At 41.4% G+C, this 72,089-nt stretch overlaps 2 protein-coding genes and 3 pseudogenes across 2 annotated transcripts; 2 read left to right on the forward strand and 3 right to left on the reverse strand.

The window, feature by feature from the left end:
* Positions 1-9,553: 9,553 nt before the first annotated feature.
* On the reverse strand, positions 9,554-10,101 carry LOC128780804 (BET1 homolog; annotated as a pseudogene).
* A 267-nt stretch (positions 10,102-10,368) lies between these two features.
* Positions 10,369-11,850, forward strand: LOC128780898 (upstream-binding factor 1-like protein 1; annotated as a pseudogene).
* Positions 11,851-29,067: 17,217 nt separating this feature from the next.
* Positions 29,068-35,730, reverse strand: LOC128780899 (tripartite motif-containing protein 64-like). The gene is made up of 6 exons (XM_053924442.1): positions 35,320-35,730; positions 34,662-34,757; positions 33,340-33,570; positions 32,039-32,061; positions 30,680-30,777; positions 29,068-29,561 (listed from the first exon to the last, which is right to left on the reverse strand). The coding sequence occupies exons 1-6, from the start codon at positions 35,728-35,730 to the stop codon at positions 29,068-29,070; spliced, it is 1,353 nt and encodes a 450-aa protein (XP_053780417.1).
* Positions 35,731-55,138: 19,408 nt separating this feature from the next.
* Positions 55,139-55,686, reverse strand: LOC112320255 (BET1 homolog). Its single transcript, XM_053924928.1, is given in 3 exon segments — positions 55,139-55,376; positions 55,378-55,459; positions 55,662-55,686. Coding segments are annotated over 3 exon segments (345 nt in total).
* Positions 55,687-56,206: 520 nt separating this feature from the next.
* Positions 56,207-57,436, forward strand: LOC128780900 (upstream-binding factor 1-like protein 1; annotated as a pseudogene).
* Positions 57,437-72,089: the final 14,653 nt, after the last annotated feature.

Here is a 72,089-nt window from a genome sequence, read left to right on the forward strand (position 1 = left end):
GTTTCCAATGTTTGGGGTGAACCAAAACAAGATAACTGAGCCCTCTCCTCCAGGAAACTTACTATGTAAGACTGAATATCAGGCACAATCTTCCCGCTTTGGGAGACGTGCTCGATTTAATTACAAGAGTTTATGAAATACAACTCAATCCTTAATTCATTCAAATATTTAAACAGCAATTTTTTTTTCCAGAAACATACTCTGAGCCCCTTATGCTTTTAAAAATGTTCTAATGGCCTCATAATAAAAAGTCATTAAGATATTTAAAATAAAATTTAAGAATATACTGAACCCAATACATCTAAAACATTATCATTCAACATATCACTGTTAAAAATATTAATGAGATATTTTACATACCTTTTATTTACTAAGTTTTTGATATTCCACATGCATTTTACCCTTAAACGGATCAATTCAGACCCCTACATTTCAGATGCTCAGTATCTGCATGTGACTATGCAATTATACAAAACAAGGTAGACAAACCACCCATCTACATGGAAAACAACTTGTTTCCAAATCCTTAGCTGACAGAACAATTTCCAGTAGTCTTAGGGACAGAGGGTGGGTAGGAACTCACCTTCTTTAAATTCCAACAGATGGTCATTATGAATGGTCTTAAGATGGTAGTTTTAGAGGAAAAATTGTCCAAGTTAGCCAGGCTGGTTACTTTATAGGACACAGTATTCACTGGTGGATATAACTTGGTATCATAATAGGAAGACCCACCAGTGAGGGTCATAATAAGATAAAGACCCACCAGTGAGGGTCTTTATTTTCTGGAAAATGTGGAGACTGAATTTCACTATTTAAGCCCTGGTGTAGAATTTCTAAAGACTAGGCAATCTTCTTAACGTTTGGACCTACACTCTGAACCAGAGATTAGGTTATGCTGGGTGTAAAGAGGAGTTTAAATCGTTTGGATTGGATTTACATAATCTCTTAATCCATTTAAGGAAACCATAACAAATACCTGCTTGTGGTAAATACTTCAACTATTGTATCTGCTGCCATTATTTGATCTTACATTTTTATGCCCTCATAAAATACCTTGATGTATGCTTTTCAGTAATCCTTCATTAGAAACCTAAAATACAACAGTACAATAGGTTTTTGGCATGGATTTTTCTTTTTTTCCAAATAGATTACTTTTTAGAGCAGTTTTAGGTTCAGAGCGAAATTGAGGGAAAGATACAGAAAGAAACAGAGATATAAAAAGATACAGAGTTTTAGGTTCAGAGCGAAATTGAGGGAAAGATACAGAGATATGGCCCTTGTCCCCACACACGCATAGCCTCACCCCATTATCAACATCCCCCTTCATAGTAGTATATTTGTTGCAATTAATGAACCTCTTTACACATCTTTAAAGAGGTTCATCAATTGCGACACTTCTTTATTACCCAGAGTCCCATAGGTAAACCTGTAATTTAACTTACGATTGACTCTTGGTGCTGTACATTCTATTGGTTTAGACAATTTATAACCAAATGTAATCCCCATAATAGAATCATACAGAACAGTTCCACTGACCTAAAAATCCTCTATCCACCACCTGAATTAATTATTTGAATATGTCTTTTTTAATAGTAGAGAATTTTTCAATAAGGCAATTAAAAATATTTTCTGATATAAATAAAAAAACTGTGAGTTCTGTTAGAAAATTGTCCTTTAGGTTGACATGGTTTATAAGTACTTGGTATATATATGCTTTATTTTAAAGAATTGCTTTTTTTCTGTTTTTGAATATTTTTTTTCAATTTATTTATATTTAGAGAGAGGGGCAAGGAGAGAGAGAGGGAGAGAAACATAAATGTGTGGTTGCTTCTTGTGTTCCCCCCACTGGGGACCTGGTCACCAACCCAGGCATGTGCCCTGACTGGGAATCGAACCTGTGGCTCTTTGGTTCACAGGCCAAAGTTAAATCCACTGAGCCACACGAGTTAGGGCTGATTTCTTTACAAATAGCCCCAAACTATTTATTGAAATCCCTGAAGGATCTGATTTACTCAAGTAAATGATAGTGTGTGAATTGAAATGAGAATTCATAGTGATGCGCCCCATAAGCAGAGATGAAATTCCATCTCATTTGGTCTTTATAATCTTTGCAGTTTTTCAAAGCAGTGTATGTTTTATAAACTTTCCTATCAGATGAGTATAAGGCATAATAGTGCATTAATGTAGCCCAGGGGTCCCCAACCACTGTGTGGTCCATTAGGAACTAGGCTCACAGCAGGAGGTGAGCAGTGGGCACATGGGCAGAGCTTCACCTGTATTTATAGCTGCTCCCCATCACTCACAGTACCACCTGAGCTCTGCCTCCTGTCAGATCAGCGGCAGCATTAGATTCTCATAGGAGCATGCACCCTCCTGTGAACTCTGCATGTGATGGATCCAGGCTGCACGCTCCTTATAAGAATCTAATGCCTGATGAGTTGAGGTAGAGCTGAGGTGGTGATGCTAGCGCTGGGGAGCGGCTGTAGAACCCGACTATCCTTAGCAGAAAGGTGTGACTGCACAGAGACCATAATAAATCAATTGCTTTCAAACTCATATTAAAACCCTATCAGTGAGTGGCAAGTGACAATGAAGCTGAATCTAGTGGCAGGCTTTAAAGCCATAACCCCCACCTGCGTGGAAAACTTGTCCTTCATGAAACTGGTCCATGGTCCCGAAAAGGTTGGGGACCGCTGGGTTAGAGTACCATCCCAACATGCCATAGTTGCAGGTAAGATCTGCAGTCAGGCCACGTAAAAAAGAAAAAAAACAGTGAATGCGTAAATAAGTGGAGGAACAACAAATGTATGTTTTCCTTCCTTTCTCTCTCTCTCTAAAATCAAAACATTAAAAAATAATAACAATAAAAATTAAAATTATTAAAAAAACTTAAAAACCACTCTGAAAAGACCACATACTTGACAACTGATACTTTATGACACACTGAAAATGGCAAAACTATGGAGACTTTTAAAAGATCAGTGTTGCATGGATTTAGGTCGGCGGGGGAGGTAAAAAGGCAGACCACAGAGTGTTATTAGGACAGTGAAAATAGTCTGAATGATACCATGAGGATGGATACATGTCCTTAGACATTTGTCCCGACCCTTTGAATATAGAACATCAAGAGTGACCTGGATGGATTCCTGTGATACAGGTGTGTCAGTGAAGGCTCAAGGGTTACAGCACATCTCCCACTCTCCTGCAGGATGCTGGCAGTGGGAGAGAATGTTGATGTAGCAAAGGGAATGTATGGAAACTCTGTAATTCAGGTTTAATATACTGCAAACCTCAAATTACTCCCAAACCAAGGTCTACTTAAAAGTAATATAGGAGGTCTAACTACCTACCACATATTGTGAATTTATTAGACTCATGTTTTGTCATATGCCTTAAAAAATAATCTTTGCATTTTGTATTCACACTAGAATAAATATGGCAGCCCAGTATCAGTGGTTTTATTTTTTAAATTTTATTTATTTATTTATTTTTATTTATTTATTTATAGAGAGAGAAGGGAGGGAGAGAGAAAGGGAAAGAAATAATGATGTGCAAGTAAAACACTGATCAGCTTCCCCCAACTGGGGACCTGCATGTGCCCCGACCAGGAATTGAACTGCTGGACCCTTTAGTCTGCGGGACGATGCCCAACCCTCTGAACCATACCAGTCAGGGCAGTTTCCATGGTTTTATATAATCCACTTACAAAAGATGTGATTGAAATCTCTTAATGAATTATAGAAATATGAGTTTTGAGCCCAATCATATTATTCTGTATTTCAGAATGCAACAGAAGTATTTTCCCATAACATCTGAATAGAGAATCACAGCAAAGGAAAAAAAGTGTTTAAGTAGTATTTCACTATCTTCCACTACTTTCTGAGTAGTGGTTTCACAGGTGGTAATTTCTGGTGAGTGGTGAGAATGGGAAAAGAGCCAGACACCAGTGACGTGTTTCCTAATATTTGCTAAAGGAATAACATAGATCCTTGTACTGGAGACAAAATCTTCTATTACAAGCATATTCATTCATATTTTTATTTTTCTACTCACCTATATGTCTCAGATATAGATAGTAATACACTTATCATTTCTAAATATCAGTGACAATTTTCTTCTTATTTCTGGAGGCAGGAGTCTCTCAACCTTGCTGCGTGTGTCTGAGTGCTGAGTGTAGCAACTGAAGACACAGAAAATAAGGTAAAGAAAATCAAGGGCTGGCCACTCCCGTCTAGGTCACCATCCTTATTGGTTTCCCGGGGCTGACATAACAAATTGCCGCACACCAGGTAGCTGTAAACAACCGGAATTTATTCTCTTGTAGGTCTAGAGGCTAGAAGTCTGATATCAAGATGTGGCAGAGCCACTCTCCCTCCAAAGGCTCTGGGGGAGGGTCCTTTCTTGCTTCTTCCATCTGATGGCTCCTGGCATTCCTCACCTGTGGCAGTGTGATTGCAATCTTGGCTTCTCTCTCTACAAGACCTTCTTCCTGTGCCTCCCAGTCTCTGATATCTATCACCATTCTCATGTAAAGTCACTAGTCATTCATTGGATTTAGGACCCACCCTAAATCCAGGATGATCTGAACTTCAGGTGCTCAACTTAATTACACCTGCACAGACCTAATGTCCAACTAAGGTCACATTCAACACAGGTGAAAGATGTTAGGTTGTGGAGGTAATTTTTTTTGGGGGGGAAATTTAACTCACTACACCCTTCAGTGAAATGAAAGAAGGTTGTCCTGAAATTCTGAGGATTCAGTTTCTCCTGAAAAAAGAAAAAAGAAAAGAGAAAGTTTATTCCTGATATGTTATGTACAGTGCTCTTGTTTATTCTGTGAGAAATACATTGCAAGACCCCCAGGGGAAGCCTGAAATCTTGACTAGAACCGAACCTTCTATGTATTATGTTCCTCCCTATACAAAGATACTTCTGATAACGTCGGAACTACTTCTGTACTGTGGGACCATTACTAAGTAAGACGAGGGTCACTTCAACACAAACACTTCAATATTATGACAGTGGATCTGATAACCAAGATGACCACTAAGTGACTAACAAGCAGGTAGGGACTCCAGGTAGATGCTCTAAAGCAAGGGACGAGTCATGTCCCGAGAAGGGCAGAGTGACAGTGTTGGATTCCATCAGAACGGCATGTCATTTAAAACCTAGGATTGTCTCTTAATAGAATCTTCCATTTAATAGTCCCAACCATGGTTGACTTCAGGTAACTGGAACTGAGGCAAACAAAGCTGTGGAAAGAGGGAGACTACTGGAAGCTGATTATACGCAGTGAGAAGAGAAACTGTGGATGTAAATTTCTTGTATGCTAAGTGTTGTCCAGGAAGTTCTTCCGGATTCTCTTCTAGAACTAGAATTACTAGGTCAGAGGCAGACATATTTTTAAAGATTTTAATGCATATTTTCAAACTTCCCTCCACTGACTGCTAACATACTGTGTTGTGACCCTTCAAGGCCAGGCAGGTTCATGGTATTCGCACAGACAGAATAATATTCACGGAGCTGTTGGGCTGTCTGGCATGCCTTTATCCACAGGTGGGCAAGCCACGCACCCTGCAAGCTGTGTGTCTGTCTGCCTGTCTCCGTGTGGCACACGTCATGGACCTTGTTCCCCAGCGTGGCACTCATCATGGCATCTGTCTCTTTACTTGTATCTCGCATCATCACCCCCATCAGGAAGCCCCTAACAGTTTATGTACTAGATGGGAACAAAGCTGGCTAGATGTCAGAAATTTTACAACATAACATACTTCTGCGCATGGGAGCCCACTTCATGTTATGGATACCGTTTATTGGACCCAGTCCCAAGGCTATGAGAACACTACTTATCAGGTCCATTCAAGGCTATGGGGACACTGCTTCCCTTAGCTACTGGGACACATGGGTGAGGAACCAGACTACCTCCACTTACCCTACACATACCAATAGTATATGACAGTACCCACTTCATATTTTACCAATTTCATAGTTTCATAATGATAGCTTTCACATTTCAGAATATAGTTTGCTTACCTTTCTTTTTTATTAAAACTATTTATGTTAGTTGTTTTTCATAGTCCAGTGAACAGAGCATATATTCTGTGTGTAACTGAACGCTTGTGAAGAGGTAACAGGAGGGGACAGGGCTCTGGCTCCTGGAAAGCAGGAGAGCAGGCTTCTTGGCCTCAAGCATTTCAGCCAAGTTCTGAAGAGCTCTCACAATACACAAGGCCTGCAGGCATGGGTGCTGGGAACTTGGGCGGTTGGGTGCTGTGGGGGATGGGGGTGTGGTCCGAGAAGCGGTGGAACAGACAGGCCAGGGGTGGAGCACAGGCAGGGAGTCTGGGCTGCATGCTGTTCTCCAACCCCCTGGAACCAGGTCTGTATCTGCAAGTGCTGGCTCTGGGGTGCGTGCTGCCTCAAGGGGGTGGGTGGGCTTGCCTTGTCCTTGGCACTGTGGTGCCTGCTCTGCAGACTGGGCAGCCACCAAGGACAGCAATGGAATTGTCAAGGCACCAGGTGACATTTTGACTGTGGTCCTTGTAAACCCTGAGCTGGTTGGTGGGTTTCCCAAGTGACCAGGTAGGGATAGGGCCGGGGGATGTGAAGACCGTGCCATAGCCTCATGGGTTGCACGTGTAGTCTATGTGAGTTATTTTAATGTATGTAGTATGTATCTGGCAGTATATTTCTATAAAACAGCTTTTCCTTCTTGGAGTGCCTCGTTCTCATTACCGAAAATGTTGCACAATACAAAGAAAGAGACATTTATTTAAAAAGCTCACACCAACAAGTTATTACCTTTGATAAACACAAGGAGTTTAGACCGCCAGAAATTTCTCTGTAGAAATTTTAGCTGTGTCTATATGTATGAGTAAGTTGAACAATCCAAAATTAATTCCTATTTACAGACTGCATTATAACCTAACTGTTAAAGCTTTTTATTAATTTAGAGTTTCTTGATAATATGCTATTGTGGGGCAATTCATAGAATAAATTATTTGCTGGAAGCTTAGTAATACAAGTTTTAAACAGAGGTGGGAAATGGATTTTTAACAAAATTTTTGAAACCTGATACTGTAAAAAACAAAGTCATCATTTCAGTCATGATATCCTGATTGCCAACGTGGGTTTCATCAAATTGCTTTCACCAAATTATGTGTATTTTAGTACATATCTTAGCTCTCTAAACACAGAACTAAATATAATCATTCACAGTTTTATCTCAAATGCCACCTTAACCTCTAAAGACTGGGGGGAAATTGAACAGGACTGAAACAGTTTAAATAGCCATCCTGCAGATAAGAGAATTTCAGATTCCAGACCATAGGAAAAGACTGAAATTAGTAATGAAGGGGAGAACTTATATTCAAATACCACATTAAAATAAAGTCAGATGTGGGAGCAGGAATGGAAGTAGAATGTGGGAACATTCTCACAAACATTCGCCAGAAACTCAGACGAAATTTTGCCGTGTGGATTTTGTTAAAAATCAATCAGTGTCTAGGATGAACCAACATAAAGGGATGGGGGTGGGGGTTAAACAGATTATTTCTAATCCATGATTACATTGTCTGTCCTACAGGGTTTCAGACACTGTAGAAACCTAATTGGGGTGGAGCTTCCAGGGTCCTTTTATAAACGCGGCTCAAAAGCCAGGTTCATTCTGCTTGCAGGCCTTTGTGGTTGGCTGGACTGTGGAAAACTCAGACGGTCACAGCTGCCTTCTGGTCCTGAGCGCCCAGACAACACAGAACCCCTGCGCCAACAAGCATTGATGAGAGGAATTACACAATCATCAGGTGAGCACACACCTTTATGTAGACGAGTTCTTCTGTCCTTAAAAAGTAGAAATCATAATTTCACTGTCAGCTGGCTTAAGACTTTCCTAAGAAAGTGTAATTTGCCTAAATTTAAATGATGTAATTACTTTAGTTTACTCTGGAGCTATAACATTTTAATGTTATTGTTTTGACATTTAGTTTTGCATAATTATTTTTTTTAATTTTAGTTCCTTGTCTGTACAAATTGTGATACCTAGAGGGAAAGTTGTAGATTTTGTGTAGTTTCTTATTCAGGCATGAAACCTGAAACTTAATTGGAAAACCTTGTTGTGCAATGGTAAAAGTGACAGACGATTAAAAATGAAGACAAGTTAACCTAATAAAATTGTAGATATCCCATAATTCTCATTTGATCCTTGACACTTGAAGGGCGAAGCAATATGGTTCATTAGAGGTACTCATTCTTCCTCACTACAAATAACCTATATGTTAGTCACTTATTCCAGGTTTGAAATTCATTCATAGAAAATGCCAGTGTGGAACGCATGTCTCCTTAGCTTGTTTCATTTCATTTCTAGCGTGTACCTTCTTCACGGACACCTGAGTGCACTTAGAAGGTGGCCACACTAAAGGCCCTAGAGATCAATAGTCCTTCCCTCTGCGACATTTCTCTTTCCTTTTCAATTTTTGCTCTGCTTCCCCAGGGCAGTTTTCTTTTCTTTTCTTTTCTTTTTTTTTAATTCATTTCATTAAAAATTTATTTTGGGGGCTCATAAATGAGTAAATTCCAAATTAGGAGCGATACAGAGTATTTAAGGACATTTTACTATTTCTTTCTGTTTAACATTCCACCTTTGTCTTGCTTTCTGTAAACAAATGTACTGGGTTACAGCAACAATACCCTTAACCCCAAATTCAACGCTGAGCACTTTCCATTATCTATTTTGAGCACATAATAAAGCAGAGGCAATTAATTATTCTTGAACATGTTATGTTCATTCAGAGCTTGGCAATTACGCTGGCTTCACATTATTCTGTCACAAATGATAACCAAACAGCCTAAGTAGCTCAAATCATATAACTCTTTTAAGCCAAGTCAGTGGTATGCATAAAGTTAACCTAACAACTATACCATTAGACATTCGTTTGACACCATACTAGAAATGTGCCAAAATAACAAGCTTTATTAAAGAACGAGGTTCTTGGGGGAAGAGGAGTCACACCATCAAAAATTATTAGAAAAGATTATAGGTAAAAAGGAACCCGCTTACAATTCAACCCAATAAAAAAGGCAAGGGGAGTACATCATTAGGGTCGATGTCATTCAGGAATACACATTTATCGTTCCCCCACAAACTCGCCCGGCCCCTCCAGGGCTCATCCTCAGGCTCTCCAGGCATTCTCTTATTCTCCCACTGAGTTTCCCTACATGGAAAGTAAACCTACAGGAATGGTAGCAACAGAATGCCGTACTGCTATTTCATCTGACAGTAAACAAAAGAAAAACAATTGTTAGGGCCAGACTGACTTTTGGCCATTTCAATACCCCTGAAAATAGGAGCAAAAATGAGCCATTAACAAACAATATTCAAAGAGCACTGTATTATCTAATGTGATTTATAAAACAAGTAAAATTTAGTCATCTTCAATGGAAAAAGCCATAGTATTTCAAAGTTAGGAATGTTTTGATGATGATTTTTTTTTTTTTTACCAGAGTAGTACTCCAAGCACTTAAGTTGGAACAAATCCCAAACTCACACTTACTTGCATCACCTTTGTTTAATAATCCAATAAATGACAAACAAGACAAACAATGAAAACAGCATCATATAGCACAGCAGCTTTGTTTGGCTCCCTCTGGATAAAATCTTCAGTTTTTCCATAGTTTTACCTAGAAATCCAGTTGTAGAATCAAACTGTGAATCCATTTCACCTAAGAATTTATTTTGACTTTTAACTTCATGGCCTATTTCAATGTAAACCAATTTTATAGCAGTTACTTTGTGTCAGCATTTCAGTGATTCTGTCATTTTCTTCTTCACAGGCACTATATCCACTATTAGCAGAGCCATAGTTGCCAGGAGGTCTCCTTCACCATCCAAACTTGGGACTGCACCGAACTTAAGGAAACCCCTAGGATCTGGGACAAACGCAGTGTTTCCTCTTGGCACAGCCTCCAAAGAGCCCTCCATACATCCTGCTTTCTGGCTCAGATTCCAGTGGCAGAGACCCCACGTCCCGGCGCCCAGCACCACCAGTTCAGGGCCCCCGAACTTCGAAGGTGAGCCTTCTCCTTACCCAGGCCTGCAGGCCTCATCCTGCAAGAAGAAGGAGGCGAAAGGCAGGCCGAGGGCTAGGTAGGAAGGAGCCAGGGGTCACGCGGACCACGACTTCAGGACCGGGGCCCGGAGAAACAACTTCCTCCCCTAAAGCGCCATGAAATCAATCCCCCAGGGCGTTTTTCTTACATTGAGCCCCGAGTAGCCAGTTGTTGTCGTATTTAAGAAAGGCCCTGATGAGATCTGGCAAAAGCAGGGTAGAATGAAAGGTGACAGGACGATTTTGAAAAGTGACAATGTAGCATATGAAAGGTAAACAGAAATTTCACTTCAGAGATAGATAATTTTTCCTTTATTTTGTTAGGCAAGTCAGTTACATGAGGGACATATGCAAAGTGGGTTGTGATTTTCTCATTCATTTCTTCTCTTTCTCCTCAGAAATATAGAATCACGCTTTGCAAAGCTTCTGAAATAGCTCAACTGCTAAGTCTTAAGAGTGAAGATATTTGAGCTTCTGCTGTGGTGTCTGCATAACTTTGGGGCTCAAAGTCCTAGAAATGGCATCGACTAATGACCAAGACCAATGGCCCAAAGAAGACATTGTGATGTTACTGGACCTCCTAGAGAACAATCTCCCATTCAATGACAGCCACACTTTCACAACAACCCAGTCACAGATGGACTGGGAAAAAGTAGCTTTTAAAGGTTATTCTGGAGAAATGTGCAAGCTCAAATGGTTAGAAATTTCTAAAAAAATAAGGAAGTTTCGTACATTGACAGAAATAGTCCTGGAAGCTAAGGAACATTTTAAAAATCCTTACAAAAGTGAAAAACTCAAGAAGCATCCCGACTTACCCAAGAAGCCCCCGACTGCTTACCTCCGCTTCTTCATGGAGAAGAGGGCCCAGTACTCCCAAATGCACCCTGAGCTGAACAACCTGGAGCTGACCAAGCTCCTCTCTAAGAAATACAAGGAACTCCCAGAACAGATGAAGCTGAAATACGTTCAAGACTTTCAGAAAGAGAAAGAGGAGTTTGAGAAGAAACTGGCTCAGTTTAGGAAGGACCACCCCGATCTAGTCCGGAACTCCAAGATGTCTGTTGTGCCTAGAAGGAGCCTGACCAAAGCCCAAAAGAAGATTCAGGAAAATGTGGAAAAAGTGAAGTCTCCCTCCGAACACTGTTTTTCTGAGAAGATAAAATTCCATGGAGAGCCCAAGAAGCCCCCAATGAACGAATACCACAAGTTCCACCAGGATTTGTGGTCGAGCAGGGAGCTGCGAGACCTGCCCCTGAGGGAGCGCAGGGTGGAGATTGGCAGACGCTGGCAGCGCATCCCGCAGAGCCAGAAGCAGCATTACAAGAAGCAGGCCGAGGAGCTGCAGAAACAGTACAAGGTGGACCTGGACCACTGGCTCAAGAGTCTGTCCCCTCAAGAATACTCTGCTTACAGACAGAGAACCTATACTAAGCGTAAGAACATGAACATGAATGGAGGCCCGGACCCCAAGATCATCAGGAGAGATGTGCACTCTCTGTGAGCAAGGGCTCTGCAAGAAGGGCTTGCACAGGAGCAGGGGCTGTAGGCTCCAGGGGCAGAATCATCAGGGACTACAGGGGGCCATTCTCATGCCTCACGGAGATAAGAAGGTCATAAGGAAGATGGGGAAAAGGCAGAAAGCAGTAGCTCCTCAGACTCCAGCAGTGGGGATGAGGATGAAGACTGTGAGAGCTGCAGCTGCAGCTCATCTTCCTCAGGAGTCACCTCTGACTCAGACTCCATCTGAGCTTTGTTCATTCCCGAAATGGTGGGACAGAGAGCTTCCCAATGAAAGTCCGTGACATCTGCAGCAAAAGAAAGGGCTGTTCTTCCTCCATTTTATTTATTTGCTTGTTCCTTCATCACCCGTACCGCTCCTCAATACGGGGTGGAACACATTGGGGATTATGAAATTTGGGACAGTACTCTTAATATTAGGTCCACAAGCCTGGGAGGAGAGTGTCCTGCTGGGAGAAGAAATATGTTATGAGCATGTATTGGGGCCCCTACCCCATATTTACCACTCCCCCAGCAACTCTGTGTGGTGAAGGCTCTTGAAACAGAAGATTGGGCTGTGGAGGTCACTCGGCTTTAGACTGAGTGTTTCTGAAGTAAGAAGTTTTGCTTTTGGAATGTGTCGATGGTTTGCCAGGTGTGAGGGCATTGGGGGGATGGGTGAAAACGGTGAAGGGATTAAGAAGCACAAATTAGTTGTTACATAGTAGTCATGGAGATGTAAAGTACAGCATAAGGAATATGGAAACAATAGTCTAATAACTATGTGTCATTATCAGATGGGTGTGAAACTTACTGGGATGATCACTCATAAGTTATGTAATGTCTAATCACTGGGGTGTACACCTGAAACTAATGTAATAATGTATGTCAACTGTAATATTTTAAAAATTATTTTTAAAAAGGCTTTGCTTTCCCCATTTTCTGTCTGCCAGAGGTAGTCTGTGGCCGCCTTGAGCCTGCGGCTCCTACACTCCCTACAATAACTGTACCTCTGGACTCTTGCTCTGTCTGGTGTGAGGAAGGAGTTGACCATTCTGAAATGTGAGAGCAGGCAGCTCATGAAGGAGGCAATATATATATATACACACACATATATATATATATGAACTTTAAGAAAGATATATATATATTTAACTCTTACATCTCTGTGAGACTTACATCTCTATAATTTTAAATATATATATACATATTTCTTAAAGTTCACTGTTTCATTTGATAAGTGCCTCCATAGAACAGAAGCCTAAATTCCTTCCTGAAGCTCCAGGTGCAGGTGAATCTCATATTTAGCATCAGGACTCATGGAGGGATAAAGAGACAGACATACAAGGGCACATAGATAAATACATAGATACTTAGCTATAAGACATAGATACCTATATTCTATTATACTGGTCTCTCTGTGAATTCTTGTCCCAGGGCCACATTGCTTTGATTATTTGGTTTACCCATATGTTTGAAAATCTATTGAAGGTTATTGCTCTCTCATTAGATTTTTTTTCCTGTATATTGCTGACTATTTCCATATTGTGTTCTCATGTATATAAGCATTATAAAAGTAATTGTGTCATTTTCATATGAAAACCGTAAAGGTCTGAGCGTTTAGATAACTAGATATCTTCGTGAATTATTATTATTGTTTTTCTAGGTAATCACTTTCCAAAATCAATGGCAATATTAACAATTTTTATACCTCTAATAGTTTTTTCTAAATGTTTTTTTTGAATATCCAGAACAATGTTAAGTAATAACAGTGAGATATACTTGTGTTGTTTCTGATTTTCAAACTAAAGGATTTACTATTGAAATTATACTGATGATATATATTTAAAATAAATTATAACCTATTCAGAAAATGCCAGTTTATTTACTTATAGTGTTGTTTTTATTATACAATCTGTTTTGATTATTTAGGAAATTACTTCTATGAGCTATCAAGGAAATTTTTCTGAGGTGTGTTAGTGTCAGAAATTGGGTTACTGTGCTACCTAATATTAAACCCTTATCAGATTCCAGAAATAAACCCACTTTTTTATTCCGTATTGAAGAGATGATTAGAGTTCAGACAAATTTTCCATCCTTTCCTATGCCTGGAATGTAACATCTACACAAAGTTCCTGGACATGTTTATTACATTCACTCATTCTTTTTTTCCTTTTTCCTTTATATTTATTGTTGACACTATTAAAAATGTCGCCATTTTCCTGCCCCAATTTCCACACCTCCACCCAAGTCCCCGCCCCCTTCTCTCTCTTTTTCATAATCTAGATTTAAATTGATTTTCCCCACAGTAATAATAACTGAGTGGTGGCAACAGGGTGACAGAAATATGACATGTTAATTATTACAATGAAGCTGAAGGATTCCCGCCTCTCTTTCCTAGAAAGTTAAAATGTGTTTAAGATAGAAGAACCAGGGAGGAAAATCTCTCTCAGGGCTGTTCCAGATGCCTTGACTGGGCTAGACTAGCACTTAGTCTCTTTCACTTTGCATAACATCGGAGAGAAATCGAATGGCAACTATCACAGCATCACCTGGTTGCCACAGTGTGTGTATGTCCGAAAGACCAGAGGAAGGGCAGGTATCCCTTGTGCTGTGGTGCTTGAGCTGAGTCTCAAGGAGCTGGAGAGTTCAAAAAGGAACATGAGATTGAGGAATGATTTGCTTCCTACATTCACCACACTTCCTGATTGGTTCTCATTCATCAGGCACTCTTTCTCAAGGACCAGAAACTCCTGGTTTCCTAACATGGCCTCTTGGTCTCTACTGCTGCTTTCCCTGTCATGGGGGTTTGCATATGCTCATTTTAGTCTATACACTTTTCTGGCATGGCCTAATTATGTCCCATGAGTTTATTTATCATTCTAATATCAAGGAGTCCCAAATTGATATATAAGTCCATATATCCACAGAAATTCATATCACAAAGTAATGACCTCTTTGACATCTCCAGAACAATTTTCCCCTGGAACACCATTCTCCAAGTGTCAAAACTAGAATTCACCCCAAATCCAAAACTTGCTCCTTTCTTCAGCATGGTCTTGGCATTGATCCCACCAATCACCAGCTGACCCAATCCTTTCCATTGTGCATTCGGTAAGTTCCCCTCCTCCTCTCCACAGCCCGGTGAAGGTGATCCACCCTCTCAATACACAACCTTAAATGTAAATGAGCAGCCCTGGCTGGGCGGCCCAGTTGGTTAGAGCACCGTCCCCATATCTAAGGTTGGGGGTTCTATCTCTGGTCAGGACAACTACAGGAAGCATCCAATGAATGCATAAATAATTGGTACAACAAAGCAATGTCTCTCTGTCTCTCTCTCTCAAATGAATAAGGTTTTTTTAAAGTGAGGTTTGTAAAAAAAAATAATAATAATAACAGTCCAAGGAGGAGTTTCATAGGGGCAGCCAAGCTCTAGTAGAATTTTCCTAAGTTATCTTGACTAGTTAAATTTTCTTCAGGATTTGCTAGATGATAAGTACAGAGTGAGACGTAAAGATAGAAGAGTGAAGTAAAAGTACAAATCTATACTTGATGATTATAAAGACATTGACAATTAAAGAAGGAAAAGGATGTTTTTTTAATTTTTTTGAGGCAGTTTTAGGTTTCCAGCAAAATTGAATGGAAGGTACAGGGCTTCCCATACACGTCCTGTCCCCGCACATGAATAGCCCTACCCCATCATCAACATCCCTTACCAACACGGTATGCACGTTTCTTACAACCGAGGCACCCACATGACATATCATTATCACCCAAAGTCCGTAGTTTTCACTGTTGGTGTAGGAAAATTTTATTTTTTCAATGTTACTTACATTTTTATTCCCACACACCAGATTAATCTCTTCATTTATCTTTTTCCTTTTTATTGAATTTGTTGAGGTAACACTGGTTGACAAAATTACATAGGACTCAGGTACACAACTCCATAACACGTCGTCTGTAACTACTTTTTCTTTCCCCATGCTGTAGGAAAATATTTTTAACTCATAAAGGCTTTGAATATTGTATTGTAGTTATACATGTGGTTCAGACCCCTAAGGACATTTTTGTTTCCTTTTATTAAAACAAATATTTATTGAAGCCAATTTTGAGATTTTTCTGAAAAACAAGAGAATGCACGAGACATTCTGTATTCTGAGGATCACTGATACCGTTACTGCCTTTAGAGTCCCGTCTTTGCCGTTTCGGGAGTATGCGACGCATAAGTACATGCATTTATTCTCTTAAGTTCCTGGAGTTTTATCAACTTCCTATGACTTCTAGAGGGCTGACATGTTACATTTATTTGGAAAATTCTTTAGCGGATTGTGTCACATGCTTGCTCCTTGACATTATATTTGCAAAACTAAGGTTATTACATGGTTCCTTTTACTTCACATCAGCAGATCCCAGCAGTCATTTCTGCCACTAGGTGGTAGAAGGAGTTATAACCCAGGCTAGAGAGATACCCAGAGTCGATGAGGGCTCTGCTTGGGAACTTAAAGCCTGCATTTCTAATTCACTCAGCACCGGTGTTTTCTAAGCCATGTCTCACTGCACGGGATACAGAGATGAAAGTTCCAGTCTCTGACGTCACACCATTCACAGTCTCCCAGAGAAGACTGTCCGGTCAATGCAATCAGTACGAGGAAGTATTATTTGGTCAACAGAGCACATATACTGGTATTGAACGACCATACATTAAAATTCTGAATTTGCTATTGCAATGACATGGGCTAAAATATGTCTTTCCTTACCTGTTTCTTCATGTATACGTTCATGAACTGGGAATAAAATTGCAGGTAGGTGGGATAAGTAAAGATTAAGCTTAATGTTTGTAATTATGGTAGATTTATAGAAAATGTTAGGTTGATTCCATTGGGCTGCTACAGCAAAATATCATAGACTGACTGGCTTATAAATGACAGAAATTTCTCTCGCACAGTTCTAGAGGCTGGAAGATCAGGGGGCACATGTGGTTGGCTGATGGCCCCGTTCCAGGTGGCAGCCTCCTTGTATCCTCACTTGGCAGAAGGGGAAGGGATCTCTCTGAAGCTCATATAAGGTACTAATTCCATTTCTGAGGGTTCCTCTCTCATGACTCAAGCCCATCTCAAAGACCCACCTCCTTATGCCATCACATCGGGCATTACGGTTCAATACATGAGGTTTGGGGGCCACACAAACACTGAGATCACAGCACTTAGCTCCTTTTAGCCCTGTATTTCATCCACCTTCCATATTTCTCCTACAGTGAATTCCAACAACAATCCTTAAGTAATACATATCATACAGCAAGATAGTTTACATCAAAGTCAGTAAAAATACACCTAATTAAATTACAATATACATGTCACAATGACCTATGAAATCTTGCTGGAATCTGGTTTCAACTGTGACTCCAAGTACCATTCCAGCAATTTTTCAAAAGTAGTGTATTTCTGTATAGATGATATTTATACAAAAGAGTAGCAAGAAATCCATGGAACAATGGAAATTGATAGAAATGCAGCACATTTCTTAAATGTAAAAATTTTACTTAAAGGAAATCCTTCCAGAGTTTGTCATTAAACAAATAGGGATTAAGTGGGAAAAGGGACAGTGGAAGTGGTGTTCGGATGGAGGTAACAGCATGGGCAAAAGTGCAAAGTGAAGGTGGGCATCCTTGTAGAACAACTTCCATAGCTACTGTGTCCCGGTTCTTTTACACACAACTCTTACCAACTACTAAGAACACTGCCATTCAGGTGGGAGGCATTCTTCATTCAGGGAAACTTCTTACAACAAAACCAGGTGACAAGCCGCAAAATATTCACAGACGCAGACAAATCAGCAATCCCTAAAGATCCATGAGGAGCCCTGGCTGGTGTGGCTCAGTTGGTTGGGCATCGTCCTGTGAACAGATGGTCACCAGTTCTATTCTCGGTCAGGGCACGTGCCTGGGTTGTTGGCCAGGTCCCGAGTTGGACACTTTCGAGAGGTAACTGATTGATGTATCTCCCAAACATTGCTATTTCTCTCCTTCTCTTTCTCCCATACTTCTCCTCTCTCTGAAAAGAAATAAATCAAATATTGGAAGAAAAAGTAAAGATCCATATGCTATCAGGGTCTCTTTAGAAGGAAATGTGGAGATGGGGACAGAACTTCTGGTAAATCTGAGAACCCCAAAAGTCAGCAACAGAGATTCATTGAAAGGCATGGCAGGCCAATTCAAGAACAGCTGCTAACTTGGGTAAGAGGGTGCTTGCACACTGAAATATGCAAGGGGTGCACAACAAGATGTGAAGGCGCTGGTACCACCTAGTTTCAACACTGTCAACATAACCAACAAAAATTCCCTTTAGGGTCAAGCTCCATACAGAGAAAAATGTACTGGGAGTAAAATATGTACAGAAAAAACCCAGGGCAATAGGACCACCTAAAGAACAAGTCCCAATAAAATAAAGGGTCATACTGTTGAACACCTTATGCAAACAGCCAGGGAGCTCTAGACTCACGAAGCAAGGAAAGCTGTCCTGATGTACCTTCACCTCACAAAAGTCCAGGAATACTAACTGCATATAAAAACCATCAAGAGGGCATGTCTTTATTTCCTATTTAAAGAGAGCTCAGAGGAGTAAAATACCTTTTCAAAAATAATAGGCATTAGTATGACTGCTCACAAAGTGGCCTTTAGAGACAGTTCTCAGAACGCTAGTGCTAAGTATACATTGTTTGTTGACTTGGTCCCTGCCTTGGCAGAACATGGTTCTGAGAGGTCGTCTCCAACTACTGCCCACAGCCCCACAGCCCCGCAGCCCTTCAGCCCCACAGCCTGTCATCCCCATTGTCTCTCAGCCACACAGCCCCTCAGCCCTGTAGTCCCTCAGGCCCTCAGCTCCATCGCACCCCAGCCATACCTTTCTGGATCCTACTCCACCACTGTGCTTGGCCACCTCTAGCTGTTTCTGAAAGTCAGCTCCTGCAGTGTTTCCCAATCCTCTGCTTTGCACACCTCCTCTAGTCCCTGAAATTTTCCTCCCAAGAAGCAATTTACAAGTCCTTTTGCCCTGACATAATAGTAAACTTTTGTAAGAATCTGTTAGAGATAGACTGAATATATATCGGATTCATGTCCCCTAATTAATTCCTAATTGAATATGATACACCTGGATCTCGTGAGGGCTTATTACTTTTCTAGATGAAACAAATAATTCATATTTGGGACTGAGGACCTCAAGACAGCTGCAGTATACAAATGGATTACCTGCAAATCAAAGTGCAAGGTTGTGGACTTAGAAAATGATTAAAGAAAGGCAGCCACCCTAGAAGGATGGAGGGAGAAAGCCAAGTGCCAAGAGATTTTACCGTGACTCTCATTATTACTAGTGAAAAAATCCCTGGAGGCGAGGGGATGATGGGGTGGCCGTCTTCCACCTTGTGTTGGGGGTGGAATCAACATGGAGGGTGCAGTCCTCCCTTATTCCTCTAGTGCTAATACGGTGGGGGACTTTGATGCAGATCCCGGCCCTCGGAAACCGTGTGTTGTGGCAGCAATGGACAAATTCACAGGGACTACAGAAATCCTGTGGAGAAAAAGGGACAGCACGGCCACTCTCTAAGTGAGAGAGGGCACTGACCCTTGCCTTGACAGGCTTTTATTGCTTTTCTGGGCACATTACATTGAGGATGGTCCTCATTTACTATGCACAGGTTCAGTTTGGGTGGTTACCTTTTACAGAAAACAAAGGAGAAGATGTTGCTAATTACATGAAAAAGGAAGGATATTGTGAATGTAAAGGGAAAAGTGTTTGAACTGGTTATACTCATCCTTGGAAGGTTTAGCATAGATTTTAGGGAGTTATGTGAAAGATATGCAGTAAAGTTTGCTGCCTCAATTCAGGGTAAGAGAGTTTTAGCAAAAAGCAAGTCTCAAAGCGGCCTCGGTACAATGCAGGCCTGATTCCCCACAGGAGAACCTATCTTTGGGCATGGGTCCTGTGTGCCGGACCTCATTTTCCACTGGCCTTTCTGAGTGGGAGCTGGGCCCACGCCACGCAGAATGGTCTCCTCTAGGACTTTGGTAATCGGGACAGTCCCAATGGGAGTGGAGAAATCCAGTCATCTGTAGCCTTGAGGGTCAGAGGTGGTGCTCAAACGTTTTCAGAGCAGAAGCTAATTCCCTTGTTCATCTACAGCACCAGGAGTAACGGGATCCCTACCGTCTCTCTGCACACTCCACTCTAAGTCTGCGAAAGCAGATTTGGGGAGCGAAAAATGAGTGATCTGAAAGGAACTGTGCTATTTCTCTGAGAGCGAATCTGTCATCACAAAGACCTCTAGAGGAAGCCGGGCTTGGTGAGGCCCATCAAAGCACTGCCAGGCCTGGACTGTCCCCTTGTCGCCACAGCTGAGACTTCTGAGTTAATTTTTGAAGTTCGAAGGGATCAGTTGGCAGCATGGCCCCCCACATCGCCCCCTGGGGACTGAAAAGCCCAGGAGGCCATGCTCCCTGTGTCAGCACTGTCCTCTGATTCACAGGGATGCAAACTGGTCCTGAAATCAGTCCCAGTAGAGGTGTCAACCACTGCCCCAGTGGGGCTGATGGCAGAGCTGAGCCTGTGAGCCCACAGGGCCCATCCCAAACTATCCCTCGCCCAAGACCCTTTGCACGGCCACTCTCTGTCCCTCCCTCAGCCTCTTGACTCTGGTCTCAGGTGGTGGACCTGGAGAGACGGACAAGAGTTTTAGTATTCACAAGGCTATTTGATTTAAAAAAAAAAAAAGTTAAAAGGGAGCTACCATAAGATGGGCATCTGATTTCTCAACAGGAGAAACTGCCACCAAATATTCTCAATGATGGAAGTCAAGGACCTACAATCAAGATTCCTCTACCCAGCAAGGTTACCACTTAGAATCAAAGGAGAGATATAGTTTCCCAGACCAGAGAAAGCTGAAGGAGTTCATCCTCACCGAACCTGTGTTATGAAAAATGTTAAGGGGACTTCTTTCATAATAAGCAGAAAAATATGAATAATAAAGTGGCAAGAGCTACATATATACCAATAATTACATAATTAAATGTAAATGGGTTAAGTGAGCCATTCAAAAGACGTAGTTGGCTGAATGAATAAGAAAACGAGGCTCATATATATGCTGCATACACGACAACCCCTCAGACTGAAAGACATATATAGAAAGTAAAGTGACAAAATGTTATATAATGCAAATAGAAACAAAGTACCTGAGGTAGCAATATTTATATTAGACATAATAGACTTTAAGACAAAGGCTATAACAAGAGATCATGAAGGAACAAGAAATTCCACTTCTGAGTATTTATCCCATGAAACCCAAAACACTAATTCCAACAGGCATCATTGCTTACAACAGCCAAGATACTTTCTTTTATCCTCACCCTGAACACACACAGTCCACTTCTTACCACCTACTACCAAACACTCCAGTATTTTCCAAAGAAATACACTTTGAGTAAGCCTAACAACCTCATACCCTATGAACAAACTTTGATGTTTCATGCACATGGTAATAAATATATACACAAACCACTATACATGTGCAGGACACATAGAAATATCTCCAGAAAACCATGTATGATACAACCTCAAAACACCAAATTATTCCTAGCTAATGAGTCACATCCACAAATACTAACAAATAACCATACCTCCCATCACAGACACATGTAAATACTATTCTCCCACTTTCCTGTAAAAACACAGAAACCTACTCTCCATCAAACACACACATACTTGCTTCTGCACACATATAAAAGCCTAATAGCTCCCTAGTGGAAAATAAAGACATAGCTCCAGCAAATATTCCTCCAAACGCCATGGCCCTTGAATACACACACACAAACTAATACACACACAACTCTCCACAAGCCCCAAATACCCCACAACTACCCAGTAAAATACAGACATGCAAACATATCACCCTATACCCTATGTCCCAAATACACATGTAATGCCACAGTACCTGCATAAACCTAACCCCACACTGCCAAATTCTCATGCAGAATTAACTCTTCCATCTCACAGAATACACAATCACAAACCCACCAAAGCATGCAAACACCACATAACACCAGCATATACACCATCCACCAGCACACACAGCTCCTGAAAATCAAAAAGTGAAAAAAATACACATAACCATACGACATGCCCTGAATACATAATGACCCTTCTACGTTCCTCAAATACGAAACAAAGAGATCATACACTCCAGCTAGTGAACAGAAACAGTTTTTGCACATGCAGATGGTCCTTCCAAACCCCCATCACAGAAACCCCCAATACACGGGGTGGGAGGGGGAAAGAACAGGTAAACATGCCCCACCCACAAACCCAAAATACAAACACCTAACCACCAACTCCTGGAATATACAGGCACTACCTCTCAACACCCTCCAAATACAACACTCGGTCCTGTCTACTCTCCCAAAAAACAGACGTGACCTCTCCTTAATCAATAAATCCACAGACAAAACCAACTCACACATTTCAATACACACATATCAGATTCCCACCAACCAATGAATACGCACAAACCCCCTCTATGCTTGCAAGTCCATGATTTGACAGCAGACTTCATTGCCTTTAGAGTCAGCAAAGTCACTCCGTTCATTAACAAGAGTGCAGTTTGAACGTAATTGCTGGTTGAGACTTTCACGTAAAACTCTCAGGAAGTGCATGAAAGCTTCACTCACTTCCACTCATGTTCAGTGACTTGAGCTACTTCTTGCTGAACAGGAGGACCATTTTCAAATTCAGAAGAATGGAACAGCCCCGGAGCTCGTGTATTATTCAGAATGCAGGAGGCACAGAATGACCCTCAAGACTTTAATAGCTTACATGCATTAGACTTAACTGTAGGCCTGGCAATGCACCGCTCCCCGCCCCCCGCCACCACCCCACCTTGCAGCGAGTTCCCCTGGTGCCAGTTTCATGGTGTAAATACCAAGGGAAGTGAGCTGGGGGGTGTGGGGGGTTGGGGCGGGGGGTGAACAAAGACTCAGGGCACAAATAGCCCACAGGGTGAACAATAGTGGAGCAGGGTGATACCTAAGTGGGAAAGAGTCCAAGAATCCTTTACCTCCTTATTTACATAACCCACTCTGGAATCCGGCATGCCAGGCCCTGTGAAGGCCAGGATGGCCATTGGGGACCTTCCCTCCCTGCTGGCACACATGCGCCCACCAGAGGCTACTGGTCACAAGGGACTCTGGGAGCAGTTGCAGGACAGAGCCCCACCCCCAGTGCAGTGTGCAAGCTCATTGTGCATGCTCATGAGTCCTGGTGTGAGGCACACCCCCGACCTACTGCTCAGGGGAGGAAAAACATGGAGGGTGGGCGTGAGGGGCTTCCTGCAAAGCTTCTCCAGCAAGGACTCCTTGTAGTGGTCCCTATTTCAGACCATGGCATGTGAAATGAGCACTTAGGATTTTAAAACTGCAAATGGGCCATCCATGGATTTAGTTAGATACAGCCCTCCCCCCGGAAATGGTGCTGGGGAGGTCTCCCTAAAGCACACATCCTCACACTGGAGCAAGTGCCTTCATACACTTCGGACTGCATTTCCACGGTTTCTTTTTCTTTCTTTTTTTTTTAGGAAAGCCCATTCCCTTTTTTTTTTTTTAATTTTATTTATTTTTAGAGAAGGGAAGGGAGGGAGAAAGAGGGAGAGAAACATCAAGGTGTGGTTGCCTCTCATGGACGGGGGTTGGGAACTTGGCCTGCAACCCAGGCATGTACCCTAACTGGGAATCGAACCAGCGACCATTTGGTTCACAGGCTGGCACTCAATCCACAGAGCCACACCAGCCAGGGCCAATAATTTCTAAAAATAGTAGACCCTTCCTCCAGAATTGTCATTGAATAATATTGGCAAGAGAGAAAAAAAGAATTCTGGCAAAGAAATTTAGGCCTGGGACCCATTTGAAGAGATACTTTCCCCTCACTCAATTCCTAGAGTTTTTCCAAATGCACTAACTGGATTAGAATATTTTTCTTTTCCTTTTCCCTTTTCCTTTGTAAAGCAAACTTTCTCATTATTTATTGTCCATGACATGAGACACATCTTCATAAATTATATGGGGGAGTCAGTAAATAAAAAGGATATGGTCAAGTTGGGGTTTTTTTGCAAGAAAATATTTTTATTGACTTTCCCCCGAAGTTTTTTTCATATTTTTTTTCCTTCATGTTTTTTTTTTTTATTGTTGTTCAGTGACAGTTCTCCCCATTTCCCCCCACAGGATATTTTCTCAGTGTGTTTTTTTAGTGCGTGGAGGTTTTTCAGTACATGTCGATTCACAGATATTTCCATTGCAAGTTAGCTGTTATAATGTTGATCAGGACTTGACTGCCTGGGCCAGTTTCTGTTCACACTGCGGGTAGTATGGGAACAATTTCACCTTCTATTCCCTCCTGGTTTTGCGTTATACTGCAGAATTTGTGTTATATTGGAGTCTTTCGGTGAACGTTCTAAGTGTGGAACATTCACCTCTAAGAATATTGCTGCCACAGCAGGGAGTGAAGCTTGTCTCCTGAGAGGTTTGGCTGCAATCCTCCCAAGTTGTCACCATGCATCTCTCTTGACCAATTACCTAAAAATCTCCTCTCACAACACAAAACACAAATGCTCGTTCACATCATGCTGACAGTGATAAACTGGCATTTATGTGCAACATGAACATAAGAATCAAACAGGGTACTTAAGGGGTGCTACTACCATGATTCCCGTGCAGATGGAACCACAGGCAATAATGAGCTTAGGTTCCAAAGAACAGGGCTGTATATGGGATGCAGACAGGAAAGTGGAAGCTGGTGAGCAGGGCTTCCAGGCTCAGCCTGGCAAGCAGGGGCTCAGGTGGATGAGGCTTCTGTGAAAGGGGTGGACATGGTGGGTAGAACTCAGGCTTTGTTTCACAGTGCACGTCCATCTCAGGTGCAGTGCGCCTAGGCAAACCAGGACCTTTGGAGGTTAATCCCTGTTAACACATGCACGCAGAAGATTTTCTGTCTTCCTGTCCCTTACTTCTGTCCTTACCACCACTGAGCCTAGATGTTCATGCTGTGTGACAGCTCTCACAAACTCATTAACCTCCAAAGAGCATGCCTGTTTCACGTGTGTGTGCAATTGTGTTCTGTGGTGGAGCCGGGATGCACACTTGAGTCTCTTTAATCCGAGTGATCTTGCTTATGGGGGAAGTAGTCAGTAATAGCCTAATAACTAACTTTTTCATAGAGTACCCAGATAAAATACAAGATGCCAGTTAAAAGTACATTTTAGAGAAGATTGAATAAATTTACAGTAAAGGTATGTCCCAAATACTGCAGGGGGCACAATTATCCTAAAAACTAATTCATTGTGTATCTGAAAGTGAAATTCAATTGGTTGTCCATTATTGGCTAAAACTGGCCACCTGGAAAGATTTCAAGGAGCACAAGTAACACTGGCATCCCGTGGGAAAGAGTTCTGTGCTGCTGGGGAAAGAGGCAGGAGAAAGACTCGTCACTGCTTTTCCCATTTCGCACAATTTGCCTGTGAACTAAGCAAAGACATTGCTTGTTTAAAATATCACATGAAGATCATTCAAAAGGTACAAAATTAAACATTGAACAACATACTACTCTGAGAAACAAAAAGTAGTGATTTCTGGTCCTGGCCGCATAGGCTACAGGGCCTCCCCTTATGGACTGGAGCAAAGGAGATTGCTGGTGAGGCTGGGCCAGCTGCAGCCTGCAGAGCTGCCAGCACTGGATGGTTCTGGGCCTTGGGACCGAGCCCGAAGGAGTGATTGCACACCGCTACCAAACGGGCTGGATCTGCCAAGTCAACCCTAGTTTCAAACACGGGGTTGTGTGTGGCCCTAAGTTCCCATTATTTTTTCAGGTGGTATGTTTGACTTTTGTTCAGGAAGTGTGGCCTGTGTTGAAGTAAGTCAAGAGTCAGATAGGAAGCAGGTTGAGGGACCCAGAGTTAGGTTGATGGATCAATAACTGAAATAAAGGGAACATCAAGTAAAGCCTTTGTGCTGTGAATTGAAACAAAACAATGTATAAGTTTCCTAAAGATGCACACACCAATTGTGTTACCACTTAAAATTTGAAAGGGACTTCTGGTTCTCGCTCACCTGCAGAGCCTGCCATGGAATGTCTCCCCACAACAACCCCACCATGCCACCTGCTCTCTGCCCCTCCCCTGCTGCAGAATGTCTGGAGTCCTAGGTTCCGCTGTTTAAATTCAAACTCCTCCTTCCACTGGATGCTGAGCATCTGTTGGAGCAGGTCACTCTCTGGATCCTGGACTTGCATTTTCTCATTGTGGAGGCTCCTGGGCAGTGGAGGTCAGCGCCTCAGCATGCAGGGATGGCTTCAGAAGGAGGTAAGCTTGCAGGTTGGGGGGCCGCTGTTTTAGAGACAGCACTGACCCTCAAAATTTAGGATTACAAGATGACAGTTCCACTGGGGAAACAGTTTGGACTGAAGTAGAGGAAGGAGAGAGCCCTTGACCCCACGGACCTGTCACCTGGGAAGGATGGGAGGCGGTAGAAACTGGTGAGGGCGTGGGACAGGAGGGCTGCTGAGAAGGAGTCAGGATGACTTGGGGGAAGTGCCTGGGTGTACAGAATGGATGGCCGCAGGCACGTTGGTTCTTTCTAGAGGAGAGACAGGCCACTTCAAGGTGTGTGCAGGGAGCAGTGGGGTGTGTCGTGGTGGTGGCACGTGGGGGAGGGTTACAGGAAAGCCTTGCCCTCTGTCCTGTTCTTCAGGCACCTGAAGGCTACCCCGCAGTATCTTTCTAAGGGATTTGAACTGACTATATTAGAGCTAATGGGGCTGTGGGGACAGGTGGTCTTGGCCATAAAGATGTCCAGTGTGACAGTCTGTGGCCAGGTCTCCAGTGAAATGTCAGCCCTGAGAGCAAGGTGGAAGGTACCCCAACTGCTTCAGCCCAGGGCTTCCCCACTCCTTCCAGCCCAGAGCTCACTTCTCCTGAGTCCAGGGAGCCACTTGTTTTCTTGGGTTCCACATGGGCAGGGCAGCCAGGTAACTTCTACCAAGGTAGGGCTCGGTTCCCTGACTTGTCTGAATTGTTCCCCCCTGTGGAAACGGTTCTTCAGACCTGACCTGCTTCCTCCCATTGTGTATCTCATGGTGCATCCCTTGCCCTGCCTTTTCCCTGTGAGATGAAGGGTTTGCTCATAGGCCTCGTAACTACCTACAGATCTGGAAAGGCGGATTCTTTTTTAAAGGGGGCACAGAATCAGGAAGACGATCTTCTGTATCATTAGAAAACATCCAATGACACCTGTCCTGAGCAATTAGAGGCACCTGGTCAACTTTCATAACTTCTGTCCCACCTCCCGGTGAAAGGACCCAACATAAAGTCTGCTAAGAACCTGGCTGGACTGGGAGTGGGTGGGCCTTGGAGAAAAGGCAGGTCTGCACGTCCTCACAATTGACTCTTTTGGATGCCCCCTCTGACCTCTCCCCTCCCGGAGTCACACGGCTTCAGAGGGCCTGGCCCAGCTGCACCTTGTTAATGTCCCCCTACACTGCCCTCACCATCTCATGCCTGGGCGGTGGAGGCTGCAACCCCTCACACTCCCTCCTCTTCCCTCTCTGCCCCAGCTCGAATTCCCAGGAAGGCTGTATCCAAGGCCTAGGCCCCCGGCAGACCCCTGCAGTCCCTGGAGACCAGGGCACCCAAGGATATCTCCCCTGGGGCCTTGAAGGGGTACATGGCCATCATGGACAAGCTGGTGAGGCTGGCCCTCTCTGCCCCGAGGCCATCAGGTGGAGTATCGGAAGAGGACAGAAAGGAGTCTCAGCAGGAAGAGGATGGGACCTACCTGGACCCAGGTCTCCTGAGCTACATTGACAAGCTGTCTTCCCAGGAAGACTTTGTTGTGAAGGTGGGCTGGCTCAGAGCTCCGGGGTCTACAGGATTCTATAGGGCGGCGCCGCAAGCCCCAGACTGGGGTTCTACCCAGGTGGATGAGATGAGCTCTGTTCTTTCTTTTTTTTTGATATATTTATTGATTATGCTATTACAGTTGTCCCATTTCCACCCATTCACTCAACTCCATCCTGCCCACGCCAGAGCTCTGTTCTTTGTTCCTGAGCTCTGTGTGTGTGTGTCAGTGTGCATGTTGTGTGTGGTGTGTTTGGTGTGTCTGTAGCTGATGACCAGGAGTTGTAAAACCTCTTGTAGGAGAGGATGAAGTAGACCTTTGCTTTTCCAATTTTCGCCCTGGTTCTACTGACTCACAGGTCACTCACAGCCTCTTGCTTCTGTCCCAGGTGGCAGAGGTCATTCACCCCAGATTTCTGGCACAGTTGCTTTCCCCAGAAGCACAGTTGGATGTCTTGGCCCTAGCTGAGGACTTGGGGCAGGAGAAACGACTTACTCCTGTCCAGGTGAGCCAGTGGTGGGATAGAACTTAGGAAGATGGGAGGGGGGCTCTAGGGGAGCCATGGGAGGGACAGACCACAGGTGAGTTAGAGGAGAGAGGGGCTCTAGGTTAGACAGGGAGGGAGGGACTCCAGGTAGATTGGGGATGTGGGGACCCCAGGTGAGCCATGGGAGGGAGCACCCAGGTAGACCAGGGCAGGCAGCAACCCAGAACAGGGGCGCACTTGACTCTGTATGGCCGGCCTTTGCCTGTAAGGCATGGCATGTTGAGGGACCAGCTCTGGGGTGGGTGCAGTACAGGACGACAAGAAGGAGAGGGTGACAGGAAGGAGAGGAAGACAGGAAAGAGAGAGTGATAAGAAGACAGGAAGGAGTGAGTGATGGAATGGGAGACAGAAGAACAAAATGCAGACATAAGCTGCCTGCTCTCTTTTTCTTTCACCATTGTACAGTATTTTGCTGGGTTTTCTTTTTATTGTTCTTGTCCCAGAGTAAACTGAAAATTCACCTTATTGTGATTTATCATCTTAGTACAGCAGTGGATAGTGGAAATAGTAACTAATACATCCTCCTCTTACCATTGTCACTCTGGTGGTAATAAGAATCTACCAATTAGATGAAAGTTTGCTGTCTAGTATGACGACATAGTATAGTGTGCTCAGAGAGTTTGGATGAAGAAGAACTACACTGATCTGTACGGTCAGAGAGGACATGCTTTCAAAACTGTTATTTTAGCTGAGATGTGATGGGTGAATATTATGGTACATAACTTTTCGTAATACAGCTGTTAGTTTAAAAAAATGCCATCGATCCATTGACTATATTCTAGGAAGCTCTCCATTGTAACAAATTTTATTAAAAAATTTAATGAACACATTTATACATTCAATGTGGTTATGCCATTTTATAAACATACGATAATGATGTTTCTTTAAGTTACAATATGCTCCAAGACAGTCAGGTATCAACCTGCTGCCTCACGGGACATTTCATACAAATAGTTTGCTTAGACATGGAACTTTATCAAATAAGTGGTCAAAACTTAACTTGGAGAATCAAAACATAGGAAAGGCTTCAGAGGGGAAGAGAAGGAGGAAGAAACTAAACTACTTATGAGGGAACTTTTTTCAACATCATAGAAGCTCACAGTTGAATTGTCATAATCCAAAAACACTCCAATCTTGCCCGGAGGCCTTTCCACATACTGAATGAAGAGTGGGGAGTTAGTGGAGAGACAGTAATGATCATTCACTTTCAAAGACATTAGAAGAGATGCTTCTTCATAATCAACAATAATATCGGTATGGCTCATCAGGGAATCTTTACAGACTCCCAGAACCCACATCGAGCAGTGTGGCATATCCACCTCCCAGTAATGTCTACCAGAGGTGAAGGTGTGAGTTCCCCATGCCGCAAACCTCTGCACTCTCTGGGGCTCTCTGGATGTGCTGTCACGGTCCCCTCTAAATATCACACTAATATCCTTAGAAAGTCTTACATGGCGACTGATGCTTTCCTCGCTCAGAACATTATCCACTGCAAAAGAGGCAAAAAATCAGGTCAATGAATGGAATTTCCATGCCTTTTGGGACAGTCTCTTCATCTGCCCTCCTCTAAGGAAATACAAAGTAAAGACAGTAAAAGGAGTGGAGACTGACTCCTCTACCAAGAACAAAAGTTATCACTACCTCTACAGCACAGAAATCCTTTAAATTATACAGAAAAAACAAAACAAAACAGAAACCCTCTGCATAGATTATCAACTGTGGAAAGCAGTGATTTGATCTCAATCCCTAGACAGTTTGTTTCAGGTTACACCTAAAACATTTTCGTCACTTTAGAAATCTTTTCTTCTGTTGGTTGTCCTTGATATTATTTAATAAATAGATAGCAAGTTTGTATTTGAGGGTAATTATTGGAATATAAGTTGCACCTGTTATATATTCAAGAATCAAAATATTTGATAGTAGTTCATTAGGGATAAATTAGAAGTGTCTGAAGGGGAAGTTGTGGCTCTACGGTATCTGTTTAGACCTCAGATTCAGTCTGGTCCTGATTTCAGCCCTCAGGGTCTAGACCTGCCGTCTAGGTGGCACCTGACATGGTGGGGCCATGATCACAGACCCTTCTCCTGTCAGTGGTTTTGAAATTGATCCAACAGCATTAAAATTATTCTGCTTTTGACAATTTCAGTTATTTGGGGGGCTATCTGATTTTATAAATAATAAATAGTTTTGTACAATGCACGATAAATGCACTTGCAATATGCAACAGATTAAAAGCCGTCAATGCCGTATGTAAACTCTCAAGAGTGAGTGAGATTGAACAAACTACAATGTTGGTTGCTACTCTGGGAACTAAATATTCTCTCTCTTCATAACCAGGTGACCAATCTGACTGCTCATCTTCTAGTCTTCTTCAAAGTCTACATCAAATGTAATATAAAAAGATATGTTGCTTCATATTTTCAATATTTTGTAAATTGCAAAGTTCAGCCTTGGTCATTGTGATATGACTATACAGGAGGAAGATAACGATTTTGGGAAGTCATGTACTACCTTCATGTCAGAAAAATATATGTAACTAAAATAGATGACTCAGTCTTAAGAACCACTGAAGAAATGGAGGCCTGATGCCAAAGGGCTGACTCTCACCTCTGAAGTTGTTCAGCATGTCTAGGATTCCAGTGAAGTGCCATAAAGTGAGCTCTGGATTCACTGGCTCAGGCATTTGTATCTGCACCGATTCAGTTCTGTAAAGAATAACAGCAGAGGGATTTAGGGCCAAAGGTTAATCATACAATCATTACAAAAATCACAGCTTTTAATCCCAGATATTTCGCCAGAGTCCTCCCATTCTGAGTTAACTGGGTATACATTGTATTTTACCCCTTGGGCATATAAGAAATGTTACTTTTGTAATAAATTTAAATTATATCAAATTTCAACTTTCCCATGGTTTTCAGACATTGTTCCATTTCTGACACTGAGAATCATTTCCTCCCTCTACTCCACCTCAGGGAATGCAAGACTCCTGGCTATCTTCACAGAGCAGAAAAGTCAGGAAAAGCCTGTGGGACTTGAGTCTGCAAGTACCATGTTTTGTCGTGTAAAAAGCACATGTTTTTGCCCAAATAATTGAGGGAAAAGGAAGGGTGTGCGTTATACATGGATAGTACTAATTCTATGTCTATATAAATGTTTTTAATTCTTTTATTTATGCTTATGCATTAAAAGTGTAACTCTGGAAAGCAATAACAATAGCCGTATGCCAAATAATACCCTGGAAAATGATAATCTGTTCTGTTTCTAAATATAAATAAATAAATTATTGATTTTAAAATATTAAAATGAAAGATTTTTTTCCTGAAAGTACGGGCCAAAAACATGGGCACGCACTATACATGGAAGTGCATTATACACGGAAAATGCAGTAGTCACCGACCAAACATTCAGTGTCCAAAAGGGAAGAATCTACAGAGCCAGACAGCTTTGCTCTTTTTTTTTTGGCCAAGAAAGGGAAAAAAACTAGCCTGGCAGCCCTGCTCCTGAAGGCCACACTTCCTGAGGGCACCAGGAGGTCACTGCCCCCTGAAGTGCTACCTACAAGGGGGGACACGCAGTGATAGAACAGGCTGAGTCATTGCTAGTCCTGCGAACAAAAGCAATGACCCTCTCCTATCCCACTCATAGGAAAGCTCCCTCTTCCCTTCCTTTCCCCTTCCATCTCTATAATACCTTACAAAAATCCCTTAGAAACGTTTTTTGTGATGTCTGGAGAGGATGGTGGGGTGAGTGGCTGGAACAAAGCCCAGAAGGTCACATGGTTTTTAGGTATGTTTGAATGCAGACACATAAGGAAGAAACTTCTGAGACCATAGTGCTTCAGGGCTTTGTTATTTTTTGAAACAAAATGGAAAATAGCCACTGGGGACTAGGTTTATAGCTCAAAAAATGTACACCCACTTCATCAAGAAAACAATGACTTCATAGAAATCATCATTGTAAACTCACCTTTCCAATATATTTCCCAAATCCTGCAAAACAAACAAAAAAAGAAGGTAAACATGTGAGTTCTGGCTTTTATGCCATTTCTAGTATTTTTTAATAGTTTTCAGAGTTTGTTTTAGTAACGTATTTTATCCTATTCTTCTTTAAGGAACAATCAGAGGCTTTCATTCTTTTCTTTCTTTCTTTCCCTCTTTCCTTCTTTCTTTCTTTCTTTCTCTCTTTCCTTCCTTCCTTCTTTCTTTCTTTCTTTCTTTCTTTCTTTCTTTCTTTCTTTCTTTCTTTCTTTCTTTCTTTCTTTCTTTCTTTCCTTCCTTCCTTCCCTCCTTCCTTCCTTCCTTCTTTCCTTCCTTCCTTCCTTCTTTCTTTCTTTCTTTCTTTTCTTTCTTTCTTTCTTTCTTTCTTTCTTTCTTTCTTTCTCTCTCTCTCTCTCTCTCTCTCTCTCTCTCTCTCTCTCTCTCTCTCTTCTTTCTTTCTTTCTTTCTTTCTTTCTTTCTTTCTTTCCTTTTAGAGAGAGAGTGAGGGGAAGGGAAGGAGAGAGGGAGGGAGAAAAACATCAATGTGTGGTTGCCTCTCGAGTGCCCCCTACTGGAGACCTGGCCCACAACCCAGGCATGTGCCCTGACTGGGAATCAAACTGGCAACCCTTTGTTTGCAGGCCCACACTCAATCCACTGAGCTACACATCCAGGGCCAGAGGCTGTCTTAATAACAGAACTTACACTAAATCATGCTGAATTTCCTGAGGGTACACTGAGGGAGGATGGAGTTCAGGCAGAGAAGTGAAGGGATGCAACAATTTCTAGGTTTCTAATGTCACTCATTTGCCCCATCTTATTCCCAAGGAAAGATCTGACCATTTTTGATAACAATTAAAGGAAAACAGCAAATCATATGAAAAGTAGAGAGAGCATTAACATTGACTGCCACATTCTATAAATCTTGCCTAGGCAAGGGGCAAAACCTCAATGCCTTTAGTAAGTTGTTTTTGTGGGGATAACAGAGCATGACAGTGGACTAGGGGAACATTAATAGAGAATTACCGCAGCAAAGTTAATGTTCCTGGTCAGAGACTGACTGATTTTGAACAATCTCTGAGTAGATAGTACTTTGGATTACACTGAAATTGTTATTATCAGGATATGAGGAAATTAGTGACTGAATGGACAGACTTGATCATGGGAGTCAAGGAGCATTATTGCTTAGCTGAGGGTAACAGTATTGTATACGCAGGCAACATCTCAATATTAGGGCGACATTGCCCAGAAAAGGATTTCTGTCTCTGAGGATCGACCCTCCCTTCTCACCTGGAGCAGCTCCACGTTAGGCTTGTGGCACATGTCAGTCAGCTCTGTCAACATGCCTTTCAGGCTTTCTTTCTGTTGGGTCATTGTAAGTTTGCTCTCCTCGAATTGTTCGAAGATCTCCCTTGCCTCTCTCTCCATTGTGTTCAGATGGAGTTGCTCCTCCTCATTGAGAAAAAGATGCATCTTCTGATATTCAGCTTTGATCATATCCCTCCTAAGGGCCACGCAGTCCTGCACAGATAGTGCATCAAAGGGATTACCTATACCCACTCTCTCAGCAGAACACTTCAAACTTTAAATATTTCCTCACACTCATCAAAAAAGTACTTGATGAACTTTTCTGCTTCACACCTCCAAGTGTCTTGAGTATTTGTCAGTCCTTCTGTCTATCCTGACCCTATGTTCCTGGTCTTTTTTCCTGTTAAATCAAGCCCACCAAAGGACCTCAGGCTCTCTCCCTCTCATGCTTCTTCAAGGTTCTTACTCCACCAATAATTTCCTTTCTGTTACCTTCTTTTTCTCTTGTTCTTTTGCCTGCTTTTTCTACGTATTTAACAATATTTAAGTATATACCATATTGTACTGATTTTTTAAAATTCTCTACTTTTTATTCTATGTACTACTTTATTTTTCTCCTCTCTTTTGGACTAAAACTTAACGTGGTGTTGTCTTTTACTGAGTTTCTGGAAGATTTACCAAACCTTCAACATTGCACTAGGAATGCCCAACAAGCCCTGATTACCGCATACACAGTTGACCCTTGAACACAGATTTGAACTGTGAGGGCACACTAACGCTGATTTTTTTTTCCACTAAATACACAGATGACTGTCTGTATTTGTGCATTTCCTACCCATGGATTCATCCCATAGCGTATCAAAGGTGATATTTTTGATCTAAGATTGGAAACCTATGAGTTCAGAGGGCCAACTGTATGGATTAACTTATATCATGTTCTATAAAAGACTTGAACGTCCTTGAAATTTGGTATTGATGGGTACTGGCAAAAATGTCTTGTTGACAAGAAAGAATTAAGAAATTCTGGGAGAGTTAAAAGTTGTGTGTGGATAATAAACTGCCAGCCCCCTGTTTTGTTCAAGAGTCAACTGTATTCATATTCTTTGCAGTAGCTCCTATTGGCTGATTATGTATTTTTTTGGCCAGTACATCTGTGATTACTGATATGACACTAAAAACCACTGCCTTTTTCTAGGCAGAAGCTATTATCCTTTAACTGGTGACTTCAATTTGGCTAAAATATAAGCCAGCCTTTCTCAACCTGGATAAAAATATAAAAATAAACAGAACGTGTTCATTCTTACCTCTAAGGACTGCTTTTTGCTAGCTTCCTGCTTCAGATTGTTTTTTATTTCTTGAGTCATGTTCCATAAAGATCTCATTTTCTTTAGAAGTTCCTCCTGTGAAATAAGTGTAAGCTTTAGTGACACAAAAGATGATATTGTAAATGTGATTCCCTTATTTACGGTTAAAAGCAGTTGTTGGGAAAAGTCACCTTGAATTAAAATGGAGAAGTTTGGTTTTTTTCCACATAAATTTAATTTGATTCAAATATTTGGAATATCAGAGGTGACAGAAACATATAATAAGGAGTTTGTGGGTACCCTGTAGATAACATTCATTTCTTGAGAAACTGGCACCCAGATTTTCACATATCCTGACTATAAATAAGTCAAAAGTGCATCAGAAGCCAGTGTTCCTGGTGCTGGCCACCTGACCCACAATTGCACCAATTCTACATACTTGGACAGTATTTGGAAGGCAAGTCACTTTAGTAAAGGCTCAACACAACTTTGATTATAGTGCTCAAGTTGGTTAATAGCATTGCCCAGATACACTTATAATTTGGAATTTACATGGAAACAGGACCATCTCCACTATCTCCATTGTTATCCACGTCCACATCATCATTCTCACCTTTCTCTCTCATTTTGGAGCTTAGAGCTATCACATTACACCTACCCTGTATTCCTCAGCAGACCACTGTACTGGGCTGTGACTGTGAGACGCATGCTCTGGGGACTCAGAGCAGAACGCACAGAGCAGCTTCTTTTCAGCCCTGCAGAAGAGCCCCTTTGCTTCTTTGTGTGCCACACAGATCTGCCCCTCAGAGCTGTTGATATTGTGAGCTCTGGCCTCTCTGGCAATGGACGCCAGCTTCCTTAGGGTGATGTTGGTCTTCAAATCTGGCCTCTCTGATACTCCTCTGCACTCAGGACAGCGCATTGGAGTTTGGGCTTCCTCCCAGCAGAGGTCCAGGCAGAGACGGCAAAAGCTGTGCCCACAGTCTATGGTGACAGGGTCTAGGAAGTAGTTCATACAGACAGAGCAAGTGAGATCATTCAGGAAGGCTGGTAAGGTGTCTGAATCCATGTTTCTGAAAATTAAAATAAGAAAGAAAGAAAGAGAGAGTCATTGTTTTTTTTTCCCAGATGATGAAAGAAAGGCCTTTGGATAAAGGCATGTCTGCTTGAGCTCCATCTCCCTATTAAATAGGAACCTAATCTACCCATTAACTTACCTCCTGTACAAACCTACACCTGATACAAGTAAAAAAATGAGACAAGAGAGTCCTCACCATCTTTCTTTGTTTAAAATAAACAATGATCTCGAATGCAGGGAGGAAGATGGCAGTGAGGTACGTGGGAGCAGAACCCAGTTCTCCCTGTGCCTATCTATAACACCTGGCCAATCTTCTGAGGAACAGAGAACAGCCAACAGAATCCCAGCTTACATGAATTTTGGAGGCAAAAAGCTGCAGAGGACATCGAAAAACCTATGTACTATTGTACATAATTGTTGTTCCATACAATTGTACATACTACAGAGTAACCCTTCATGATCTTAGCCCACTTCACTTTAATCCTGAGCATTATTATTGTTGTGGTTAATTATATTCTCTCTTACACTATGCCTACTTTCTATACTTTAATTTCACTCTATCTCATCATCTATACTTGCACAAGCACTCTGTTTCTGGATTCAGCCCACAATCATCCTCCCCTCTAACAAGAGTCTTATCTCTCTTTCACCATTTATAAAAAGTGGCTAGTTGGGTGAAATATCACAGTTAACACTATACTTATCCAGAGAATCTCCTATCTCCTCTCTACTTCTGGTACCTTCAATCCCATAAAATATTCTCCTGCTGTCTTAAACCATTTTGCCTACACCCTGCCACTGATCACATACAAAAATAGGTGGGAGCTGTGAAGATCGGTGTACCTGCTGGAGGAGGAAAGCCCACCAACAAACGAACCACCAAAAGGTAAAAACCCAAATACAACAAGAGAGCCAACACGAACAGAAGGAAGGGCAAATCTAGAGCGTCCACACAAGGAGATCAGAGACTACACCACTGAACCTCAAAGAATTCCTAGCATAAAATTTCCCCCTACAAAGACAGCTAGCAAAGTGAAACATCAGGAAGCACAGAAACAAACAACGTCACCTAAAATGGGGAGACAATAAAAACATGCAATCAAAAGAAATGGAAGACTCCCCACTAAAAGATCTACACAAAATGGAGGTGGCCAAACTATCAAATATAGAATTCAAATTAATGGTTATAAAGATGCCAAAGGAACTCACAGACCACTATAAAGAACTGAGTGAGAACTACAACAGCATGAAAAAGGAAATAGAAACTATAACCAAAAACCAGGAAGAAATGAACAATAAAATCTCAGAAATAAAGAACACATTAGAAGGAATTACAAGTAGGCTGGATGAAGCAGAGGATCGAATCAGCGAGTTGGAGTTCAAGGTAGAAAAGAACACCCAGATAGAGCAAGAAAAGAAAAAAGGTTCAGAAAGAATGAACAGGTGGTAAGGGAGCTGCAAGAGAACATGAAATCTAACAATATCCATATAATAGGGATACCAGAAGGACAAGAAGAAGAGCAAGGGATAGAAAACCTGTTTGAAAAGGTAACGATGGAAAACTTCCCTATTTTGATGAGACAAAAGGTCGCACAAATCCAGAAAACACAGAGAGTCCCAAGCAAGAGGCACCCAAAGAGGCCCACTGCAAGACACATCATAATTAAAATGGCAAAATTCAAAGACAAAGAGAGAATCTGAAAGGCAGCAAGGGAGAAACAGGAAGTAACATACAAGGGGTCCCCGATAAGGCTAGCAGCCGACTTCTCAATGGAAACGCTCCAAGCCGTGAGGGAATGACAAGAAATATTCCAAGTAATGAAAGTTGGAGGCCTGCAACCAAGATTACTCTACCCAGCAAGGCTCTCAATTAAAATGGAAGGCCAAATAAGGAGCTTCCCAGACAAAAGAAGTCTAAAAGAATACACCTCCACCAAACCAGCTCTGCAAGAGATGCTAAAGGGACTGCTTTAAGAAAAGGAAGGGAAAGAGTGAGAGACAGAGGAACACAGGTATGAAAAAATGGCAATGAATAAGTACCTAGCCATAATAATCTTAAACTTAAATGGATCAAATGCTCCAATCAAAAGACATAGAGTAGTTGAATGGATAAGAAAGTATGCCCCACACATATGCTGCCTACAAGAGACCCACCTTAGAACAAAAGACCTACACAGACTGAAAGTAAAGGGCTAGAAACAAATATTCCAAGCAAACGGACAGGGAAAAAAGGCCAGGGTAGCAATACTCATATCAGACAAAATAGACTTAAAAAAAAAGAGCCATAAAAAGAGACTCAGTAGGTTACTTCATAATACTCAAGGGAGGAATCCATCAAGAAGACATAAACATTGTAAGTATATATGCACCGAACATAGGAGCACCCAAATACATACAGAAAATCTTGGAGGACTTCAAGAAAGATATGGACAGCAACACAATTGTAGTAGGGGATTTCAACTCCCCACTGTCAAAGATGGAAAGATCTTCCAACCAAAATATCAACAAAGATATCGCAGCATTGTGCAATATCCTAGATAAAATGGAATTAACTGACATATAGAACCTTTCATCCCAAAGAAGCAAAATACACATTCTTTTCAAATGCTCATGGAACATTTTCAAAGATAGACCGCATGATAGGTCACAAAACAAGCCTGAGCAAATTCAAGAAAATTGAAATCATATCAAGCATTTTCTCTGACCACAAGGGACTGAAACTAGAAACCAACCTCAAGGAAAAAACTCAAAAACATTCAAACTCATGGAGATTGAATAGCATGCTATTAAGCAATAAATGGGTCAAGAAAGAGATCAAGGAAGAAATCAAAAATGTTCTGGAAACAAATGAAAATAAAGTCACAACCACCCGAAACTTATGGGACACTGCGAAGGTAGTCCTGAGAGGGAAGTTCATAGTGATACAGGCCTATCTAAAAAAAAAAAAAAATAGAAAAGTTTCAAATAAACAACCTAACCCTACACCTACAAGAACTCGAAGAACAACAACAAATACAGCCCAGAGCAAATAGAACAAAGGAAATGACCAAGGTCAGAGCAGAATTAAACAACATAGAGAATAAAAGCACAATTCTAAGGATCAATGAATCCAGGAGCTGGTTCTTTGAAAAGATAAAATTGACAAGCATTTAAGCAGACAAGGAGGACCTGAATAAACAAAATCAGAAATGAAAGAGGAGAGATGACAACTGATACCACAGAAATACAGAGGATTATAAGATATTACTATGAAGAAATATATGCCAAGAAATTTCAAGATCTAGGTGAAATGGACAAATTTCTAGAAAAATATAATCTTCCAAAACTGAATGAAGAAGAAGCAGAAAGACTTAACAGACCAATAACAGCTGATGAAATTGAGGCAGTAATCCAAAAACTCGCGACACACAAAAGCCCTGGACTAGACGGTTTCACAGGAGAATTCTACAAAGCGTTTAGGGAAGAGCTAAAACCTATCCTTCACAGACTATTTCAAAAAATCAAGAAGATGGAAGACTCCCAAACTCTTTTTATGAAGCCAGCATTATCCTAATCCCAAAACCAGATAAAGACATAACAAAGAAAGAAAACTTCAGGCCAATATCGCTGATGAACATAGACGCTAAAATCCTCAACAAAATATTGGCAAACTGCATCCAGCAATACATTAAAAAGATCATACACCATGACCAAGTGGGATTCATCCCAGGGATGTAAGGATGGTACAATATTGCCAAAGCAATAAACATAATACATCACATAAACAAAAGCAAAGACAAAAATCACGTGATCATATCAACAGATGTGGAAAAAGCATTTGATAAGGTACAGCACCCACTTATGATAAAAACACTCAGCCACGTGGGAATAGAGGGAGCATTCCTCAAAATAATAAAGGCCATATATGAGAGACCTACAGCCAACATCATACTCAATAAGCAAAAACTAAAAATGTTCCCTCTAAGATCAGGAATAAGACAAGGTTGTCCACTTTCACCACATCTATTCAACATGGTATTGGAAATCTTAGCCACAGCAAGCAGATAAGAAAAAGAAATAAAAGGCATCCAAATTGGAAAAGAGGAAACAAAACTGTCATTATTTCCAGATGACATCATAGTGTACATAGAAAATCCTAGAGAGTCCACCAAAAAACTACTTGACCTAATAAATGAATTTGGGAAAACAGAGGGATACAAAACCAATACCCAGAAGTCAAAGGCATTTTTGTATGCCCACAATGAAACATGGGAGACAGAAATCAGGAAAAAAGTCCCATTTGATATAGCAACAAGAAAAATAAAATACCTAGGAATAAACCTAACCAAGAAGGTAAAAGCCCTACACTCAGAAAACTACACAAAACTGAAGAAAGAAATTAAGGAAGATACAAACAAATGGAAACATATACCGTGTTCATGGATCAAAAGAATTAACATCATCAAAGTGTCCGTATTGCCCAAGGCAATTTATAGATTCAACACAATACCTATTTGAGTACCAATGACATATTTCACAGATGTACAACAAATACTTCAAAAATTTATATGGAACCATAAATGACCCTGAATAGCTGCAGTAATTTTGAGAAAGAAGAGCAAAGTAAGAAGGATCACAATATCTGATATCAAAATGTATTACAAGGCCACTGTAATCAAATAGCCTGGTACTGACATAAGAACAGACACATGGACTAATGGAACAGAATAGAGAGCCCAGAAGTAAACCCAAGTGTCTACAGTCAATTAATATTCAATAAAGGGGGCAGCAACATAAAATGGAGCAAAAATAGGCTCTTCGGCAAATGGTATTGGGAGAGCTGGACAGCTACATGCAAAAAAATGAAACTCAATCAAAAACTTACACCATACACAAAAATCAATTCAAGGTGGATAAAAGATTTAAATATAAGTCGCGGCACCATTAAAGTCCTAGAGGAGAACATAGGCAGGAAAATCTGTCATTCCACACAGAAATGTTTTCACTGATATGTCCCCCAGACATAAAGGAAAGAATAAACAAATGGGATCTCATCAAAATAAAAAGCTTCTGCATGGCTAAAGAAAGCAGCATTAAAATGAAAAGAGAACCAACTGTATGGGAAAACATATTTGCCAATGATATCTCAGACAAAGGTTTGGTCTCCAAAATATATAAAGAACTCACACAAATACACTCTAAGAAGACAAGCAACCCAACTAAAAAATGGGCAAAGGACTTAAATAGACACATCTCCTAGGAGGACATATAGAGGGTCCAGAGACATATGCAAAGATGCTCAGTATCGCTAGCCATCAGAGAGATGCAAATTAAAACCACAAGGAGATACCACTTCATACCCGTCAGAATGGCCATCATAAACAAAGCAACAAACAGCAACTGTTGGAGAGGTTGTGGAGAAAAGGGAACCCTAGTGCACTGTTGGCGGGATTGCGGACTGGTACAACCACTATGGAAAAGAGCATGGAATTTCCTCAGAAAACTAAAAATGGAACTGCCCTTTGACCCAGCAATTCCACTGCTACGATTATATCCTAAGAACCCTGAAACACCAATCCAAAAGAACATATGCACCCCAATGTTCATAGCAGCACAATTTATAATAGCCAAGTGCTGGAAGCAACCCAAGTGCCTATCAGCAAATGAATGGATCCAAAAACTATGGTACATTTACACAATGGAATTCTATGCAGCAGAGAGAAAGAAGGAGCTCCTACCCTTTGTGACAGCATGGATGGAACTGGAGAGCATTCTGCTAAGTGAAATAAGCCAGGCGGTGAAAGACAAATACGGTGTGATCTTACTATTAACGAACCTAATCAACAAAGCGAACAAGCAAGCAAAGCATAGCCAAAGACATTGAAATTGAGAACAGCCTGACAGTGACCAGAGGGGAGAGGGGAGGGGATGATGGGGGAAAAGGGTGAAGGGTTTACAGGAACAATTATAAAGGACGTCTGGACAATAATGGGGGAGGGGTGGTGAGGAAATGGAGGGAGGGGGCAGGGCTGTTGCAATGGAGAGGAGTAGGGGGAAAAGGCAGAAAACTACTTGAACAATAATATAAAATAAATAAATAAAAATAAAAAAAACCAATGATCTCAATGATAACTAACTTACTTAAACAAGCTCAGTGGTCCAGAAGCACATATATAGATCATGTATCATTCAATCTCCCTCTCTCTTCCTCTTTCTCTGTCTCTCTCTCTCTCTGACTCCATGACGGTAAAACACACACACACCCTTCACGCCCTTCATGTCTATGCTCATAGTCTATGTGTCCTGCCTCCAAACTGACAAATAGAACTGATGATATTAATTCATGCTTATTTAATTTTATCAGTGTTGATTTTAACTTTAAACTCTTTAAATTATCAACAGTTGAATTTACACCTAAACTTCAATAGCAAATCTTTCAAACAATAAGTTGTAAAAATTATGTTATTGCTATGTTCAGGAAAACAATTTTTCCCAAGTCACTTTAGTCCATCATAGCACCTTCACATTTTGAACTGGTGAATGTTCAAGCTACAGTGGTAATCAGCAATAAGAATTCAATCATTTGAATAGAAATGAGGACTAGAAAATGCAGAGATGTGCCCTGGTTGGTGTGGCTCAGTGGATTGAGTGCCAGCCTCTGAACCAAAAGGGCTGCTGATTGGATTCCCAGTCAGGGCACATGCCTGGGAAGTAGTCTAGTAACACATATTTTAAATATCGATGTCATTTTAAATAATCAGGAAAGCTACTTGTTTGCTTGGAGGAGACCCAAGCACTCCAACATGTAAATTGAAAGCATTTGTAGAAGAGAAAGTAGACATGGATATATTTATTCTAAATTCTATACTCACCAGAGTCTCTATGCGTGGTCTCGACTCTGGAAATTCTGCCGATGTCAGGGTCAGTAGGAACTCTGTCCGCTCTCCTGGCAGCCACAAACTGTGTCCGTCTACCCTGGAGAAGTGGCTTCTGAAGTAAACGGTGCCTTTGAAAGGAACCACCCACCTGAGGCCACACCCACTTCCTGAGGTTGGCCTACACCTTCAGAGAGAGGTGACACCCAGACAAGGTTACCCAGAGAAATAGAGTGGTTGATTAGATTTACCATGTATAGAAAACAACACTGGGGGCCAACACCCTAATAAAACGTAAATGTTGTGTGATAAGTTGTATGAAACTCTTACATTTGCATTCCCATTTTTATTATAGAAATACGCTTGATTACATAGGGGAAGAAAGGGAAAAACAAGAACAAAAAAGAAAGAAACGCACCAGAAATACACTTGGTTAAATTTCTTCCTAACTACACATATTACAGGAAATTTTCCAATTGTACAATCATGCTATGTTAATAATGCAAATTATGGTAGCCTTATTATTGCCAAGTGTTATAAGATGTATTTCATTTTCTTGTCTATTTGCATGGAGCAGGACATCATCACAGTGTTAAATATAAGTTGTAATAACAGATACTCTTATTGCATTCCTTATTAGGGGAAAACTTTCAAGTTTTTCACTAAATATGATACTTGCTATAATTTTTTCTAGATAATTTCTGAGATTACACAAGTTTATTTTCTTCTTTGTCTATAAGTATTTAAAAATAATAAATGGGAATTGAATTATTTTAAATGCCTTTGTTCAGCTCTTTTTATAAAAAAATTTTATGGTTCTTCAGTTACATTTGTATGCCTTTTGTCCCCATCCCTCCACCCCACCCCAGCCAAACTCACCTCCCTCCCCCACCTCGACCTTCCCCCTTGATTTTGTCCACGTGTCCTTTATAGTAGTCCTTGTAAATCCCCTCCCCTCACTGACCCCTCCCCACTCCCCCCTGGCTATTCTTAATTCTTCTTAACTTCAATGTCTCTGGTTACATTTTGTTTGCTTTTTTCTTTTGTTGATTATGTTCTAGTTAAAGGTGAGATCCTATGGTATTTGTCCCTCCCATCTGGCTTATTTCACTTAGCATAATGCTCTCCAGTTCCATCCATGCTGTTGCAAAGGGTATAAGCTCCTTCTTTCTCTCTGCTGCATAGAATTCCATTGTGTAAATATACCATAGTTTTGGCATCCACTCATTTGCTGATGGGCACTTAGGTTGCTTCAGTACTTGGCTATTGTAAATTGTGCTGCTATGAACATTGGGGTGCATAGGTTCTTTTGGATTGGTGTTTCAGGGTTCTTCAACAGTATAAACAATCCTTGCATAATATCCCGTTTTTAATGCCCAGATTAAGTTTATTTTTGTTGTTTAGATTTTCAAGATCTAGCTCCCTTTTCTATTTTTAAAGCCTCAAGACAACAAGTTATAATGATATACAGTACCATATAACAAATTATACCTTAAGAAAGGAAATCAGAGCAGTAATCTGTTCTAAAGTAAACTAGGGGTGACTTAGTTGTGTTTCCATGATGAGAACATAATCTTTTCTCTCTTTTTATTAGAGATTTTGATTTACACATAATTATAAGCTGTGAGTCAGTAGGACTGAAATAGAGTGTTTTTTGAAGCTATATCAACAAACTAAAGGTTTTAAAGATACATAGAGGTCCGCATTCCAGGACCTGTGTTCCCAATTGATTCAACACAATCATCTAATTTATATGAAACACTTGTTTTCACCTTAGCAGTTTCTAATGTTTGGGGTAAACCAAAACAAGATAACTCAGCCCTCTCCTCCAGGAAACTTACTATGTAAGACTGAATATCAGGCACAATCTTCCCGCTTTGGGAGACGTGCTCGATTTAATTACAAGAGTTTATGAAATACAACTCAATCCTTAATTCATTCAAATATTTAAACAGCAATTTTTTTCCAGAAACATACTCTGAGCCCCATATGCTTTTAAAAATGTTCTAATGGCCTCATAATAAAAAGTCATTAAGATATTTAAACTAAAATTTAAGAATATACTGAACCCAATACATCTAAAACATTATCATTCAACATATTACTGTTAAAAATATTAATGAGATATTTTACATTCCTTTTATTTACTAAGTTTTTGATATTCCACATGCGTTTTACCCTTAGACAGATCAATTCAGACCGCTACATTTCAGATGCTCAGGATCTGCATGTGACTACACAATTATACAAAACAAGGTAGACAAACCACCCATCTACATGGAAAACAACTTGTTTCCAAATCCTTAGCTGACAGAACAATTTCCAGTAGTCTTAGGGACAGAGGGTGGGTAGGAACTCACCTTCTTTAAATTCCAACAGATGGCCATTATGAATGGTCTTAAGATGGTAGTTTTAGAGGAAAAATTGTCCAAGTTAGCCAGGCTGGTTACTTTATAGGACACAGTATTCACTGGTGGATATAACTTGGTATCATAATAGGAAGACCCACCAGTGAGGGTCATAATAAGATAAAGACCCACCAGTGAGGGTCTTTATTTTCTGGAAAATGTGGAGACAGAATTTCACTATTTAAGCCCTGGTGTAGAATTTCTAAAGACTAGGCAATCTTCTTAACGTTTGGAACTACACTCTGAACCAGAGATTAGGTTATGCTGGGTGTAAAGAGGAGTTTAAATTGTTTGGATTGGATTTACATAATCTCTTAATCCATTTAAGGAAACCATAACAAATACCTGCTTGTGGTAAATACTTCAACTATTGTATCTGCTGCCATTATTTGATCTTACATTTTTATGCCCTCATAAAATACCTTGATGTATGCTTTTCAGTAATCCTTCATTAGAAACCTAAAATACAAAAGTACAATAGGTTTTTGGCATGGATTTTTCTTTTTTTCCAAATAGATTACTTTTTAGAGCAGTTTTAGGTTCAGAGCAAAATTGAGGGAAAGATACAGAGATATGGCCCTTGTCCCCACACACGCATAGCCTCCCTCCATTATCAACATCCCCCTTCATAGTAGTATATTTGTTGCAATTAATGAACCTCTTTACACATCTTTAAAGAGGTTCATCAATTGCAACACTTCTTTATTACCCAGAGTCCCATAGGTAAACCTGTAATTTAACTTACGATTGACTCTTGGTGCTGTACATTCTATTGGTTTAGACAATTTATAACCAAATGTAATCCCCATAATAGAATCATACAGAACAGTTCCACTGACCTAAAAATCCTCTATCCACCACCTGAATTAATTATTCGAATATGTCTTTTTTAATAGTAGAGAATTTTTCAATAAGGCAATTAAAAATATTTTCTGATATAAATAAAAAAACTGTGATTTCTGTTAGAAAATTGTCCTTTAGGTTGACATGGTTTATAAGTACTTGGTATATATATTTTAAAGAATTGCTTTTTTTCTGTTTTTGAATATTTTTTTCAATTTATTTATATTTAGAGAGAGGGGAAAGGAGAGAGAGAGGGAGAGAAACATAAATGTGTGGTTGCTTCTTGTGTCCCCCCCACTGGGGACCTGGTCACCAACCCAGGCATGTGCCCTGACTGGGAATCAAACCCGTGAACATTTGGGTCTCAGGCTGGCACTCAATCCACTGAACCACACCAGTCAGAGCTGTTTGTGAACCTTTTTAAAGTTGAAAGCATTTAACAATACAAAAAGAGTTTCAGTGACTTTGAAGATAAATTTTCTACTCAATAGCAGCACCATCCATGGGGACTGAGTTACAGGTAATGAAATTGTAAAATCACTGTTGGTCATTGGATCAGTATTCTGAAGCATAAATTAGTTGTAGTGACTTACAAAACTTCCCGAATCACAGAACACAACGAATTCATAGATCAAAAGTTTGGAGTGTGCTAATGAACTTCCCTGAAGCATTGTCTAAATGTCTTATAACTATGAAAAACAAGAAATAATCAAAACATTTTTGATGAAATGGGTCAGACTGAGAAGTGTCTACTTGGTATAGGGGTTCTTCCTATTCTGGGTCAAAACTTTTTAGAGATTAACCCTTTCTGTAACCTGATCCTCACAGCTGCCTCATTTATTCTGGTTCAATATCCTCTTGACTCTGCATCTAAGCGTGCGACCATCTAAGCTTGGCTTCTCCTGCTAATAGATTTAATTCTCTCCTAAGGTTGTGGCTGAATTTCAAGAAGAATAGAAGTTTTAACAATATGTATTTTCATTCATTCTCATATACTTCTTTGTGGCTCGGCTTTATGTCCTTACCCCTTTTATTGTTTTTCTCCTAACTTGAACACACACACACTCACCCTTAGGGGAGGGTGGTGGAAATTAATTATGAATATTGAACTTACTGTTTGAAAGTGCCTGTAAGTTAGTTATTGTAAGACTTTTCTGGATTCATTGCAAATATTTTCCCCAGTGTGCGGTTTTTCATCTGTTCACATTCACTTGGTGATTTCTTCAATTTTTATGTTTCGTAGGTCATCTAGACTTATTAAACCACAGCCTCATTTACTTCTGATTTTACCGTTCACATTTAATGGTTTATTTCATCTGGAATTAATTTTGGCATTAGAATATATATATTGGATTGAATATAAATTAAATCTAAATTATCTGTTTAAAATATAAATATTAATTTGATGAAATACATTTTTTGGAATAAACATGAATTAAATTTAAATTACTTGAAAATTTTATTATTTGGCTTTTCAATTTGATTTCTTTATTTTTATTTTTAAAAATATTTATTTATTTATTTTTAGACAGAGGGGAAGGGAGGGAGAAAGAGGCATCAATGTGTGTTTGCTTCTCATGCGTCCACTACCGGGCACCTGGTCCACAACCCAGACATATGCCCTGACTGGGAATCGAACCTGTGGCTCTTTGGTTCACAGGCCAAAGTTAAATCCACTGAGCCACACCAGCCAGGGCTGATTTTTTTACAAATATCCCCCAACTATTTATTGAAATCCCTGAAGGATCTGATTTACTCAAGTAAATGATAGTGTCTGAATTGAAATGAGAATTCATAGTGATGCGCCCTATAAGCAGAGATGAAATTACATCTCATTTGGTCTTTATAACCTTTGCAGTTTTTCAAAGCAGTGTATGTTTTATTAACTTTCCTATCAGATGAGTATAAGGCATAACAGTGCATTAATGTAGCCCAGGGGTCCCCAACCAGTGTGTGGTCCATTAGGAACTAGGCTCACAGCAGGAAGTGAGTAGTGGGCACGTGAGCGGAGCTTCACCTGTATTCATAGCTGCTCCACATCAATCACAGTACCACCTGAGCTCTGCCTCCTGTCAGATCAGCGGCAGCATTAGATTCTCATAGGAGCATGCACCCTCCTGTGAACTCTGCATGTGATGGATCCAGGCTGCACGCTCCTTATAAGAATCTAATGCCTGATGATTTGAGGTAGAGCTGAGGTGGTGATGCTAGCGCTGGGGAGCGGCTGTAGAACCAGACTATCCTTAGCAGAAAGGTGTGACTGCACAGAGACCATAATAAATCAATTGCTTTCAGACTCATATTAAAACCCTATCAGTGAGTGGCAAGTGACAATGAAGCTGAATCTAGTGGCAGGCTTTAAAGCCATAACCCCCACCTGCGTGGAAAACTTGTCCTTCATGAAACTGGTCCATGGTCCCAAAAAGGTTGGGGACCGCTGGGTTAGAGTACCATCCCAACATGCCATAGTTGCAGGTAAGATCTGCAGTCAGGCCACGTAAAAAAGAAAAAAAACAGTGAATGCGTAAATAAGTGGAGGAACAACAAATGTATGTTTTCCTTCCTTTCTCTCTCTCTCTAAAATCAAAACATTAAAAAATAATAACAATAAAAATTAAAATTATTAAAAAAACTTAAAAACCACTCTGAAAAGACCACATACTTGACAACTGATACTTTATGACATACTGAAAATGGCAAACCTATGGAGACTTTTAAAAGATCAGTGTTGCGTGGATTTAGGTCGGGGGGGAGGTAAAAAGGCAGACCACAGAGTGTTATTAGGACAGTGAAAATAGTCTGAATGATACCATGAGGATGGATACATGTCCTTAGACATTTGTCCCGACACTTTGAATATAGAACATCAAGAGTGACCTGGATGGATTCCTGTGATACAGGTGTGTCAGTGAAGGCTCAAGGGTTACAGCACATCTCCCACTCTCCTGCAGGATGCTGGCAGTGGGAGAGAATGTTGATGTAGCAAAGGGAATGTATGGAAACTCTGTAATTCAGGTTTAATATACTGCAAACCTCAAATTACTCCCAAACCAAGGTCTACTTAAAAGTAATATAGGAGGTCTAACTACCTACCACATATTGTGAATTTATTAGACTCATGTTTTGTCATATGCCTTAAAAAATAATCTTTACATTTTGTATTCACACTAGAATAAATATGGCAGCCCAGTATCAGTGGTTTTATTTTTTAAATTTTATTTATTTATTTATTTTTATTTATTTATAGAGAGAGAAGGGAGGGAGAGAGAAAGGGAAAGAAATAATGATGTGCAAGTAAAACACTGATCAGCTTCCCCCAACTGGGGACCTGCATGTGCCCCGACCGGGAATTGAACTGCTGGACCCTTTAGTCTGCGGGACGATGCCCAACCCTCTGAACCATACCAGTCAGGGCAGTTTCCATGGTTTTATATAATCCACTTACAAAAGATGTGATTGAAATCTCTTAATGAATTATAGAAATATGAGTTTTGAGCCCAATCATATTATTCTGTATTTCAGAAGGCAACAGAAGTATTTTCCCATAACATCTGAATAGAGAATCACAGCAAAAGAAAAAAAGTGTTTAAGTAGTATTTCACTATCTTCCACTACTTTCTGAGTAGTGGTTTCACAGGTGGTAATTTCTGGTGAGTGGTGAGAATGGGAAAAGAGCCAGACACCAGTAACGTGTTTCCTAATATTTGCTAAAGGAGTAACATGGATCCTTGTACTGGAGACAAAATCTTCTATTACAAGCATATTCATTCATATTTTTATTTTTCTACTCACCTATATGTCTCAGATATAGATAGTAATACACTTATCATTTCTAAATATCAGTGACAATTTTCTTCTTATTTCTGGAGGCAGGAGTCTCTCAACCTTGCTGCGTGTGTCTGAGTGCTGAGTGTAGCAACTGAAGACACAGAAAATAAGGTAAAGAAAATCAAGAGCTGGCCACTCCCGTCTAGGTCACCATCCTTATTGGTTTCCCAGGGCTGACATAACAAATTGCCGCACACCAGGTAGCTGTAAACAACCGAAATTTATTCTCTTGTAGGTCTAGAGGCTAGAAGTCTGATATCAAGATGTGGCACAGCCACTCTCCCTCCAAAGGCTCTGGGGGAGGGTCCTTTCTTGCTTCTTCCATCTGATGGCTCCTGGCATTCCTCACCTGTGGCAGTGTGATTGCAATCTTGGCTTCTCTCTCTACAAGACCTTCTTCCTGTGCCTCTCAGTCTCTGATATCTATCACCATTCTCATGTAAGGTCACTAGTCATTCATTGGATTTAGGACCCACCCTAAATCCAGGATGATCTGAACTTCAGGTGCTCAACTTAATTACACCTGCACAGACCTAATGTCCAACTAAGGTCACATTCAACACAGGTGAAAGATGTTAGGTTTTGGAGGTAATTTTTTTTGGGGGGGAAATTTAACTCACTACACCCTTCAGTGAAATGAAAGAAGGTTGTCCTGAAATTCTGAGGATTCAGTTTCTCCTGAAAAAAGAAAAAAGAAAAGAGAAAGTTTATTCCTGATATGTTATGTACAGTGCTCTTGTTTATTCTGTGAGAAATACATTGCAAGACCCCCAGGGGAAGCCTGAAATCTTGACTAGAACCGAACCTTCTATGTATTATGTTCCTCCCTATACAAAGATACTTCTGATAACGTCTGAACTACTTCTGTACTGTGGGACCATTACTAAGTAAGACGAGGGTCACTTCAACACAAACACTTCAATATTATGACAGTGGATCTGATAACCAAGATGACCACTAAGTGACTAACAAGCAGGTAGGGACTCCAGGTAGATGCTCTAAAGCAAGGGACGAGTCATGTCCCGAGAAGGGCAGAGTGACAGTGTTGGATTCCATCAGAACGGCATGTCATTTAAAACCTAGGATTGTCTCTTAATAGAATCTTCCATTTAATAGTCCCAACCATGGTTGACTTCAGGTAACTGGAACTGAGGCAAACAAAGCTGTGGAAAGAGGGAGACTACTGGAAGCTGATTATACGCAGTGAGAAGAGAAACTGTGGATGTAAATTTCTTGTATGCTAAGTGTTGTCCAGGAAGTTCTTCCGGATTCTCTTCTAGAACTAGAATTACTAGGTCAGAGGCAGACATATTTTTAAGGATTTTAATGCATATTTTCAAACTTCCCTCCACTGACTGCTAACATACTGTGTTGTGACCCTTCAAGGCCAGGCAGGTTCATGGTATTCGCACAGACAGAATAATATTCACGGAGCTGTTGGGCTGTCTGGCATGCCTTTATTCACGGGTGGGCAAGCCATGCACCCTGCAAGCTGTGTGTCTGTCTGCCTGTCTCCGTGTGGCACACGTCATGGACCTTGTTCCCCAGCGTGGCACTCATCATGGCATCTGTTTCTTTGCTTGTATCTCGCATCATCACCCCCATCAGGAAGCCCCTAACAGTTTATGTACTAGATGGGAACAAAGCTGGCTAGATGTCAGAAATTTTACAACATAACATACTTCTGCGCATGGGAGCCCACTTCATGTTATGGATACCGTTTATTGGACCCAGTCCCAAGGCTATGAGAACACTACTTATCAGGTCCATTCAAGGCTATGGGGACACTGCTTCCCTTAGCTACTGGGACACATGGGTGAGGAACCAGACTACCTCCACTTACCCTACACATACCAATAGTATATGACAGTACCCACTTCATATTTTACCAATTTCATAGTTTCATAATGATAGCTTTCACATTTCAGAATATAGTTTGCTTACCTTTCTTTTTTATTAAAACTATTTATGTTAGTTGTTTTTCATAGTCCAGTGAACAGAGCATATATTCTGTGTGTAACTGAACGCTTGTGAAGAGGTAACAGGAGGGGACAGGGCTCTGGCTCCTGGAAAGCAGGAGAGCAGGCTTCTTGGCCTCAAGCATTTCAGCCAAGTTCTGAAGAGCTCTCACAATACACAAGGCCTGCAGGCATGGGTGCTGGGAACTTGGGCGGTTGGGTGCTGTGGGGGATGGGGGTGTGGTCCGAGAAGCGGTGGAACAGACAGGCCAGGGGTGGAGCACAGGCAGGGAGTCTGGGCTGCATGCTGTTCTCCAACCCCCTGGAACCAGGTCTGTATCTGCAAGTGCTGGCTCTGGGGTGCGTGCTGCCTCAAGGGGGTGGGTGGGCTTGCCTTGTCCTTGGCACTGTGGTGCCTGCTCTGCAGACTGGGCAGCCACCAAGGACAGCAATGGAATTGTCAAGGCACCAGGTGACATTTTGACTGTGGTCCTTGTAAACCCTGAGCTGGTTGGTGGGTTTCCCAAGTGACCAGGTAGGGATAGGGCCGGGGGATGTGAAGACCGTGCCATAGCCTCATGGGTTGCACGTGTAGTCTATGTGAGTTATTTTAATGTATGTAGTATGTATCTGGCAGTATATTTCTATAAAACAGCTTTTCCTTCTTGGAGTGCCTCGTTCTCATTACCGAAAATGTTGCACAATACAAAGAAAGAGACATTTATTTAAAAAGCTCACACCAACAAGTTATTACCTTTGATAAACACAAGGAGTTTAGACCGCCAGAAATTTCTCTGTAGAAATTTTAGCTGTGTCTATATGTATGAGTAAGTTGAACAATCCAAAATCAATTCCTATTTACAGACTGCATTATAACCTAACTGTTAAAGCTTTTTATTAATTTAGAGTTTCTTGATAATATGCTATTGTGGGGCAATTCATAGAATAAATTATTTGCTGGAAGCTTAGTAATACAAGTTTTAAACAGAGGTGGGAAATGGATTTTTAACAAAATTTTTGAAACCTGATACTGTAAAAAACAAAGTCATCATTTCAGTCATGATATCCTGATTGCCAACGTGGGTTTCATCAAATTGCTTTCACCAAATTATGTGTATTTTAGTACATATCTTAGCTCTCTAAACACAGAACTAAATATAATCATTCACAGTTTTATCTCAAATGCCACCTTAACCTCTAAAGACTGGGGGGAAATTGAACAGGACTGAAACAGTTTAAATAGCCATCCTGCAGATAAGAGAATTTCAGATTCCAGACCATAGGAAAAGACTGAAATTAGTAATGAAGGGGAGAACTTATATTCAAATACCACATTAAAATAAAGTCAGATGTGGGAGCAGGAATGGAAGTAGAATGTGGGAACATTCTCACAAACATTCGCCAGAAACTCAGACGAAATTTTGCCGTGTGGATTTTGTTAAAAATCAATCAGTGTCTAGGATGAACCAACATAAAGGGATGGGGGTGGGGGTTAAACAGATTATTTCTAATCCATGATTACATTGTCTGTCCTACAGGGTTTCAGACACTGTAGAAACCTAATTGGGGTGGAGCTTCCAGGGTCCTTTTATAAACGCGGCTCAAAAGCCAGGTTCATTCTGCTTGCAGGCCTTTGTGGTTGGCTGGACTGTGGAAAACTCAGACGGTCACAGCTGCCTTCTGGTCCTGAGCGCCCAGACAACACAGAACCCCTGCGCCAACAAGCATTGATGAGAGGAATTACACAATCATCAGGTGAGCACACACCTTTATGTAGACGAGTTCTTCTGTCCTTAAAAAGTAGAAATCATAATTTCACTGTCAGCTGGCTTAAGACTTTCCTAAGAAAGTGTAATTTGCCTAAATTTAAATGATGTAATTACTTTAGTTTACTCTGGAGCTATAACATTTTAATGTTATTGTTTTGACATTTAGTTTTGCATAATTATTTTTTTTTAATTTTATGTTCCTTGTCTGTACAAATTGTGATACCTAGAGGGAAAGTTGTAGATTTTGTGTAGTTTCTTATTCAGGCATGAAACCTGAAACTTAATTGGAAAACCTTGTTGTGCAATGGTAAAAGTGACAGACGATTAAAAATGAAGACAAGTTAACCTAATAAAATTGTAGATATCCCATAATTCTCATTTGATCCTTGACACTTGAAGGGCGAAGCAATATGGTTCATTAGAGGTACTCATTCTTCCTCACTACAAATAACCTATATGTTAGTCACTTATTCCAGGTTTGAAATTCATTCATAGAAAATGCCAGTGTGGAACGCATGTCTCCTTAGCTTGTTTCATTTCATTTCTAGCGTGTACCTTCTTCACGGACACCTGAGTGCACTTAGAAGGTGGCCACACTAAAGGCCCTAGAGATCAATAGTCCTTCCCTCTGCGACATTTCTCTTTCCTTTTCAATTTTTGCTCTGCTTCCCCAGGGCAGTTTTCTTTTCTTTTCTTTTCTTTTTTTTTAATTCATTTCATTAAAAATTTATTTTGGGACTCATAAATGAGTAAATTCCAAATTAGGAGCGATACAGAGTATTTAAGGACATTTTACTATTTCTTTCTGTTTAACATTCCACCTTTGTCTTGCTTTCTGTAAACAAATGTACTGGGTTACAGCAACAATACCCTTAACCCCAAATTCAATGCTGAGCACTTTCCATTATCTATTTTGAGCACATAATAAAGCAGAGGCAATTAATTATTCTTGAACATGTTATGTTCATTCAGAGCTTGGCAATTACGCTGGCTTCACATTATTCTGTCACAAATGATAACCAAACGGCCTAAGTAGCTCAAATCATATAACTCTTTTAAGCCAAGTCAGTGGTATGCATAAAGTTAACCTAACAACTATACCATTAGACATTCGTTTGACACCATACTAGAAATGTGCCAAAATAACAAGCTTTATTAAAGAACGAGGTTCTTGGGGGAAGAGGAGTCACACCATCAAAAATTATTAGAAAAGATTATAGGTAAAAAGGAACCCGCTTACAATTCAACCCAATAAAAAAGGCAAGGGGAGTACATCATTAGGGTCGATGTCATTCAGGAATACACATTTATCGTTCCCCCACAAACTCGCCCGGCCCCTCCACGGCTCATCCTCAGGCTCTCCAGGCTTACTCTTATTCTCCCACTGAGTTTCCCTACATGGAAAGTAAACCTACAGGAATGGTAGCAACAGAATCCCGTGCTGCTATTTCATCTGACAGTAAACAAAAGAAAAACAATTGTTAGGGCCAGACTGACTTTTGGCCATTTCAATACCCCTGAAAATAGGAGCAAAAATGAGCCATTAACAAACAATATTCAAAGAGCACTGTATTATCTAATGTGATTTATAAAACAAGTAAAATTTAGTCATCTTCAATGGAAAAAGCTATAGTATTTCAAAGTTAGGAATGTTTTGATGATGATTTTTTTTTTTTTTTACCAGAGTAGTACTCCAAGCACTTAAGTTGGAACAAATCCCAAACTCACACTTACTTGCATCACCTTTGTTTAATAATCCAATAAATGACAAACAAGACAAACAATGAAAACAGCATCATATAGCACAGCAGCTTTGTTTGGCTCCCTCTGGATAAAATCGTCAGTTTTTCCATAGTTTTACCTAGAAATCCAGTTGTAGAATCAAATTGTGAATCCATTTCACCTAAGAATTTATTTTGACTTTTAACTTCATGGCCTATTTCAATGTAAACCAATTTTATAGCAGTTACTTTGTGTCAGCATTTCAGTGATTCTGTCATTTTCTTCTTCACAGGCACTATATCCACTATTAGCAGAGCCATAGTTGCCAGGAGGTCTCCTTCACCATCCAAACTTGGGACTGCACCGAACTTAAGGAAACCCCTAGGATCTGGGACAAACGCAGTGTTTCCTCTTGGCACAGCCTCCAAAGAGCCCTCCATACATCCTGCTTTCTGGCTCAGATTCCAGTGGCAGAGACCCCACGTCCCGGCGCCCAGCACCACCAGTTCAGGGCCCCCGAACTTCGAAGGTGAGCCTTCTCCTTACCCAGGCCTGCAGGCCTCATCCTGCAAGAAGAAGGAGGCGAAAGGCAGGCCGAGGGCTAGGTAGGAAGGAGCCAGGGGTCACGCGGACCTCGACTTCAGGACTGGGGCCCTGAGAAACAATTTCTTCTCCTAAAGGGCCATGAAATCAATCCCCCAGGGCGTTTTTCTTACATTGAGCCCTGAGTAGCCAGTTGTTGTCATATTTAAGAAAGGCCCTAGTTAGATCTGGCAAAAGCAGGGTAGAATGAAAGGTGACAGGACGATTTTGAAAAGTGACAATGTAGCATATGAAAGGTAAACAGAAATTTCACTTCAGAGATAGATAATTTTTCCTTTATTTTGTTAAGGCAAGTCAGTTACATGAGGGACATATGCCAAGTGGGTTGTGATTTTCTCATTCATTTCTTCTCTTTCTCCTCAGAAATATAGAATCACGCTTTGCAAAGCTTCTGAAATAGCTCAACTGCTAAGTCTTAAGAGTGAAGATATTTGAGCTTCTGCTGTGGTGTCTGCATAACTTTGGGGCTCAAAGTCCTAGAAATGGCATCGACTAATGGCCAAGACCAATGGCCCAAAGAAGACATTGTGATGTTACTGGACCTCCTGGAGAACAATCTCCCATTCAATGACAGCCACACATTCACAACAACCCAGTCACGGATGGACTGGGAAAAAGTAGCTTTTAAAGGTTATTCTGGAGAAATGTGCAAGCTCAAATGGTTAGAAATTTCTAAAAAAATAAGAAAGTTTCGTACATTGACAGAAATAGTCCTGGAAGCTAAGGAACATTTTAAAAATCCTTACAAAAGTGAAAAACTCAAGAAGCATCCCGACTTACCCAAGAAGCCCCCGACTGCTTACCTCCGCTTCTTCATGGAGAAGAGGGCCCAGTACTCCCAAATGCACCCTGAGCTGAACAACATAGAGCTGACCAAGCTCCTCTCTAAGAAATACAAGGAACTCCCAGAACAGATGAAGCTGAAATACGTTCAAGATTTTCAGAAAGAGAAAGAGGAGTTTGAGAAGAAACTGGCTCAGTTTAGGAAGGACCACCCCGGTCTAGTCCAGAACTCCAAGATGTCTGTTGTGCCTAGAAGGAGCCTGACCAAAGCCCAAAAGAAGATTCAGGAAAATGTGGAAAAAGTGAAGTCTCCCTCAGAACACTGTTTTTCTGAGAAGGTAAAATTCCATGGAGAGCCCAAGAAGCCCCCAATGAACGAATACCACAAGTTCCACCAGGATTTGTGGTCGAGTAGGGAGCTGCGAGACCTGCCCCTGAGGGAGCGCAGGGTGGAGATTGGCAGACGCTGGCAGTGCATCCCGCAGAGCCAGAAGCAGCATTACAAGAAGCAGGCCGAGGAGCTGCAGAAACAGTACAAGGTGGACCTGGACCACTGGCTCAAGAGTCTGTCCCCTCAAGAATACTCTGCTTACAGACAGAGAACCTATACTAAGCGTAAGAACATGAACATGAATGGAGGCCCGGACCCCAAGATCATCAGGAGAGATGTGCACTGTCCCTCAGCAAGGGCTCTGCAAGAAGGGCTTGCACAGGAGCAGGGGCTGTAGGCTCCAGGGGCAGAATCATCAGGGACTACAGGGGGCCATTCTCATGCCTCAGGGAGATCAGAAGGAAATAAGGAAGATGGGGAAAAGGCAGAAAGCAGTAGCTCCTCAGACTCCAGCAGTGGGGATGAGGATGAAGACTGTGAGAGCTGCAGCTGCAACTCATCTTCCTCAGGAGTCACCTCTGACTCAGACTCCATCTGAGCTTTGTTCATTCCCGCAAAGGTGGGACAGAGAGCTTCCTGACAAATATCCATGACATCTGCAGCAAAAGAAAGGGCTGTTCTTCCTCCATTTTATTTATTTGCTTGTTCCTTCATCACCCGTACCCCTCCTCAATACGGGGTGGAACACATTGGGGATTATGGAATTTGGGACAGTACTCTTAATATCAGGTGCGTAAGCCTGGGAGGAGAGTGTCCTGCTGGGAGAAGAAATATGTTATGAGCATGTATTGGGGCCCCTACACCATATTTACCACTCCCCCAGGAACTCTGTGTGGTGAAGGCTCTTGAAACAGATGATTGGGCTGTGGAGGTCACTGGGCTTTAGACTGAGTGTTTCTGAAGTAAGAAGTTTTGCTTTTGGAATGTGTCGATGGTTTGCCAGGTGTGAGGGCATTGGGGGGATGGGTGAAAACGGTGAAGGGATTAAGAAGCACAAATTAGTTGTTACATAATAGTCATGGAGATGTAAAGTACAGCATAAGGAATATGGAAACAATAGTCTAATAACTATGTGTCGTTATCAGATGGGTGTGAAACTTACTGGGATGATCACTCATAAGTTATGTAATGTCTAATCACTGGGGTGTACACCTGAAACTAATGTAATAATGTATGTCAACTGTAATTTTTTAAAAATTATTTTTAAAAAGGCTTTGCTTTCCCCATTTTCTGTCTGCCAGAGGTAGTCTGTGGCTGCCTTGAGCCTGCGGCTCCTACACTCCCTACAAGAACTGTACCTCTGGACTCTTGCTCTGTTTGGTGTGAGGAAGGAGTTGACCATTCTGAAATGTGAGAGCAGGCAACTCATGAAGGAGGCTATATATATATATATATATATATATATATATATATGAACTTTAAGAAATATATATATATATTTAACTCTTACATCTCTCTGAGACTTACATCTCTATAACTTTAAATATATATATATATATATATATTTCTTAAAGTTCACTGTTTCATTTGATAAGTGCCTCCATAGAACAGAAGCCTAAATTCCTTCCTGAAGCTCCAGGTGTAGGTGAATCTCATATTTAGCACTCAGGACTGATGGAGGGATAAAGAGACAGACATACAAGGGCACATAGATAAATACATAGATACTTAGCTATAGACATAGATACCTATATTCTATTATACTGGTCTCTCTGTGAATTCTTGTCCCAGGGCCACATTGCTTTGATTATTTGGTTTACCCATATGTTTGAAAATCTATTGAAGGTTATTGCTCTCTCATTAGATTTTTTTTCCTGTATATTGCTGACTATTTCCATATTGTGTTCTCATGCAAATAAGCATTATAAAAGTAATTGTGTCATTTTCATATGAAAACCGTTAAGGTCTGTGCATTTAGATAACTAGATATCTTCGTGAATTATTATTATTATTTTTCTAGGTAATCAGTTTCCAAAAATAATGGCAATATTAACAATTTTTATACCTCTAATACTTTTTTCTAAATGTTTTTTGGAATTTCCAGAACAATGTTAAATAATAACAGTGAGATATACTTGTGTTGTTTCTGATTTTCAAACTAAAGGATTTACTATTGAAATTATACTGATGATATATATTTGAAATAAATTATAACCTATTCATAAAATGCCAGTTTATTTACTTATAGTGTTGTTATTATATAATCTGTTTTATTATTTAGGAAATTACTTCTATGAGCTATCAAGGACATTATCCTTAGGTGTGTTAGAAATTGGGTTACTGTGCTACCTAATATTAAACCCTTATCAGATTCCAGAAATAAACCCACTTTTTTATTCCATATTGAAGAGATGATTAGAGTTCAGACAAATTTTCCATCCTTTCCTATGCCGGGAATGTAACATTTACACAAAGTTCCTGGACATGTTTATTACATTCACTCATTCTTTTTTTCCTGTTTCCTTTATATTTATTGTTGACACTATTAAAAATGTCGCCATTTTCCCACCCCAATTTCCACACATCCACCCAAGTCCCCGCCCCCTTCTCTCTCTTTTTCATAATCTAGTTTTAAATGGATTTTACCCACAGTAATAATAACTGAGTGGGGGCAACAGGGTGACAGAAATACGACATGTTGATTATTACAATGAAGCTGAAGGATTCCCACCTCTCTCTTCCTAGAAAGTTAAAATGTGTTTAAGGTAGAAGAACCAGGGAGGAAAATCTCTCTCAGGGCAGTTCCAGACGCCTCGACTGAGCTAGACTAGCACTTAGTCTCTTTCACTTTGCATAACATTGGAGAGAAATCGAATGGCAAGTATCACAGCATCACCTCGGTGCCACAGTGTGTGTATGTCCGAAAGACCAGAGGAAGGGCGGGTATCCCTTGTGCTGTGATGCTTGAGCTGAGTCTCAAGGAGCTGGAGAGTTCAAGAAGGAACATGAGATTGAGGAATGATTTGCTTCCTACATTCACCACACTTCCTGATTGGCTCTCATTCATCAGGCCCTCTTTCTCAAGGACTAGAAACTCCTGGTTTCCTAACATGGCCTCTCAGTCTCTCCTGTTGTTTTCCCTGTCATGGGGGTCTGCATATTCTCATTTTAGTCTATACACTTTTCTGGCATGGCCTAATTATGTCCCATGAGTTTATTTATCATTCTAATATCAAGGAGTCCCAAATTGATATATAAGTCCATATATCCACAGAAATTCATATCACAAAGTAGTGACCTCATTGACATCTCCAGAACAATTTTCCACTGCAACACCATTCTCCAAGTGTCAAAACCAGAATTCACCCCAAATCCAAAACTTGCTCCTTTCTTCAGCATGGTCTTGGCATTGATCCCACCAATCACCAACTGACGTTATCCTTTTTATTGTGCATTCAGTACGTTCCCCTCCTCCTCTCCACAGCCCGGTGAAGGTGATCCACCCTCTCAATACACAACCTTAATTGTAAATGAGAGGCCCTGGCTGGGCAGCTCAGTTGGTTAGAGCACCGTCCCCATATCTAAGGTTGGGGGTTCTATCTCTGGTCAGGAGGGCTACAGGAAGCATCCAATGAATGCATAAATAATTGGTACAACAAATCAATGTCTCTCTGTCTCTCTCTCTCAAATGAATAAGTTTTTTTTTTAAGTGAGGTTTGTTAACAAAAAATAATAACAGTCCAAGGAGGAGTTTCATAGGGGCAGCCAAGCTCTAGTAGAATTTTCCTAAGTTATCTTGACTAGTTAAATTTTCTTCAGGATTTGCTAGATGATAAGTACAGAGTGAGACGTAAAGATAGAAGAGTGAAGTAAAAGTACAATTCTATACTTGATGATTATAAAGACATTGACAATTAAAGAAGGAAAAGGATGTTTTTTTAATTTTTTTGAAGCAGTTTTAGGTTCCCAGCAAAATTGAATGGAAGGTACAGGGCTTCCCATACACGTCCTGTCCCCACACATGAATAGCCCTCCCTCATCATCAACATCCCTTACCAACATGGTATGCATGTTTCGTACAACCGGGGCACCCACGTGACATATCATTATCACCCAAAGTCCGTAGTTTTCACTGTTGATGTAGGAAAATTTTATTTTTTCAATGTTACTTACATTTTTATTCCCACACACCAGATTAATCTCTTCATTTATCTTTTTCCTTTTTATTGAATTTGTTGAGGTAACACTGGTTGACAAAATTACATAGGACTCAGGTACACAACTCCATAACACGTCCTCTGTAACTACTTTTTCTTTCCCCATGCTGTAGGAAAATATTTTTAACTCATAAAGGCTTTGAATATTGTATTGTAGTTATACATGTGGTTCAGACCCCTAAGGACATTTTTGTTTCCTTTTATTATAACAAATATTTATTAATGCCAATTATGAGATTTTTCTGAAAAACAAGAGAATGCACGAGACATTCCTCATTCAGAGGATCACTAATACAGTTACTGCCTTTAGAGTCCGGTCTTTGCCGTTTCGGGAGTATGCGACGCATAAGTACATGCATTTATTCTCTTAAGTTCCTAGAGTTTTATCAACTTCCTATGACTTCTAGAGTGCTGACATGTTACATTTATTTGGAAAATTCTTTAGCAGATTGTGTCACATGCTTGCTCCTTGACATTATATTTGCCAAACTAATTTTATTACATGGTTCCTTTTACTTCACATCAGCAGATCCCAGCAGTCATTTCTGCCACTAGGTGGTACAAAGATTTATAACCCAGGCTAGAGAGATACACAGAGTCGATTAGGACTCTGCTTGTGAATTTAAAGCATGCATTTCTAATTCATTCAGCACTGGTGTTTTATAAGCCATGTCTCACTGCATGGGTTACAGAGATGAAAGTTACAGTTTCTGATGTCACACCATTCACAGTCTCCCAGAGAAGACTGACGGGTCAATGCAATCAGTAAGAGGAAGCATTATTTGGTCAACAGAGCATATATACTGGAATTGAACAACCATACATTAAAATTCCGAATTTGCTATTGCAATGACATGGGCTAAAATATGTCTTTGCTAACCTGTTTCTTCATGTATACGTTCATGAACTGGGAATAAAATTGCAGGTAGGGAGGATAAGTAAAGATTAAGCTTAATGTTTGTAATTAGGGTAGATTTATAGAATATGTTAGGTTGATTCCATTGGGCTGCTACAGCAAAATATCATAGACTGATTGGCTTATAAATGACAGAAATTTCTCTCACACAGTTCTAGAGGCTGGAAGATCAGGGGGCACATGGGGTTGGCTGATGGCCCCGTTCCAGGTGGCAGCCTCCTTGTATCCTCACTTGGCAGAAGGGGAAGGGATCTCTCTGAAGCTCATATAAGGTACTAATTCCATTTCTGAGGGTTCCTCTCTCATGACTCAAGCCCATCTCAAAGACCCACCTCCTTATGCCATCACATCGGGCATTACAGTTCAATACATGAGGTTTGGGGGCCACACAAACACTGAGATCACAGCACTTAGCTCCTTTTAGCCCTGTATTTCATCCACCTTCCATATTTCTCCTACAGTGAATTCTGACAAGAATCCTTAAGTAATACATATCATACAGCAAGATAGTTTACATCAAAGTAAGTAAAAATACACCTAATCAAATTACAATATGCATGTCACAATGACCTAAGAAATCTTGCTGGAATCTGGTTTCAACTGTGACTCCAAGTATCATTCCAGCAATTTTTCAAAAGTAGTGTATTTCTGTATAGATGATATTTATACAAAAGAGTAGCAGGAAATCCATGGAACAATGGAAATTGATAGAAATGCAGCACATTTCTTAAAATGTAAAAATTTTACTTAAAGGAAATTGTTCCAGAGTTTGTCATTAAACAAATAGGGGTTAAGTGGGAAAAGGGACAGTGGAAGTGGTGTTCGGATGGAGGTAACAGCATGGCCAAAAGTGCAAAGTGAAGGTGCGCATCCTTGTAGAACAACTTCCACAGCTACTGTGTCCCGGTTCTTTTACACACAACTCTTACCAACTACTAAGAACACTGCCATTCAGGTGGGAGGCATTCATCGTTCAGGGAAACTTCTTACAACAAAACCAGGTGACAAGCCGCAAAATATGCACAGACACAGAAAAATCAGCAATCCCTAAAGATCCATGAGGAGCCCTGGCTTGTGCGGCTCAGTTGGTTGGGCATCGTCCTTTGAACAGATGGTCACCAGTTCTATTCTTGGTCAGGGCACGTGCCTGGGTTGTTGGCCAGGTCCCGAGTTGGACACATTCGAGAGGTAACTGATTGATGTATCTCCCAAACATTGCTATTTCTCTCCTTCTCTTTCTCCCATACTTCTCCTCTCTCTGAAAAGAAATAAATCAAATATTGGAAGAAAAAGTAAAGATCCATATGCTATCAGAGTCTCTTTAGAAGGAAATGTGGAGATGGGGACAGAACTTCTGGTAAATCTGAGAACCCCAAAAGTCAGCAACAGAGATTCATTGAAAGGCATGGCAGGCCAATTCAAGAACAGCTGCTAACTTGGGTAAGAGGGTGCTTGCACACTGAAATATGCAAGGGGTGCACAACAAGATGTGAAGGCGCTGGTACCACCTAGTTTCAACACTGTCAACATAACCAACAAAAATTCCCTTTAGGGTCAAGCTCCATACAGAGAAAAATGTACTGGGAGTAAAATATGTACAGAAAAAACCCAAAGCAATAGGACCACCTAAAGAAAAAGTCCCAATAAAATAAATGTGAGAGCCCTAGCTGGGCGGCTCCATTGGTTGGAGGATCTTCCCATGCACCAAAAGGTTGCATATTCAGTCCCCAGTCAGGGCACATACCTGGCTTGCGGGTGTGATCCATGGTTGGTCAGCGTTCAGGAGGCAACCAATCTATGTTTCTCTTACACATCAATATTTCTCTTTCTCTCTCTCTCAATAATCAATCAAATAAATAAATAAATAAAGTACAAGGGAAAGAGAACGAACAGATGGCAAAAATAAGGGGCCATACTGTTGAACACCTTATGCAAACAGCCAGTGAGATCTAGACTCATGAAGCAAGGAAAGCTGTCCTGATGTACCTTCACCTCAGAAAAGTCCAGGAAGACTAACTGCAAATAAAAACCATCAAGAGGGCATGTCTTTATTTCCTATTTAAAGAGAGTCCAGAGGGGTAAAATACCTTTTTAAAAATAATAGGACTTAGTATGACTGCTCACAAAGTGGCCTTTAGAGACAGTTCTCAGAACGCTAGTGCCAAGTATACATTGTTTGTTGACTTGGTCCCTGCCTTGGCAGAACATGGTTCTGAGAGGTCATCTCCAACTACGGCCCACAGCCCCGCAGCCCCTCAGCCCCTCAGCCCCACAGCCTGTCAGCCCCATTGTCTCTCAGCCACACAGCCCCTCAGCCCTGCAGTCCCTCAGGCCCTCAGCTCCATCTCACCCCAGCCATACCTTTCTGGATCCTACTCCACCACTGTGCTTAGCCACCTCTAGCTGTTTCTGAAAGTCAGCCCCTGCAGTGTTTCCCAATCCTCTGCTTTGCACACCTCCTCTAGTCCCTGAAATTTTCCTCCCAAGAAGTAATTTACAAGTCAATTTGCCCTGACATAATAGTAAACTTTTGTAAGAATCTGTTAGAGATAGACAGAATATATATAGGATTCATGTCCCCTAATTAATTCCTAATTGAATATGATTAATTAGCACTCACCTGGATCTCGTGAGGGCTTATTACTTTTCTAGATGACACAAAGAATTTGTATTTGGGACTGAGGACCTCAAGACAGCTCCAGTATACAAATGAATTACCTGCAAATCAAAGTGCAAGGTTGTGTACTTAGAAAATGATTAAAGAAAGGCAGCCTCCCTAGAAGGATGGAGCGAGAAAGCAAAGTGCCAAGAGATTTTACCGTGACTCTCATTATTACTAGTGAAAAAATCCCTGGAGGCAAGGGGATGATGGGGTGGCCGTCTTCCACCGTGTGTTGGGGGTGGAACCAACATGGAGGGTGCAGTCCTCCCTTATTCCTCTAGTGCTAATACGGTGGGGGACTTTGATGCTGATCCCGGCCCTCGAAAACTGTGTGTTGTGGCAGCAATGGACAAATTCACAGGGACTACAGAAATCCTGTGGAGAAAAAGGGACAGCACGGCCACTCTCTAAGTGAGAGAGGGCACTGACCCTTGCCTTGACAGGCTTTTATTGCTTCTCTGGGCACATTACATTCAGGATGGTCCTCATTTACTATGCACAGGTTCAGTTTGGGTGGTTACCTTTTACAGAAAACAAAGGAGAAGATGTTGTTAATTACATCAAAAAGGAAGGAAATTTGTGAATGTAAAGGGAAAAGTGTTTGAACTGGTTATACTCATCCTTGGAAAGTTTAGCATAGATTTTAGGGAGTTACTTTAAAGATATGCAGTAAACACTTGCTGCCTCAATTCAGGGTAAGGGAGTTTTAGCAAATATCAAGTCTCAAAGTGGCCTCGGTACAATGCAGGCCTGATTCCCCACGGGAGAACCTATCTTTGGGCATGGGTCCTGTGTGCCGGACCTCACTTTCCACTGGCCTTTCTGAGTGGGAGCTGGGCCCACGCCACACAGAATGGTCTCCTCTAGGACTTTGGTAATCGGGACAGTCCCAATGGGAGTGGAGAAATCCAGTCATCTGTAGCCTTGAGGGTCAGAGGTGGTGCTCAAACGTTTTCAGAGCAGAAGCTAATTCCCTTGTTCATCTACAGCACCAGGAGTAAAGGGATCCTTACCGTCTCTCTGCATACTCCACTCTGAGTCTGCGAATTCAGATTTGGGTGGCCAAAAATGAGTGATCTGAAAGGAACTGTGCTATTTCTCTGAGAGCGAATCTGCCATCACAAAGACCTCCAGAGGAAGCCGGGCTGGGTGAGGCCCATCAAAGCACTGCCAGGCCTGGACGGTCCCCTTGTCACCACAGCTGAGACTTCTGAGTTAATTTTTGAAGCTCGAAGGGATCAGTTGGAGGCATGGCCCCCCACATCGCCCCCTGGGGACTGAAAAGCCCAGGAGGCCATGCTCCCTGTGTCAGCACTGTCCTCTGATTCACAGGGATGCAAACTGGTCCTGAAATCAGCCCCAGCAGAGGTGTCAACCACTGCCCCAGTGGGGCTAATGGCAGAGCTGAGCCCGTGAGCCCACAGGGCCCATCCCAAACTATCCCTCGCCCAAGACCCTTAGCATGGCCGCTCTCTGTCCCTCCCTCAGCCTCTTGACTCTGGTCTCAGGTGGTGGACCTGGAGAGATGGACAAGAGGTTTAGTATTCACAAGGCTAATTGAGTAAAAAAAAAAAAAAGTTAACAAGGGAGCTACCATAAGATGGGCATCTGATTTCTCAACAGGAGAAACTGCCACCAAATATTCTCAATGATGGAAGTCAAGGACCTACAATCAAGATTCCTCTACCCAGCAAGGTTATCACTTAGAATCAAAGGAGAGATATAGTTTCCCAGACCAGAGAAAGCTGAAGGAGTTCATCCTCACCGAACCCATGGTATGAGAAATGTGAAGGGGACTACTTTCATAATAAGCAGAAAAATATGAATAATAAAGTGGCAAGAGCTACATATATACCAATAATTACATAATTAAATGTAAATGGGTTAAGTGAGCCATTCAAAAGACGTAGTTGGCTGAATGAATAAGAAAATGAGACTCATATATATGCTGCATACACGACAACCCCTTCAGACTGAAAGACATGTATAGAAAGTAAAGGGACAAAATGTTATCTCATGCAAATAGAAACAAAGTACCTGAGGTAGCAATATTTATATTAGACATAACAGACTTTAAGACAAAGGCTATAACACGAGATCATGAAGGAACAAGAAATTCCACTTCTGAGTATTTATCCCAAGAAACCCAAAACACTAATTCCAACAGGCATCTTTGCTTACAACAGCCAAGATACTTTCTTTTACCCTCACCCTGAACACACAGACAGTCCACTTCTTACCACCTACTACCAAACACTCCAGTATTTTCCAAAGAAATACACTTTGAGTAAGCCTAACAACCTCATACCCTATGAACAAACTTTGATGTTTCATGCACATGGTAATAAATATATACACAAACCAGTATACATGTGCAGGACACATAGAAATATCTCCAGAAAACCATGTATGATACAACTTCAAAACACCAAATTATTCCTAGCTAATGAGTCACATCCACAAATACTAACAAATAACCATACCTCCCATCGCAGATACATGTAAATACTATTCTCCCACTTTCCTGTAAAAACACAGAAACCTACTCTCCATCAAACACACACATACTTGCTTCTGCACACACATGAAAAGCTAATAGCTCCCTACTGGAAAATATAAAGACATAGCTCCAGCAAATATTCCTCCAAATGCCATGGCCCTTGAATACACACACACAAACAAATACACACACAACTCTCCACAAGCCCCAAATACCCCACAACTACCCAGTAAAATACAGACATGCAAACATATCACCCTATACCCTATGTCCCAAATACACATGTAATGCCACAGTACCTGCATAAACGTAACCCCACACTCCCAAATTCTCATGCAGAATTAACTCTTCCATCTCACGGAATACACAATCACAATCACACCAAAGCATGCAAACACCACATAACACCAGCATATACACCATCCACCAGCACACACAGCTCCTGAAAATCAAAAAGTGAAAAAAATACACATAACCATACGACATGCCCTGAATACATAATGACCCTTCTACGTTACTCAAATATGAAACAAAGAGATCATACACTCTAGCTAGTGAACAGAAACAGTTTTTGCACATGCAGATGGTCCTTCCAAACCCCCATCACAGAAACCCCCAATACACGGGGTGGGAGGGGGAAAGAACAGGTAAACATGCCCCACCCACAAACCCAAAATACAAACACCTAACCACCAACTCCTGGAATATACAGGCACTACCTCTCAACACCCTCCAAATACAACACTCGGTCCTGTCTACTCTCCCAAAAAACAGATGTGACCTCCCCTTAATCACAAATATCCACAGACAAAACCAACTCACACATTTCAATACACACATATCAGATTCCCACCAACCAATGAAATACGCACAAACCCCCTCTATGCTCGCAAGTCCATGATTTGACAGCAGACTTCATTGCCTTTAGAGTCAGCAAAGTCACTCAGTTCATTAACAAGAGGGCAGTTTGAACATAATTGCTGGTTGAGACTTTCACGTAAAACTCTCAGGAAGTGCATGAAAGCTTCACTCACTTCCACTCATGTTCAGGGACTTGAGCTACTTCTTGCTGAACAGGAGGACCATTTTCAAATTCAGAAGAATGGAACAGCCCCGGAGCTCGTGTATTATTCAGAATGCAGGAGGCACAGAAGGACCCTCAAGACTTTAATAGCTTACATGCATTAGACTTAACTGTAGGCCTGGCAATGCACCGCTCCCCCCCCACCCCGCCACCACCCCACCTTGCAGCGAGTTCCCCTGGTGCCAGTTTCATGGTGTAAATACCAAGGGAAGTGAGCTGGTGGGTGTGGGGGGGGTGGGGCGGGGCGTGAACAAAGACTCAGGGCACAAATAGCCCACAGAGTGAACAATAGTGGAGCAGGGTGATACCTAAGTGGGAAAGAGTCCAAGAATCCTTTACCTCCTTATTTACATAACCCACTCTGGAATCCGGCATGCCAGGCCCCGTGAAGGCCAGGATGGCCACTGGGGACCGTCCCTCCCTGCTGGCACACATGCGCCCACCAGAGGCTACTGGTCACAAGGGACTCTGGGAGCAGTTGCAGGACAGAGCCCCGCCCCCAGTGCAGTGTGCAAGCTCATTGTGCATGCTCATGAGTCCTGGTGTGAGGCACACCCCAGACTTACTGCTTATGGGAGGAAAGACATGGAGGGTGGGTGTGAGGGGCTTCCTGCAAAGCTTCTCAGGCAAGGCCTCCTTGTAGTGGTCCCTATTTCAGACCATGGCATGTGAAATGAGCACTTAGGATTTTAAAACTGCAACTGGGCCATCCATGGATTTAGTTAGATACAGCCCTCCCCCCGGAAATGGTGCTGGGGAGGTCTCCCTAAAGCACACATCCTCACACTGGAGCAAGTGCCTTCATACACTTCGGACTGCATTTCCACGGTTTCTTTTTCTTTCTTTTTTTTTTAAGAAAGCCCATTCCTTTTTTTTTTTTTTAAATTTTATTTATTTTTAGAGAAGGGAAGGGAGGGAGAAAGAGGGAGAGAAACATCAAGGTGTGGTTGCCTCTCATGGGCAGGGGTTGGGAACTTGGCCTGCAACCCAGGCATGTACCCTAACTGGGAATCGAACCAGCGACCATTTGGTTCACAGGCTGGCACTCAATCCACAGAGCCACACCAGCCAGGGCCAATAATTTCTAAAAATAGTAGACCCTTCCTCCAGAATTGTCATTAAATAATTTTGGCAAGAGAGAAAAAAGGAATTCTGGCAAAGAAATTTAGACCTGGGACACATTTGAAGAGATACTTTCCCCTCACTCAATTCCTAGAGTTTTTCCAAATGCACTAACTGGATTAGAATATTTTTCTTTTCCTTTTCCCTTTTCCTTTGTAAAGGGAACTTTCTCATTATTTATTGTCCACAAAGCATGCACATGAAGACACATCTTCATAAATTATATGGGGGAATCAGTAAAGAAAAAAGATATGGTCAAGTTGGGGTTTTTTGCAAGAAAATATTTTTATTGACTTTCCCCCCAAGTTTTTTTCATATATTTGTTTCTTCATGTTTTTTTTATTGTTGTTCAGTGACAGTTCTCCCCATTTCCCCCCACAGGATATTTTCTCAGTGTGTTCATTTAGTACATGGAGGTTTTTCAGTACATGTCGATTCACAGATATTTCCATTGCAAGTTTGCTGCTATAATGTTGATCAGGACTTGACTGCCTGGGCCAGTTTCTGTTCACACTGCGAGTAAGTAGTATGGGAACAATTTCACCTTCTCTTCCCTCCTGGTTTTGCATTATACTGCAGAATTTGTGTTATATTGGAGTCTTTTGGTGAACGTTCACAGTGTGGAACAGTCACTTCTAAGAATATTGCTGCCACAGCAGGGAGTGAAGCTTGTCTCCTGAGAGGTTTGGCTGCAATCCTCCCAAGTTGTCACCACGCATCTCTCTTGACCAATTACCTAAAAATCTCCTCTCACAACACAAAACACAAATGCTCGTTCACATCATGCTGACAGTGATAAACTGGCATTTATGTGCAACATGAACATAAGAATCAAACAGGGTACTTAAGGGGTGCTACTACCATGATTCCCATGCAGATGGAACCACAGGCAATAATGAGCTTAGGTTCCAAAGAGCAGGGCTGTATGTGGGATGCAGACAGGAAAGTGGAAGCTGGTGAGCAGGGCTTCCAGGCTCAGCCTGGCAAGCAGGGGCTCAGGTGGATGAGGCTTCTGTGAAAGGGGTGGACATGGTGGGTAGAACTCAGGCTTTGTTTCACAGTGCACGTCCATCTCAGGTGCAGTGCGCCTAGGCAAACCAGGACCTTAGGAGGTTAAGCCCTGTTAACACATGCACGCAGAAGATTTTCTGCCTTCCTGTCCCTTACTTCTGTCCTTACCACCACTGAGCCTAGACGTTCATGCTGTGTGACAGCTCTCACAAACTCCTTAACCTCCAAAGAGCATGCCTGTTTCACGTGTGTGTGCAATTGTGTTCTGTGGTGGGGCCGGGATGCACACTTGAGTCTCTTTAATCCGAGTGATCTTGCTTATGGGGGAAGTAGTCAGTAATAGCCTAATAACTAACTTTTTCATAGAGTACCCAGATAAAATACAAGATGCCAGTTAAAAGTACATTTTAGAGAAGATTGAATAAATTTACAGTAAAGGTATGTCCCAAATATTGCGGGGGGCACAATTATCCTAAAAACTAATTTATTGTGTATCTGAAAGTCAAATTCAGTTGGGTGTCCATTAATGGCTAAATCTGGCCACCTGGAAAGATTTCAAGGAAGCACAAGTAACACTGGCATCCTGTGGGAAAGAGTTCTGTGCTGCCGGGGAAAGAGGCAGGAGAAAGACTCGTCACTGCTTTTCCCATTTCGCACAATTTGCCTGTGAACTAAGCAAATACATTGCTTGTTTAAAATATCACATGAAGATCATTCAAAAGGTACAAAATTAAACATTGAACAACATACTACTCTGAGAAACAAAAAGTAGTGATTTCTGGTCCTGGCCGCATAGGCTACAGGGCCTCCCCTTATGGACTGGAGCAAAGGAGACTGCTGGTGAGGCTGGGCCGGCTGCAGCCTGCAGAACTGCCAGCACTGGATGGTTCTGGGCCTCGGGACCGAGCCCAAAAGAGTGATTGCACACTGCTACCGAAGGGGCTGGATCTACCGAGTCAACCCTAGTTTCAAACACGGGGTTGTGTGTGGCCCTAATTTCCCATTATTTTTTCAGGTGGTATGTTTGACTTTTGTTCAGGAAATGTGGCCTGTGTTGAAGTAAGTCAAGAGTCAGATAGGAAGCAGGTTGAGAGACCCAGAGTTAGGTTGATGGATCAATAACTGAAATAAAGGGAACATCAAGTAAAGCCTTTGTGCTGTGAATTGAAACAAAACAATGTATAAGTTGCCAGAGAGGCACACACCAATTGTGTTACCACTTAAAATTTGAAAGGGACTTCTGATTCTCACCCACCTGCAGAGCCTGCCATGGAATGTCTCCCCACACCCACCCCACCATGCCACCTGCTCTCTGCCCCTCCCCTGCTGCAGAATGTCTGGAGCCCTAGGTTCCAGCTGTTTAAATTCAAACTCCTCCTTCCACTGGATGCTGAGCATCTGTTGGAGCAGGTCACTCTCTGGATCCTGGACTTGCATTTTCTCATTGTGGAGGCTCCTGGGCAGTGGAGGTCAGTGCCTCAGCATGCAGGGATGGCTTCAGAAGGAGGTAAGCTTGCAGGTTGGGGGGCCGCTGTTTTAGAGACAGCACTGACCCTCAAAATTTAGGATTACAAGATGACAGTTCCACTGGGGAAACAGTTTGGACTGAAGTAGAGGAAGGAGAGAGCCCTTGACCCCACGGACCTGTCACCCGGGAAGGCTGGGAGGCCGTGGAAACCGGTGAGGGTGTGGGACAGGAGGGCTGCTGAGAAGCAGTCAGGATGACTCGGGGGAAGTGC

The sequence above is a fragment of the Desmodus rotundus genome, chromosome 5 (assembly GCF_022682495.2).
Source record: "Desmodus rotundus isolate HL8 chromosome 5, HLdesRot8A.1, whole genome shotgun sequence".
NCBI classification, from domain to species: domain Eukaryota; kingdom Metazoa; phylum Chordata; class Mammalia; order Chiroptera; family Phyllostomidae; genus Desmodus; species Desmodus rotundus.

What these genes read in the sequence shown, in the direction of transcription:
- LOC128780899 (XM_053924442.1), bottom strand. Translation starts at nt 35,730, where the DNA reads ATGGATTCAGACACCTTACCAGCCTTCCTGAATGATCTCACTTGCTCT. An exon ending in GCAAAAAGCAGTCCTTAGAG is followed by an intron (nt 33,571 to 34,661) that starts GTAAGAATGAAC and finishes CTATCTGTGCAG; the next exon opens with GACTGCGTGGCCCTTAGGAG. An exon ending in TTGGGAAATATATTGGAAAG is followed by an intron (nt 30,778 to 32,038) that starts GTGAGTTTACAA and finishes TATTCTTTACAG; the next exon opens with AACTGAATCGGTGCAGATAC.